Source organism: Anomaloglossus baeobatrachus, chromosome 2 (genome assembly GCF_048569485.1).
Source record: "Anomaloglossus baeobatrachus isolate aAnoBae1 chromosome 2, aAnoBae1.hap1, whole genome shotgun sequence".
Classification (NCBI taxonomy): Eukaryota; Metazoa; Chordata; class Amphibia; order Anura; family Aromobatidae; genus Anomaloglossus; species Anomaloglossus baeobatrachus.
Window position 1 is genome coordinate 135,303,767 of NC_134354.1, and position 72,089 is coordinate 135,375,855.

Below are 72,089 nucleotides of genomic sequence, written 5' to 3' on the forward strand. Positions count from 1 at the left end.
TTCAGTGTATGTTTCATTACTTATTTTTGTTGCAGGTCTTTTACAGTCACTCGAGCACAGCTAGTGTTCCTTTTAACTTTCAACTTGCAAACTCAGCTTCCTATTGTATCTCTAGGAGCATACAATGTATTTGCTATTTTTTTGCATCCTTTTCCTTGTTCGTGCAAGGAAATTAGCTCTTCACTTTTTAGACCTCTCTGTTATGATCCGGAACCATAGAAGACCACCATAATCATTGGTAAGAGGTGACAAGAGCATTGGCAACTAATCTGGCAGCCATCCTGTTACGTCCGGGTGGTGGAAGCACTGGACCGTACACCGATTTCCCCTGAGAAGGCAGCCAAGCTGGTCACCCCGCCAGAGGGTCCTGATACACGGCAGCCGGAGCACTATAGGTAGCGGGACAGTCCGTAGAGAAGCAGGAAAGGTGGATGATGCTGAACCCACGGAGTTCTGGACGGTAGTCCGGGTGACGAGGCTCAGAGTCCGAGGCCGGGATATAGAGTCAGGCGGGATCCGGAACCTGCTGAGCGATGGAACGGATCACCGAACGGAGCCAGAGACTGGAGACTGGCGGAGCTGCAGAGGTGGTGGGACATCCGCCGTAGTCACCGTCAGGGTCCCGGGATGGACTTGGTTCGGAGCGACTGGCGTGGCAGGATAGGCTCTACGAGACAGGACAGGGTTAATACAAGGCAAAGCACAGGGCAAAGCAATACGGGGACCTGAATACTAGCTTGCTAAACACGTAGAACAGGCCCCGCCCACCAGGAAAGAGAAACCTTATATACCCTGTACCTGTCTATGCAATATCCTGTTTCTGGGTGCTGGCCCTTTAAGAAAGGGTCAATGACCGCGCGCGCGCCCTAATGAGCATGCGCGAGGCCCGTGTGCCAGAAGCCAGTCCAGGAAACGGTGAGGAGGAAGCAGGAGCGCCCGGCTGGGAGTCCCTTGTCACAGAGGAGCGCCGGGAGCGGGGAGCTGGACGCATGGAGGCCGCAGGCGGGGAAGAGGAGACCGGGACCGGAGTGGTAAGCAGGGGACGCCGCCGGGGAGCGGGGAGCGGGCCACGGGAACCGGAGGACGGGACCAGGGGACCGGGAAGCGTGACACATCCCCTTACTAACCATCAACACTAGAAGTAGCCGAGGGGTGAACTAACATCCTCTGCACCGCGAACCCAGCCAGAGAACTAGCTATCCTAAAGGATGGAAAGATGAATAACTCTCTGCCTCGAAAAATAGATAAAGAATAGCAAGCCCCCCACATTCAAAGACTGCGGTGATATAGGAAAACACAATACACAGACAGATGATAGGATTAGCAAAAGGTGAGGCCCCCACTGACTAAAATAGGAAAGGACAGGAAAGGGGCTGATGGTGGCCAGAGAAAAACCCTGCAAAATTCCAAATTCCTGATAGTACAAAAAGGCCCTCAGATCGCACGACCTGCACTCCGTCCTATACCAAGCGCTCTTGTCATACCAATGAACAGAAAACAAGAATCATTACAAATTCAAAAAGCCACAAACACATGGACTTAAAGGAGCTATACTCCAAACATAACTGGAGTTTCCCAGCTAAGCAACTGCGAGGGAAAATCCCTGCATGCAAATAAACTGAAAACAACCACAGCAAATGACAAACTCAGATAAGCGTAGAAGAACCAAACAACAAACAAAGAGAAAAGCACTTATCTGGGGTAGATGTGGCGTGGAGCAGAATGAAGCAGGCTGATGAACAAAGAACAACTGATATCCGGCATAGCCTGCTATCAGACCAGGATTTAAATAAGCAGAGAGTTAGCAATGGAAACGCCCATTGCTCAACACACCTGGTCTATGTCCAAACCATTCCTGGCCAAAAGAGGGAGCCTCCCAGCAGCCAAAGCATAACTGACATTCACAACACCTCTCTCATGAGAAAGCAAAAATATTAGTGATCTGGAGACCATTGCCTTTGAGGAAAAGGATAACACTGGTCGGGGGTTATCCAATAAAACATTACCACCCGACTGTGCACCCTTTCATAATTATTAATGTACCCTGAGGGAGGGTCTCCTACAGGTAGACGTTGGAGGCTACAAAAATGAATTGCAGTGGAGGTTATATTAGAGCCTGGAGGGCTCGCCTGTCCTTCTCTCTCTTATCTCCAGCATCATCTTGTGTCCCATCTGTGTCAGCATCATTCAGTCTGTGCTGATAGTGAAACAGAGGTGAGAAGAGGGAAAACGTAGGGGTAGTAATGGGAAACAGGCCATCCTGCTGTAAGTGAGGTAGGGGTGAGAGGAGGGGCAATGCTGCTGTTAGTGGGGATGAGAGGAGGGCCAATGCCGCTGTAAGGGGTGAAAAGGTGAAGGCAGGGGCAATGCTGCTGTCAGTGGGGATGATAGGAGGGGCAATGCCACTGTAAGTGGGGGAAAGGTGAAGGGAAAGGCAATGTTGCTGTCAGTGGGGATGAGAGGAGGGGCAATGCCACTGTAAGTGGGGGAAAGGTGGGAGGAGGGGCAATGCTGCTGTCAGTAGGGTAGGGGTGAGAGAAGGGGCAATGCCGCTGTAAGTGGGGGAAAGGTGGGAGGAGGGGCAATGGCGCTGTAAGTGAGGATGGGGCACAATACCGCTGCCAGACTGGAGATGTAAGAAGGCGGAAGGAAATGGTGCTGCTTTTGGGGAGAGTTTTTAATGTTGCTGTTAGTGTTTGGGGTTGAATCAGTTTAAGTGAATTGGTTTAAAATTAGCAATGGGCAAAAGATATCTGGTCAGGAAATTCTGCAGTCATCACAAGATGCGTCACAGCATTCTGACACTGATGGAGAAAGGAACAACTCCACTGAGAGGAGACGTAGCATAGCCAGTGTAATATAGAAATACAGCTTTAATAGATGTACTGTATATTAGGAGATTTCTTCATTTTTTTTTGTAAAGTGCTACTAATTATACATATCTTTAGACTTCAAAAAGTGCACATTACTCTTAAAGAACTTGCATGTGTAATCCTTATAAGTGCCACTTCTAGGGATGTCTAAGGGAAGCCATAACGATAAATCTGTTTCTTAGTAATAAATGTAGTTTAATTGCGTCTATAGTGAGTGAACTTCCAGCTGTGAAAGGGTTAATACTTGGGCCGTGCATCAGTAATAGGCCCCTGTAGTAACCATGACCACTGTTATGAGGTCATAAATATATGTCATAAAGAAGATTCCATAAAAGAAGGCTGCGCTGCCATGATCAGTGCCATTACTGATGCGCCTGAGGACGTTGAGCTTGATCACCCCAAGTAATGTGCCGACCTTGGTGTAATTTGGAGGTTCTAGCAGGTAAAGGGGTTGTCTGATTTAGACACCCCCAGGGTATATGAAGGTAATAGAGGGGGGTCCCCGGGACAGGATCCCCTTCTGTTACCCTCTACAAAGAGCAGCTCTCCTTTGGGAGTTTATGGATGGACCTATAACTTTAATGGGTGCCGTGGGGGGAGGGGGGATTTATTCGATTAGCAGTTATTTGTAACTAACAATTTTTGTAACCAAGTGTCCATCTTCTTGAGAGATGGACCTGGATCTGTAAGGGAGAAATGCTTCATCCATCTGGGTAATTGGATCAACCAAATTAATTCCAGCAATCACTGTGGTGACAGATATCGCAGCCAGATCTCTCCACATCCAGTTTATCACATTTATAGTCTAGATTTATTATGTCGTTCTCTGTAAATTTAGTAAAATGTACAAATTGTAAAACTGCTGTTACATCTGTTATATATCGGCACTAACTCTCTAAGCCCAAGGGAAGGGCAATCCTCCAGCCATGGTTCTCTAGAGGTTTCCTCCACAGGGGGTTTTTCCTCTCCTGAGTGCTGGGGGGTGACTCTCCGTGAGTCAGGGGTGTGCCATTTTTGGTGTCATGTAAATTTAAATAAAGTTGAGAATGTTTGACACCTAATTGCAATGCTTTGTGTATTTATTTTGCGTGCGTCTGTGTGATTCATTGTGTTTGGGACTCGGGGTCCATCACATATCACAATGTCATTTGGTTAGACACCTACCGGTCACACAGGACCCTCACCTACACAGGACCCTCACCTACTCAGGACCCTCACCTACACAGGACCCTCACCTATTCAGGACCCTCACCTACTCAGGACCCTCACCTACTCAGGACCCTCACCTACACAGGACCCTCACCTACACAGGACCCTCACCTACTCAGTGATTGCTCCAGGAGTTGCCCCTGCTCTGATGATGAAGATGGAGAAGAGGAGACAAGAATTACAGCACAACTGTACACATGCTCAAAATAAGAATTGATATTACAATGGTATTACAAGCAGCTTACTTGGTATTAACATAAAACCTCATTCACACACAGTGAGTATTTCTCTCTTTATTTTACATCTGTATATTTGGAAGGTAAAAGCTGGTATAGAGGAAACACAGAAAAAAATATAACACACACTTTCACCTTGCCTTGCTGGTCCTGGTGCCTATTGTGAATTACTGATACAAAATATTGTGTACATATAATCAAGATCAGCGTTGTTCACACCGGTCTTGATGAGGGGTGTGCTGGAGTCAGACCCTTCTTCATGAATCTGAAGTGTCTGGTAAATGGCATGCGCCTCTGTGTGCTGCGCCAGAAATCTCTATTCAGGGACTGGAGTGAAATTTCTTGTGTACAGAACGCTGCACATGGTCATGAATTAGATGAGCGGTGTTCTCTCGTTGCATCCCCGTCCAGCTCTGGTCATTTTGTCAGAGCTGGGAAAACATTGCATGAAAATGATAAGAGCAACTCTGAGATGTGCTTAGTTTTGCTACTTTCCAGAACTTTCATGCCAGAATTTTGGCGTGAATGTACATTGTCTTGGAAAAGTGGTCTAATCCTTACTAACTACAGTGGAGAGGACTGTGCACGAGCAATCTATGGGCACCAAAGCTTCAAAACAGTTGTCAAATAAGGGTCAGATTACTCCTGTTCTGATAGATTTACAGTCATGGCTGAAAGTGTAAGTACCCTTTGAAATTGCTCCAGAAAATGTAGTATTGCTTCCAGAAAATTAGAGCAATTACACGTTTTGCTATACACATGTTTATTTCTTTTGTGTGTATTAAAACATTAAAAAAAATCTGAAGAAAAAAGGCACATTGGACATAATTTCACACAACCCCAAAAATAGGACAGATAACAGTGGTGACACCTTTCCAAAATTGTAGGTAAACAACTTTGTTCCCATGTGATTCTCATTCACACTCGCCTGTGGCAAGTAACAGGTAAGGGGCAATTTCAAAATCACACCTGAAACCAGATAAAAAGGGGAGAAGTTGACACAATCTGCATTGTGTGGCTGTGTTTGCTACACTAAGCATGGAAAACAGAAAGAGAAAAGAACTGTCTGAAGACTTGAGACCCAAAATTGATGAAAAATATCAACAATCTCAAGGTTGTTTCGCTGGGTCTGACAGAGTTCTTTGTGTGCAAGGCATCATGAAGCGTATATCACTTCAATTAATAAGGTATGGGAAAAAGCTTTATTATTATAAACATATAATTCCCATTAACATGATTATTTATTAGTATTGTTTAAAATCCACGAAAATATCAACTGAAAAGAATAACCGATACAACAGAAATATAATACAGTCGGCACAATATAAAACATGTAGAGAAGATATAAGAAACTGGAAATATTGCACCCCTACATATCCCTAAAAAACTCACCCTGCCTATCAGCGGGGAAACTCTAAATGTATTTGGTACTCCTATTCAACCGTGGCTAACCCTCCCTGACACACACCTTATAGGAAGTTCAGGAATGGGTAAGTAACATATCGTCCAAAATAGTGAATTATGTCCCAAGAATCTATTAGAAGCTGTATGGTTACTTAGCTTCTTAGCTCATTAGATGTTGCTATCCAATAGAAGCCTGAGACCTGATGATGGTCTCTGGATATGAGAAGAGGATCCATCCTAGGATATCATATATTCGGACCAGGGGCAGAGTTGCTTCCTTCAGGTAGAAAAATCCTCAACGTGTTTCTCCAATTCGGTTCATCAGGAGGCTCTATTACATATATGGGTACGTGCCCATGATCAGTGTTTGCAGCGTTTTGGATGCAGCGTGTTTTCACTACGTCTAAAACGCTGCGTTGTACAGTACAAGCACAGTGGATGGGATTTATAGAAATCCCATGGCCACTGTGTGTGTGTATGGCCTGCAGAAAAAACTGACCTGTAGTGTGGCTTTTTAAGCCAGAAGCATGTCCGAACCCTGATCGTGGGCACGGGCAGTTGCGTTCTCTGCCGGAAGCTCAGCTTAATTGGTAGCAGGGCTCCGGTTGTCACAGACAAGGCCGGCGCCTGCACCACCCCTGGCTGTTTAACTCACTAAATGCTGTGATCAATTGTGATTGCAGCATATAGAACGATAGAGTGGCACCTCCACAACGTAACTGCACGCTGCCAACCATAGTAATGGCAACTGGATGTCAAATAATGACCTCCTTGTCTACTAGCTATGTTGGCCTGTTAGACCATTCCAGGGTCATGGTCTAAAAGGTTTTCTCTGCTAGTGTCCACCTGACTGTTCTAATGCAATGCATTGCATGACCTATTGACAGCAAAACATAACGGTGACCACTCTCTGCTTATTCTTCTTGACCTTTCTGCCGCCTTCGACACTGCTGACCACCATCTCCTTCTCTCTATGCTCCATTCTATCGGCCTAAAGGACTCAGTTCTTTCCTGGTTCTCTTCCTATCTTTCTGGCCGCTCATTCAGCGTATCATTTGCTGGCACCACATCTTCTCCTCTTCTTCTCACTGTTGGGGTCCCTCAAGGTTCAGTCCTTGGCCCTCTTCTTTTCTCCCTGTACACTACCCCAATTGGAATGACCATCAGCAGATTTGGCTTCCAGTACCATCTTTATGCTGATGACACACAGCTATACACCTCATCCCCTGAGCTCACCCCCGCTGTACAACAGAACACAAGTGACTGCCTGACTGCAGTTTGCAACATCATGGCTGCTCTCTATCTGAAACTTAACCTTTCCAAAACTGAACTTCTGCTTTTCCCTCCATCTCCCAACCGTCCTAAACCTGACATCTCCCTCTCTGTGTGTGGCACAACGATAAGTCCTAGGCAGCAAGCCCGCTGTCTGGGTGTTATACTTGACACTGATCTCTCCTTCACCTCCCATATACAATCTCTTGCCCGCTCCTGCCGCTTGCACCTCAAGAACATCTCTAGAATCCGCCCCTTTCTGACAATGGAAACGACAAAAACCCTCACCGTGGCCCTGATCCACTCTCGCCTTGACTACTGTAACTCTCTATTAATTGGTCTCCCCCTAACTAGACTCTCTCCTCTACAGTCCATCCTTAATGCAGCAGCCAGGGTCACCTATCTGGCTAACCGTTACTCGGATGCCTCTGCTCTTTGCCAGTTATTGCACTGGCTGCCCATATATCATAGGATCCAATTCAAACTGCTTGTTCTCACCCACAAAGCTCTCCACAGTGCAGCACCCCCCTAGATCTCCACCCTCCTCTCTGTCTATCACCCCACCCGTTCTCTACGCTCTGCAAATGACTTTCGACTAACATCCACACTAATTCGAACCTCCCACTCCCGAATCCAAGACTTCTTCCAAGCTGCACCAAACCTCTGGAACGCTCTACCCCAAGAAGTTAGGACAAATCACAACATACTCAGCTTCAGACGCTCCCTAAAAACGCATCTTTTTAGGGCGGCCTATCACACTCCCTAGCCAAACTAATTTCACCTAATCCCTCTACAACTTCTCAGAACATAACCCCACGTCAAACTCCATGGCACCCAAATGCATCTCAAGGCTCTGGCCAACTGGTCCAGGAAGCCATTATCTATCCCCCATTTCCTTGAGATGGCTGGATTGTCATTGTAAATAAGCACTTGTACCTTGCCCCTCCCCTCATCTCATTGTAGATTGTAAGCTCTCACGAGCAGGGTTGCCTTTTTTTTCCCTTTTAATATTGTATCTTCTATAATTGTTACTTGTTTGTATATGTTTATGTATATAATATGTATATGAGCCTCCTGAATTGTAAAGCGCTGCGGAATATGTTGGCGCTATAGAAATAAAGATTATTATTATTATTAGTACATTTTTATTGCAATTCATTAGAATTGATTAGAGAAATAAAAGTTGAAGTATGAGTGAGGGACTAAGTAAAAAAAAGAAAAAAAAATAGTTCACCTATTAAGTAGAAATATACAGTAAAAACACAATAAATAACAAAATTGTAAAATAAAATTACTACAATAAATACACATATTTATGTAAAAATAAAAGGAAATAAAAAAAATACACATATTTGGTATTGTTGCTTCCAGAATCTACAAGACTGTCACATTATTTAACCCAGAGGCGTATCTAGGGGGTGGCTGGCGGGGCGTGTGCCCCGGGCAGTGGCAGGGGGCGCTGTCGGGCCTGCTGATGCAGAATTCTGAGTCTCCCAGGCGGCCAGGGACGGCGTCATCACCTGTCAGCAAGGGCGGTAATGTATGCTGCTGCCCCCGAACCGAGTTCCGGGGACCGCAGCGCTGATGCCAGCAGCCGCACTTTCCTGATTTGTTGGCTCTTAAATCCACACGTGCTCGCAGCTTTCACTGCTGCGTGCAGGGTCCAAGTTCGTCTGTGGGCAGAGCTAGCACGTAGTGTGCACTGCGCTCCCGTCCCACAGATGACTTAATTTGTAATGAAGCTGGTCACGCCCACTACCTGGAAGGAGCCCATGCATTCTAGGCTCAATCCACAGATAAAGAGAGGAGCCGAAGTATCAACATCCCGCTGAGCTGTATGTTGTCCCCCCACCCCAGTGCTGTATACCCCCAGTACTATCTGTCCCCTGACCTCAGTGCTGTATACCCCCAGAACTGTTTGAGCCCACCACCCCAGTGCTGTATACCCCCAGAACTGTTTGTCCCCACCACCCCAGTGCTGTATACCCCTAGAATGGTTTGTTCCCACCACCCCAGTGCTGTATACCCCCAGAACTGTCTGTCCCCCATCCTAGTGCTGTATACACCCAGAACTGTCTGTCTCTTGACCCCAGTGCTGTAAACCCCCCAGAACTGTCTGTCCCCTGTCCTCAGTGCTGTATACCCCAGAACTGTCTGCCACCCCCCCACTCCAGTGGTGTATACTCCGACAACTCTTTCCCCTGACCTCAGTGCTGTATACCCCCAGAAATGTCTGTCCACTGCCCCCCAGTACTGTATACCCCCCCAGAAGTGTCTGTCTCCCCACTCCGGTGTGCCATACCCCCCAGAGCTGTTTGTCCCCCCACCCCAGTGCAGTATACCACCCCAGAGCTGTATCTCCCCCCATCCCAGTGCTGTATACCCCCCAGGGTTGTATCTCCCCCCACCCCAGTGTTGTATACCCCACAGGGCTGTATCTCCCCCCACCCCAGAGTTGTATACCCCAAGAGCTGTATGTCCCCTCACTCCAGTGCTGTATACAACCTCAGAGCCGTATGCCCCCCTCTGGAGCTGTATGTGTCCTTTGATGTATATATCAGTGTCAGTGTGCACTGTGTGTGGCCATGTCCACAGCCACATGTCCAGGAGGAGATGGATGGGAGATAAGCGGGGGAGGTGAGTGAGGCTGCTGCCGACTTCCCCATATTAATACCTCTAATGTATCCGTATGTGCATGTATGATGTGTATTTATATATGTCAGTGTATATGACTGTGTATAGATTTGTCTATTTAGATGTATTCTTGTGAATTTGTCTTTAAATATGTACAGTATATGTGCGTTTCTATGTGTGTATGGGGCCGACTAAGGGCTCGTGCGCACGTTGCGTAAGTGCATGCGTCCTGCGTCCCCAGCACAATCTATGAAGATTGTGCATAATCCGTGCGCTCAATGGCTTATATATCCTGAGTCATATTGCAAAGGATTGTTAAAAATCCACTTGTGACTTTTAGGATCGCTACTTCCAATAGGTGGCGCTGTGCTAGAGTTTGTCTCCTTTACTGGAGAGACATTTTTGAGCGCAGCGATTTGAGTGTCAAAAATTTGACAAAATCACTGCGTTTAAAAATGCAGCATGTCAATTATTCCGTGTGCTTTGGATGTAGCTCCCACTCTGTCTATGGGAGAGGCAGCATCCAGAACGCATGAAATCGGCATTTTTTTCTGCAGAAACACTGCATCCATTATCCATTATCCATTATATGTTTCTGCAGCGATTTGAATCGCACATGAGCTGTCAAATCACTGCAGAATTTTCTGCAGTGACACGATGCAACGAGCGCACGAGCCCTAACAGTCTTTTGCCCGGGGCCCACAAAAACCTGGAGCCAGCCCTGGATGTACTGGAAGTTGTAGGTTCATGCAATACAAATGTGTATGGGTCTGACCTGACATTGCAATTGATGTACCATGTACTGCTTGTGGTTCTGATTATGTATTTCTGTATCGATGAGGGTTTTGATGCTGTGTTTCTGAACTGATGGGGTTATATGGATGTATTTCTGTACTGCTGTGGTTCTGATGATAAATTTCTGTACTGCTGGTGGTTGTGATGCTGTGTTTCTGTACTGTTGGGTGTTATAATTATGTGGAGGCTACAAAAATGAATTGCAGTGGAGGTTATATTAGAGCCTGGAGGGCTCGCCTGTCCTTCTCTCTCTTATCTCCAGCATCATCTTGTGTCCCATCTGTGTCAGCATCATTCAGTCTGTGCTGATAGTGAAACAGAGGTGGGAAGAGGGAAAACGTAGGGGTAGTAATGGGAAACAGGCCATCCTGCTGTAAGTGAGGGAGGGGTGAGAGGAGGGGCAATGCTGCTGTTAGTGGGGATGAGAGGAGGGGCAATGCCGCTGTAAGTGGGGGAAAGGTGAAGGGAGGGGCAATGCTGCTGTCAGTGGGGATGAGAGGAGGGGCAATGCTGCTGTAAGTGGGGGAAAGGTGAAGGGAGGGGCAATGGCGCTGTAAGTGAGGATGGGGCACAATACCGCTGCCAGCCTGGAGATGTAAGAAGGCGGAAGGAAATGGTGCTGCTTTTGGGGAGAGTTTTTAATGTTGCTGTTAGTGTTTGTGGTTGAATCAGTTTAAGTGAATTGGTTTAAAATTAGCAATGAGCAAAAGATATCTGGTCAGGAAATTCTGCAGTCATCACAAGATGCGTCACAGCATTCTGACACTGGGGATGAGAGGAGGGGCAATGCCACTGTAAGTGGGGGAAAGGTGGGAGGAAGGGCAATGCTGCTGTCAGTGGGGTAGGGGTGAGAGAAGGGGCAATGCCGCTGTAAGTGGGGGAAAGGTGGGAGGAGGGGCAATGGCGCTGTAAGTGAGGATGGGGCACAATACCGCTGCCAGACTGGGGATGTAAGAAGGCGGAAGGAAATGGTGCTGCTTTTGGGGAGAGTTTTTAATGTTGCTGTTAGTGTTTGGGGTTGAATCAGTTTAAGTGAATTGGTTTAAAATTAGCAATGAGCAAAAGATATCTGGTTAGGAAATTCTGCAGTCATCACAAGATGCGTCACAGCATTCTGACACTGATGGAGAAAGGAACAACTCCACTGAGAGGAGACGTAGCATAGCCAGTGTAATATAGAAATACAGCTTTAATAGATGTACTGTATATTAGGAGATTTTTTCATTTTTTTTTTTAAAGTGCTACTAGTTATACATATCTTTAGACTTCAAAAAGTGCACATTACTCTTAAAGAACTTGCATGTGTAATCCTTATAAGCTCCACTTCTTGGGGTGTCTAAGGGAAGCCATAACAATAAATCTGTTTCTTAGTAATAAATGTAGTTTAATTGCGTCTATAGTGAGTGAACTTCCAGCTGTGAAAGGGTTAATACTTGGGGCCTGCATCAGTAATAGGCCCCTGTAGTAACCATGATCACTGTTATGAGGTCATAAATATATGTCATAAAGAAGATTCCATAAAAGAAGGCTGCGCTGCCATGATCAGTGCCATTACTGATGCGCCTGAGGACGTTGAGCTTGACCACCCCACGTAATGTGCCGACCTTGGTGTAATTTGGAGGTTCTAGCAGGTAAAGGGGTTGTCTGATTTAGACACCCCCAGGGTATATGAAGGTAATAGAGGGGGGTCCCCGGGACAGGATCCCCTTCTGTTACCCTCTACAAAGAGCAGCTCTCCTTTGGGAGTTTATGGACGGACCTATGACTTTAATGGGAGCCGTGGGGGGAGGGGGGATTTATTCGATTAGCAGTTATTTGTAATTAACAATTTTTGTAACCAAGTGTCCATCTTCTTGAGAGATGGACCTGGATCTGTAAGGGAGAAATGCTTCATCCATCTGGGTAATTGGATCAACCAAATTAATTCCAGCAATCACTGTGGTGACAGATATCGCAGCCAGATCTCTCCACATCCAGTTTATCACATTTATAGTCTAGATTTATTATGTCGTTCTCTGTAAATTTAGTAAAATGTACAAATTGTAAAACTGCTGTTACATCTGTTATATATCAGCACTAACTCTCTAAGCCCAAGGGAAGGGCAATCCTCCAGCCATGGTTCTTTAGAGGTTTCCTCCACAGGGGGTTTTTCCTCTCCTGAGTGCTGGGGGGTGACTCTCCGTGAGTCGGGGGTGTGCCATTTTTGGTGTCTTTAAATTTAAATAAAGTTGAGAACGTTTGACACCTAATTGCAATGCTTTGTGTATTTATTTTGCATGCGTCTGTGTGATTCATTGTGTTTGGGAGTCGGGGTCCATCACATATCACAATGTCATTTGGTTGGACACTTGACGGTCACACAGGACCCTCACCTACACAGGACCCTCACCTACTCAGGACCCTCACCTACACAGGACCCTCACCTACACAGGACCCTCACCTACTCAGGACCCTCACCTACACAGGACCCTCACCTACACAGGACCCTCCCCTACTCAGGACCCTCACCTACTCATGACCCTCACCTACTCAGGACCCTCACCTACTCAGGACACTCACCTATTCAGGACCCTCACCTACTCAGGACCCTCACCTACTCAGGACCCTCACCTACACAGGACCCTCACCTACTCAGTGATTGCTCCAGGAGTTGTTCCTGCTCTGATGATGAAGATGGAGAAGAGGAGACAAGAATTACAGCACAACTGTACACATGCTCAAAATAAGAATTGATATTACAATGGTATTACAAGCAGCTTACTTGGTATTAACATAAAACCTCATTCACACACAGTGAGTATTTCTCTCTTTATTTTACATCTGTATATTTGGAAGGTAAAAGCTGGTATGGAGGAAACACAGAAAAAAATATAACACACACTTTCACCTTGCCTTGCTGGTCCTGGTGCCTATTGTGAATTACTGATCCAAAATATTGTGTCCATATAATCAAGATCAGCGTTGTTCACTCCGGTCTTGTTGAGGGGTGTGCTGGAGTCAGACCCTTCTTCATGAATCTGAAGTGTCTGGTAAATGGCATGCGCCTCTGTGTGCTGCGCCAGAAATCTCTATTTAGGGACTGGAGTGAAATTTCTTGTGTACAGAACGCTGCACATGGTCATAAATTAGATGAGCTGTGTTCTCCCGTTGCATCCCCGTCCAGCTCTGGTCAGTTTGTGGGAGCTGGGAAAACATGACATGAAAATGATAAGAGCAACTCTGAGATGTGCTTAGTTTTGCTACTTTCCAGAACTTTCATGCCAGAATTTTGGCGTGAATGTATATTGCCTTGGAAAAGTGGTCTAATCCTTACTAACTACAGTGGAGAGGACTGTGCACGAGCAATCTATGGGCACCAAAGCTTCAAAACAGTTGTCAAATAAGGGTCAGATTACTCCTGTTCTGATAGATTTACAGTCATGGCTGAAAGTGTAAGTACCCTTTTAAATTGCTCCAGAAAATGAAGTATTGCTACCAGAAAATTAGAGCAATTACACGTTTTGCTATACACATGTTTATTTCTTTTGTGTGTATTAAAACATTAAAAAAAAATCTGAAGAAAAAAGGCACATTGGACATAATTTCACACAACCCCAAAAATAGGCCAGACAAAAGTGGTGGCACCTTTCCAAAATTGTAGGTAAACAACTTTGTTCCCAGCATGTGATTCTTATTCACACTCGCATGTGGCAAGTAACAGGTAAGGGGCAATTTCAAAATCACACCTGAAACCAGATAAAAAGGGGAGAAGTTGACACAATCTGCATTGTGTGGCTGTCTTTGCTACACTAAACATGGAAAATAGAAAGAGAAAAGAACTGTCTGAAGACTTGAGACCCAGAATTGATGAAAAATATCAACAATTGCAAGGTTGTTTTGCTGGGTCTGACAGAGTTCTTTGTGTGCAAGGCATCATGAAGCGTATATCACTTCAATTAATAAGGTATGGGAAAAAGCTTCACTATTCTAAACATATAATTTCCATTAACTTGATTATTTATTAGTATTGTTTAAAATCCACCAAAACATCAACTGAAAAGAATAACCGATACAACAGAAATATAATACAGTCGGCACAATATAAAACATGTAGAGAAGATATAAGAAACTGGAAATATTGCACCCCTACATATCCCTAAAAAACTCACCCTGCCTATCAGCGGGGAAACTCTAAATGTATTTGGTACCCCTGTTCAACTGTGGCTAACCCTCCCTGACACACACCTTATAGGAAGTTCAGGAATGGGTAAGCAACATATGGTCCAAAATAGTGAATTATGTCCCAAGAATCTATTAGAAGCTGTATGGTTACTTAGCTTCTTAGCTCATTAGATGTTGGTATCCAATAGAAGCCTGACACCTGATGATGGTCTCTGGATATGAGAAGAGGATCCATCCTAGGATATCATATATTCGGACCAGAGGCAGAGTTGCTTCCTTCAGGTAGAAAAAATCCTCAACGTGTTTCTCCAATTCGGTTCATCAGGAGGCTCTATTACATATATGGGTACATGCCCATGATCATTGATTGCAGCGTTTTGGATGCAGCGTGTTTTCACTATGTCTAAAACGCTGCGTTGTACAGTACAAGCACAGTGGATGGGATTTATAGAAATCCCATGGCCACTGTGTGTGTGTATGGCCTGCAGCATAAACTGACCAGTGGTGTGGCTTTCCAAGCCAGAAGCATGTCCGAACCCTGATCGTGGGCACGGGCAGTTGCATTCTCTGCCGGAAGCTCAGCTTAATTGGTAGCAGGGCTCTGGTTGTCACAGACAAGGCCGGTGCCTGCACCACCCCTGGCTGTTTAACTCACTAAATGCTGTGATCAATTGTGATTGCAGCATATAGAACGATAGAGTGGCACCTCCACAACGTAATTGCACGCTGCCAACCATAGTAATGGCAACTGGATGTCAAATAATGACCTCCTTGTCTACTAGCTATGGTGGCCTGTTAGACCATTCCAGGGTTATGGTCTAAAAGGTTTTCTCTGCTAGTGTCCACCTGACAGCTCTAATGCATTGCAGTACATTTTTATTGCAATTCATTAGAAGTGATCAGAGAAATGAAAGTTGAAGTATAAGTGAGGGACTAAGTAAAAAAAAAAAAAAAAAAAGTAAAAAAATAGTTCACCTATTAAGTAAAAATATACAGTAAAAACACAATAAAAAAATTGTAAAATAAAATTACTCCAATAAATACACATATTTATGTAAAAATAAAAGGAAATAAAAAAATACACATATTTGGTATTGTTGCTTCCAGAATCTATAAGACTGTCCCATTATTTAACCCAGAGGCGTATCTAGGGGGTGGCTGGCGGGGCGTGTGCCCCGGTCACAGTGGCAGGGGGGGCGCTGTCGGACCTGCTGATGCAGAATTCTGAGTCTCCCAGGCGGCCAGGGACAGCGTCATCACCTGTCAGCAAGGGCGGTAATGTATGCTGCTGCCCCCGAACCGAATTCCGGGGACCGCAGTGCTGATGCCAGCAGCCGCACTTTCCTGATTTGCTGTCTCTTAAATCCACACCTGCTCGCAGCTTTCACTGCTGCGTGCAGGGTCCAAGTTCGTCTGTGGGCAGAGCTAGCACGTAGTGTGCACTGCGCTCCCGTCCCACAGATGAGTTAATTTGTAATGTAGCTGGTCACGCCCACTACCTGGAAGGAGCCCATGCATTCTAGGCTCAACCCACAGATAAAGAGAGGAGCCGAAGCATCAACATCCCGCCGAGCTGTATGTCGTCCCCCCACCCCAGTGCTGTATACCCCCAGTACTATCTGTCCCCTGACCTCAGTGGTGTATACCCCCAGAACTATTTGAGCCCACCACCCCAGTGCTGTATACCCCCAGAACTGTTTGTCCCCACCACCCCAGTGCTGTATACCCCCAGAACTGTCTGTCCCGCCATCCTAGTGCTGTATACACCCAGAAGTGTCTGTCCCTTGACCCTAGTGCTGTATACCCCCCAGAACTGTCTGTCCCCTGACCTCAGTGCTGTATACCCCAGAACTGTCTGTACCACCCACCCCAGTGGTGTATATTCCCACAACTCTGTCCCCTGACCCCAGTGCTGTATACCCCCAGAAATGTCTATCCACTGACCCCCAGTACTGTATACCCCCCAGAAGTGTCTGTCTCTCCGCTCCAGTGTGCTATACCCCCCAGAGCTGTTTGTCACCCAATCCCAGTGCAGTATACCACCCCAGAGCTGTATCTCCCTCCCACCCCAGTGTTGTATACCCCCCAAGGCTGTATCTCCCCCCACCCCAGAGTTGTATATCCCAAGAGCTGTATGTCCCCCCACTCCAGTGCTGTATACAACCTCAGAGCTGTATGCCCCCCTCTGGAGCTGTATGTGCCCCCATTGCTGTATGTCTCCAGCCTCTCCTTTGATGTATATAGCAGTGTCAGTGTGCACTGTGTGCGACCATGTCTGTTAGCCATGGCCACAAATAAGCGTGGCACAGCCCCATGTCCAGGAGGAGATGGATGGGAGACAAGCAGGGGAGGTGAGTGAGGCTGCTGCCGACTTCCCCATATTAATACCTCTAATGTATCCGTATGTGCATGTATGATGTGTATCTATATATGTCAGTGTATATGACTGTGTATAGATTTGTCTATTTAGATGTATTCTTGTGAATTTGTCTTTAAATATGTACAGTATATGTGCGTTTCTATGTGTGTATGGGGCCGACTTAGGGCTCGTGCACATGTTGCGTAATTTCATGCGTTTACGCAGCGTTTAGCACTGCAGCGTAAGTGCATGCATCCTGCATCCCCAGCACAATCTATGAAGATTGTGCATAATCCGTGCGCACAATGCTTTTTTGAGCGCAGCGATTTGAGTGTCAAAAATTTGACAAAATCACTGCGTTTGCAGCATGTCAATTATTCTGTGTGCTTTGGATGCAGCTCCCACTCTGTTTATGGGAGAGGCAGCATCCCGAGCGCATGAAATCGGCATTTTTTCTGCAGAAACGCTGCATCCATTATGCAGTGTTTCTGCATCGATTTGAATCGCACATGAGCTGTCAAATCACTGCAGAATTTTCTGCAATGACATGACGCAACGTGCGCACGAGCCCTAACAGTCTTTTGCCCGGGGCCCACAAAAACCTGGAGCCAGCCCTGGATGTACTGGAAGTTGTAGGTTCATGCAATACAAATGTGTATGGGTCTGACCTGACATTGCACTTGATTTACCATGTACTGCTTGTGGTTCTGATTATGGATTTCTGTATCGATGAGGGTTTTGATGCTGTGTTTCTGAACTGATGTTATATGGATGTATTTCTGTACTGCTGTGGTTCTGATGATGAATTTCTGTACTGCTGGTGGTTGTGATGCTGTGTTTCTGTACTGTTTGGTGTTATAATTATGTATTTCTGTACCTCTGCTGGTTCTGGTGCTGTTATTAGTTCTGATTCTGTACACAAGTAACAATTCATAAATTGTAAGATTGGACAACCCCTTAACTTAGAATTGGGATACACTGCTTAATTTTATAAGTAAAGGGCTTGTCCACGTTCGAGATGAAATTCTGCAGTGACTCTAAGTGACTGCAGGCTTCTGAATTCTCACGATGCATGCTCTGCACACTTTTAGGATCTCCGCTGCCAGTGACAATAGTGGAAGGCCATGTGAGCGCAAGTATGAGATTTTTATATTTCTGGTCTCATTCTGATTTGACGTCTCCAGCCTCACTCAATTCATTTTGAGCGAGGCCACGCATGTCTCGTCGGCACGTGACCACATATATGTAAAGGCCGCTTTACACGCTGCGATATCGGTATCAATATCGCTAGCGTGGGTACCCGCCCCATCTGTTGTGGGACACGGGCAAATCGCTGCCCGTGCCGCACAACATCGCCCAGACCCGTCATACTACTTACCTGCCCAGCGACGTCGCTGTGACCGGCGAACCGCCTCCTTTCTAAGGGGGCGGTTCGTTCAGCGTCACAGCGACATCACAGCTGCGTCACTGAACCGCCGCCCAATAGAAGCAGAGGGGCGGAGATGAGCGGGACGTAACATCCCGCCCACCTCCTTCTTTCTGCATGGCGGCCGGGAGGCAGGTAAGGTGAGGTTCCTCATTCCTGCGGTGTCACACGGAGCGATGTGTGCTGCCGCAGGAACAAGGAACAACCTCGTTACTGCTGCAGTAACGATTTTTGAGAATGGACCCCCATGTCACCGGATTAAGATCTGGGGAGTTTCCAGGCCATGGACCCAAAATCTCTATGTTTTGTTCCATGAGCCATTTAGTGATCACCTTTGCTTTATGGCAAGGTGCTCCATCATGCTGGAAAAGGCATTGTTGGGCGCCAAACTGCTCTTGGACAGTTGGGAGAAGTTGCTCTTGGAGGACATTCTGGTACCATTCTTTATTCATGGCTGTGTTTTTAGGCAAGACTGTGAGTGGTGCGATTCCCTTGGCTGAGAAACAACCCCACACATGAATCATTTCAGGATGCTTAACAGTTGGCATGAGACAAGACTGGTGGTAGCGCTCACCTCTTCTTCTCCTAATAAGCTGTTTTCCAGATGTCCCAAACAATCGAAAAGGGGTTTCATCTGAGAAAATGACTTTAGCCCAGTCCTCAGCAGTCCACTCCCTGTACCTTTTGCAGAATATCAGTTGGTCCCTGATGTTTTTTCTGGAGAGAAGTGGCTTCTTTGCTGCCCTCCTTGAAACCAGGCCTTGCTCAAAGAGTCTCCGCCTCACAGTGCGTGCAGAAGCACTCACACCAGCCTACTGCCATTGCTGAGCTAGCTCGGCACTGCTGGTAGTCCGATCCTGCAGCTGAAACAGTTTTAAGATACGGTCCTGGCGTTTGCTGGTCCTTCTTGGGCGCCCTGGAGCCTTTTTGGCAACAATGGAAGCTCTCTCCTTGAAGTTCTTGATGATGCGATAGATTGTTGACTGAGGTGCAATGTTTGTAGCTGCGATACTCTTCCCTGTTAGGCCATTATTGTGCAGAGCAATGATGGCTGCACGTGTTTCTTTAGAGATAACCATGGTTAACTGAAGAGAAACAATGATACCAAGCACCAGCCTCCTTTTAAAGTGTCCAGTGGTGTCATTCTTACTTAATCATGACTGATTGATCGCCAGCCCTGTCCTCATCAACACCCACACCTGTGTTAATGGAACAATCACTAAAACAATGTTAGCTGCTCCTTTTAAGGCAGGAATGCAATGATGTTGAAATGTGTTTTGGGGGTTAAAGTTCATTTTCTTAGCCAATATTGACTTTGCAAGTAATTGCTGTTAAGCTGATCACTCTTTATGACATTCTGGAGTATATGCAAATTGCCATTAGAAAAACTTAAGCAGTAGACTTTGTAAAAGTTAATATTTGTAGCATTCTCAAAACTTTTGGCCATGACTGTAGAATGTGTATATAGGTTAGCAGATTGAATAATAAGGTAATGAATGGACTGGATGGGTTAGGTTTAATTTAGTATTCTTATAATTGTTTATTGGTTTTAAAATGACAAACAACAGACGGAACAGTTTTAATAGATGAGTCTAATGTTTAATGATGTCCATGGTTTATCGTAGTGCAGCCACCATCCTGACATGTGCCCCCATCCTGCGGGGTAATGGTGCTTTCACACTTGCGTTCAGCGCAATCCACCGCTATGGAGAATAGCGCAGTCCATTAACGCACTGCACTGTTCTCCATAGATTTGTATTGATGACGTACTGTAACGCAAGTGTCTGCGTTGCATCCGCTGGCCGACGCCGAGTCGTTATTTTAACGCAGCGTCAGGCAGAGGGAACGCTGCATGTAGCGTTTTTTGGGTCGTTAAAATAACGCACATTGACAGATTCCGTTGGAATCCGCCAAGGTGTCTAATGATAGTCTATGGTGGCACTGACAAATTCCGTCACGTTCTATTGAGCATGCTCAGCATGTCCAGCAGAACGATCTAAATCGCTTAAAATCACTCCTGGTCTCTCTCCCCCCTCTCTCATACTTACCGATCACGGGCGCGGCGCTGCACAGTTGTCACAAAGTTCCGGTGGCTTTTCCTCTTTTGAAAATGCCGGCCGCTCATTATTCAATCTCGTATTCCCTGCTTCCCCCACCCACCGACGCCTATCATTGGTTGCAGTCAGACATGCCCCCACACTGAGTGACAACTGTCTCACTGCAACCAATCACAGCCACCGGTGGGCGGGTCTATATCGTGCAGTAAAATAAATAAATAATTAAAAAAAAATGACGTGCGGTTTCCCCCAATTTTGATACCAGCCAAGATCAAGCCACACGGCTGAAGGCTGGTATTCTCAGGATGGGGAGCTCCACGTTATGGGGAGCCCCCCAGCCTAACAATATCAGCCAGCAGCCGCCCGGAATTGCTTCATCGATTAGATGCGACAGTCCCGGGACTCTACCCGGCTCATCCCGAATTGCCCTGGTGCGGTGGCAATCGAGGTAATGAGGAGTTAATGGCAGCAGCCCATATCTGCCACTAAGTCCTAGTTTAATCATGGTAGGTGTCTCTCCGAGATACCTTCCATGATTAACCTGTGAGAAAATAAACATATACACCCGAAAAAATCCTTTATTTGGAATAAAAGACAAAAAACCCCCCCAAAAAAAACACTTTTTCACAACCTTATTAAACCCCCAACTACCCCTCCAGGTCCGACGTAATCCACACGAGGTCCCACGATGTTTTCAGCTCTGCTACATGAAGCTGACATGAGCGGCAGTAGAACACGACTGATCTGTCAGCTTCACGCAGCAACTGAAGTGAGCCGCGCGATCAGCTGTGCCCTTTTTCAAGTGACCCGCGGACACAGCTCTAGGGTGGAGGACTGCAGCTGTGGTCGTGGGTCACCTGAGTGACAGCAGAGCTGATCGCGTGGCTCACTGCAGTCACTCAGGGGATTTGCGGTTACCTCTCTCTCTCCTCCCGGCCTGCAAATCTCCTTTTCCCGGCAAAACATTAAAAAAAAAAATAACAAAAAAAAAAAAGCAAAACGTTTGTTTACAGGAATCCGTTACATTATTAGCACACTAACACACAAAAGGTCTTTACATTATCGGACACTCCCATGATACGTTTATAACAAATCCATGAAAAAACATTTATCATATAACATTTTTTCAAAAAACGGAGCACTAGAATCCAAATATTAAATAGTAATCTTTATTACAAAATTAGACATACAATTAAAAAGATGTGCACAAGTAAACAAACAAGCTGTAGCGGAATAATAACGCACATAATGAGGTCAATCCAGAAACAAGGGGTGACATAAATCAAAGCAGTCCAAGGATGTAAAGGTATAAACTACTACAATGAATAGGATTATATTCTAGTTGGCAGGGATACTATGTCCAGGATGAGGGGCTTGCATATCTAAATAAAGTTCCACCATGGAATATCCACTCTTAAGTCCCACTCCAGCATATAAACAGACATAGAAATCACCTGATCGCCAATATGTGAAAAGACTGTGTTTAAACAGCAAACACAACATCCAGGACTATATCCATTTCATACTACGTGGATAATAATAGTGGGTGACGAATCAGTCTTGTGTTCTAATCCTACCAGCTGCTATTGGCTCGGAGTAATCACACAACGGTGATATCTCCGCTACGCCATAAATAATTATACTGGTCAATATTCATACTTATATATCTGATCAGTCAGCCACAACAACAATGTCCTATAATCATGATACGTCACCACAAATATCTAGATCAAATACAACCTGTGCATAATAACCCAGTGACTAGTGGATGATGGATCCGCCTGTAAGTTAATAGACCTTAATCCCGAAATGGGACATTGTCCCTGTAATACCTGCGAGCCGGTTGCTTACAGCACAGACTACCTCCACCCTGGGGGGATATCCGCACTACCATGTAAGTGCAAAGCCGGTCAACATCCAGACAGAAGGGACAGATCCATCAAGCACGTATCCACAATTCACCTGGGTATTAAACGCCCAGGTGAAGCTGGGCGCGAAACGTACGTCGGGGTAAGTAGCTGGCGGCACGGAGATCTTTAATACCCAGGTGAATTGTGGATACGTGCTTGATGGATCTGTCCCTTCTGTCTGGATGTTGACCGGCTTTGCACTTACACGGTAGTGCGGATATCCCCCCAGGGTGGAGGTAGTCTGTGCTGTAAGCAACCGGCTCGCAGGTATTACAGGGACAATGTCCCATTTCGGGATTAAGGTCTATTAACTTACGGGCGGATCCATCATCCACTAGTCACTGGGTTATTATGCACAGGTTGTATTTGATCTAGATATTTGTGGTGACGTATCATGATTATAGGACATTGTTGTTGTGGCTGACTGATCAGATATATAAGTATGAATATTGACCAGTATAATTATTTATGGCGTAGCGGAGATATCACCGTTGTGTGATTACTCCGAGCCAATAGCAGCTGGTAGGATTAGAACACAAGACTGATCCGTCACCCACTATTATTATCCACGTAGTATGAAATGGATATAGTCCTGGATGTTGTGTTTGCTGTTTAAACACAGTCTTTTCACATATTGGCGATCAGGTGATTTCTATGTCTGTTTATACGCTGGAGTGGGACTTAAGAGTGGATATTCCATGGTGGAACTTTATTTAGATATGCAAGCCCCTCATCCTGGACATAGTATCCCTGCCAACTAGAATATAATCCTATTCATTGTAGTAGTTTATACCTTTACATCCTTGGACTGCTTTGATTTATGTCACCCCTTGTTTCTGGATTGACCTCATTATGTGCGTTATTATGCCGCTACAGCTTGTTTGTTTACTTGTGCACATCTTTTTAATTGTATGTCTAATTTTGTAATAAAGATTACTATTTAATATTTGGATTCTAGTGCTCCGTTTTTTGAAAAAATGTTATATGATAAATGTTTTTTCATGGATTTATTATTAGCACACTATTTGCAACGCATCCGTCACATGCGTCACACAAGGCACTGTGACAGATGCCTCACAACGCAAGTGTAAAAGCAGCCTAATGTGTGCGGGGGCGGAGTTCGGGGTGGGTGGAGCCGAGGGGGCCCATGGCGCTGACTACGTCAGCGCCGGGGACTGCATGCCTGGGGACAGGTGACTATCCAGGTGTGTATGTGTGTGTGCACAGTGTACACATGCGGAGGGCGAAGTGCAGGGGAGCTGAGACGATCGGGGAAAATTGTCGGGTGTCGTCCTGTCGGCCCGTATTTCGGGCTGTTCAGTTAGGCTCCTTGCACACGTAGCCAGGGTAAATATCGGGTAAGTAAGCAAAGCGCTTTGCTTGGTTACCCGATATTTACCTTGGTTACCAGCGTACACCGCTTAGCGCTGGCTCCTTGCACATGTAGCCAGGGTAAATATCGGGTAACTAAGCAAAGCGCTTTGCTTGCTTACTTGATATTTACCTTGGTTACGAGCGTACATCGCTTAGCGCTGGCTCCTTGCACATGTAGCCAGGGTAAATATCGGGTAACTAAGCAAAGCGCTTTGCTTAGTAACCCGATGTGTACCCTGGTTACATGCGCAGGGAGCCTTAGCTGAGCCGTTGGTCGCAGGCTCTTTAGCGCATGCGCTGTGGTGACGGTTGTCACTGTAATGATGTCATTTTGGAGCAAGACAGACAGACAGAATAAAGCAATTATATATATAGATGTTAGAATGCTGTACATAAGAGCTTACTGCTGGTGGCCGCAGCTTATAGGCCCCAAATTTGGTGGCAGGTTCCCTTTAAATTGTTTTCTTTTTGGAACTTCCTGGGACGGACATTCTTCGGTGCAGATTACATACATTTTTTTATGACTCGATGCACGCTTTGCAGGAACAGTGTCGAATCAGAGTGGTCTATTGGCGTGCCTGAGTCCCTCCCTCAGCTTGTGGTAAGCCTTTGGCAGTTTGTCCCTTGCGTTTTCTGAACAGTTATACTTAACATGTCACTTGGCACTTTACTTCCAATAATGTCCCTTCCCTTATTACTTGGTGCTATGTATTTACCTTGAGTACATTTGTACCAGTTGTGATTACTATACATGTAACTCTCAGGCACGAGCATCTGTCACTTTATCTTTGCACACGCACCTTTTCAATGTCATTATTTTAGAAGCAAAAAAGAATAAATAAAAAAAAAAACAAAACTGAATTGCACAAAAGAAAAAAATAATACCTCTGGTTTCCTCTTTCTTATAGCAGCATTGGTGGATTGTGCTTACCCTGTGGTCTATATGGCTGTAATCCTACTTCCAACTTACACACAATGACCCGCAAAGGGTACTAATATTGATCAATGAATGTTATCTATTTGAACATGTGGATAGGGAATAAAACCCTAAGCTGTCTGTTTTACCTTGGCTAGTTGTCAAAAATAGAAGGGATCCCACACCATTTTTAAAACAAATATTTCTTTAAATAATAATTTAAATAATTGAAAATAAACCAGCGTAGGGTCTCCCCTATTTTTGATAACTAGACAAAGTGAAAACAGACAGCTGGAGGCTGGTATTATCAGGGTGGGAAGGTCCATGTTTTTATTTTTATTTCACCCCTCCTAGCTTAAAAGTAGCAGCCCGCAGCCGCCACAGGGGTGGCACATTCATTAGATGCGCCAATTCTGGCACTTTGACCCGGTCTTCCCGATTATCCTGGTGAGGTGGCAATAGGGGTAATACTTTTGGGGTTGATGTCAGCTGTGAATTCACAGCTGGCATCAAGCCCAGGGGTTAGTAATGGAGAGGAATCTATCAGACACCCCCATTACTAACCCGGTAAGTGTAGAATTTATAAAAAAAAAAAAAAAGTTTATTTGAATTAAGACTCCCCCACACCCCCCGAGTCACCAATTTATTAATTAAAAAGAAATCTTCAAAGTTCTGAGGACGTCTCAGAACGAAGGTACGTCGGAATTGAGGGGCGTCGTGGGTCATTACACCATTGGAGATTATGTCGGAACTTTGATAATTTATTTTGAATTAATAAATTGGTGAACGAGGGAGTGTTTATTCCAATAACCTTTATTTTTTCTGTGTATGTGCAAGTTGTTGTTAACTCTACACTTGCTGGGTTAGTAATAGGGGTGTCATTAAATTTTATTAACATACAAACAGTACCCGAACTCTCATTTCTATTAGTACCGTAAGTAACATAACTTGTACTATACTTTTTTGTTTTTTAGTTTATTTGCAGTTATTAAGATATCAACAAACTATGATTTGCACATTCTTACAAAATATTTCTTTTTAAAATTTTCAAATAAATCCCAGAGACCTCCTGAAACAGGTCGGTTCATTTAATAAAAATATCTTTGTAATCAAACACATCCAACATCCATTGTCCTCGATACTAAAAAAAGAACATTGACTAGAAACATAGAATATAGAAGTTCTCTATAGGTTTTCTATAAGGAATGGAGCTGTGTAATCTTAGAATCTGGATTAGAAATGTAATAATTTAAGTGCTTGTTGCTGGAAATACCATGGCAGCTGATTGTGCACCCGGCAAGTGCTCCATGATAAGCCCCTGATCAAGTCCTGTAAAGGCCTTCAGTACATGGCAGGGAGTGGTGTTCTATATCTATATATCTTTCTATATGTGTGCTTCATCACATATCAAATCTAGGAGTTAGACTCTTCACAAAAACAGTAATGATTGTGTAGGCGATGCAGACTTCATGTAAAAATCAAAGCCGTGACATAGTACATGTAGTAATGGCTAGCTGACAAAAAGCAGGAACATGGCACAATAAGCGGTGGCGCCGTATGGAAATGATCCAAGCGTTAGTACCATATGGTACCTGTGACGAATGTGATTAATGGAGTAGAACATTACTCGCTCACTTTGCATTCTGGACTGGGCCTCTGTGAGGCAGGTTATCATTCCCTCCCTTTGAAAAAGTAATTGCACGACTTCCAGCCTCCAGTGCAAGCATTGTCATCTAAGGCAAAATCATTAGGTGTATTCATTTGGCACTAGCTTTTCAATGCAGTGTGGGGATGGGAAGGCACATCGGGGCACACTCTCTTCAGTGGCGGTGCTCCAGACTCATCCAGCTCTTCTGCCTGGGATATGAAGAATAGAGTCTACAATCAGAATTTGTTCTGCGATATCAAACCGTTTCTGAAAAACCGCTATCATGTGTACAAGTGTTTCCATACATTTACTTCTGCACTTCTACATCCATAAAACTCCTGTTCTATCCAACACTTCTATTAATAATTACAATTATCCCAATGTAAACACACTGTGATACACTCTAGAAGATTGTGGCAAAGTTATTACCACTGTATCAATCGTTTATACATACAGACCGCTCATCCAGTATGAGCTTAACCCTCTGCATCAACATCCCGAGCATCAATCTACGATGTTTCCCCGAACATAAGCCCTAGTGCGAATTTTCAGACCTTCTGCAGTATGCTTAAAATATAAGCCCTACTCCAAATATAGCCAGAGTCACACTTGCAAATGCTTCGCGTGTAACTCACGCGAGTCTCACATCGCATCACCCGGCATGGCTGCACTCTCCAGTAGCGGGTCAGTTGTATGTATCTCTAAGCAGCTGAGACGCTCCTGTCCGGAGAGTGTGCGGCAGTGCCGGGTGATGCAATGTGAGACTAGCGTGAGTTACACGTGAGGCACAAGCTGGTGTGACTCTGGCCTAAGCTTTAGTTACAGATCAATAATGAATTGTCTGCGCAGCTAAAAAAGTTAAATAACAGCGGAACACTTCATTAAAGAAAGCAGAAACCCCTCTGCCCCCCCCCAAAAATAAAAATAAATTGTACTCACCAGACCCCGAACAATTACAGCTGGCAAGTGCCAACGGTTGATGGGGTCTTTCGCAGTGATCTGTGTCGCTGTCAGGTCCCTTGCCATTCCACGTACACACAGATTGGGTTCCAGTATCCCTCCATGCACACACACAGATCAGGTCCATCATCTGTCTGCTCTCATACATACACACACACACACACACACACACACAATCATTTTGCTCACACACACACACACACACACACACACACACACACACACACACGCAGTATCACTCTACTCTCTCACACACACACACTCATATCCGGATCCACTATTCCTCTGCGCGCGCACACACACACACACACACACACACACACACACACACACGTGATACTGCTTCCAACCCGCAGGGCGAGAGACTGCTGTGGAATGCAGGGGGAGCCGACAGCAACGCAGATGTCAGGAGTCTGACAACTGCGATTCTCCTAGGGGTGTCTGCCTTCTTTTGGGGGTAAACTTAGGCCATGCTTCCCCAAAAATAGGACCTACCCCGAAAATAAGCCCTAGCACATTTTTTCAGGTAAAAATAAAAACAAATAAATAAATAAAAAACAGTCTTGTTTTCAGGGAAACACGGTATGGTTAGTATGTTACATAGGAGGAGTGTGGGAGATTCTTATTTTGTTTTATAGGAAAAGGTGCAGTAGAAGTTGTATATAGTTATGTGCTTCTCAAAATAGGCTTAGGAGTCCAGTGGGCGGTCCTACTTTGTGATAGACAGAAATAAAAACCAGCTGTAAAGAGGTTGTCTCATGAACGAAGTTGATTTTAATCAATAGATCTTGGAATAATAATAAGTTCCACAATTGGAGAAGTTTTGAAAAAAAAAATGTTCCTGTGTTGAGATAATCTTATATATGTGTCCCTGCTGTGTGCTGTGTAATGGCCGTGTCTGACCGTACAGGGACATGGTCTGATCATACCACACCTCCTGGGCAGGGGAGGACATAAAACAGAGTATACAGACAACATCTACTGATTAAAATCAACTTAAAAATGAACTTTGTTCATGGGACAACCCCTTTAATCAGGCTTTTAAGTCATTTTGTTCTTTTTTTGCCAGTACCGGTGTAGCAGATGTGACTTAAAAGACTGAAAAAATAAAGTGGGTCTGATTTTTTTTTTTTCAAAATAAAACTATTAATATGACCCTGGATGGCGGAAAGGTACAGACTAAACTGATGATGAACCAAAATGATCCCCCGAAGCGCTCATCTCTTTAATATGGGAAATGAACCAGTACCTGAGCAGCAGCTAAAGCGGGCTCCTCCTTAGTCAGGGTAGGGGGTTCATCCGCTACTTCAGAAGCAGGCACAGAGGGCTCTGAAAAACACACACACAGGTCGTCTACCAAACCGCAGCCACAAACTTACCAAGTACAACTAGTAATCACAAGCGGGATAATAAAGATGTGTGACAGCGGACGGCCGTTTTCATCAGGTTTCACTCTTCATTTAACTTAAATACAAGCCATTTAATAGCATTTGTCACCCTGGAGATTGTCTCATTGTGAGAAAACCTGCACTTTTTTTTTTTTTTTATTTACTGAACACCATTCAATAGATCTCTTTTTTTTTCTTTGTGTGGTATACTGACTTGGGCCAGCAAAACTGAAGACAAAAAAAAAAAAAATACACCCGTCTGGCCTTCAGTGAGCCGATAGAATCCTGCGGTTGTGTTTGGGGTATGTGCACACTGTATTTTTTCAGGTGGATTCCCCCTGAAAAAGCGTTAAGAAAATAGAAAAACGCATAAACAAATGCAGGGGAGCATCAAAATGACTTGCTGTGCATTTATTTTTTGTCACTTTTTTTTTTTAACTGCATCATGCGTCAAAAGCTGTGACAAGTAGTGTTGAGCGAGTAGTTAGTGAGTATTGTCTGCTACTCACATCTTTGTAACGAGTAGCGGGCGCAATATAAGTCAATGGGAAATACTCGCTAAGTAGTGAGTAACCCGAAAGCCGTACTTTTCGTGTGAGTAGCGAATAGTGCGGCTTTCGGGTTACTCGCTACTTAGCGAGTATTTCCCATTGATTTACATTGCGCCCGCTACTCGGAACGAATATGCGAGTAGCGGACAGTACTGACTAACAGCATAGCGAGTACGAATAGTCAACTACTCGCTCAACACTAGTGACAAGTCTAGAAGTGACCTCACCATTGTTCTATGATCACTATATTATGAATAGTGTTAAAAGAAAACAAAACCCACTGGTGGCAACGCCAGAAAAGACAGTTCATGTAAAGTACCTTCATCTTCTTCCAACAGCACAAACTATGCGGATGTGCAGATATCTAAAAGACACCCGTGTGTGTGTGTGTCAGGTTGTCAGTGTAGATCGTAAGTCAGAGAGCTGCCAGATGAGGCAAAATGTTCATCTGGTATTATTTAGGCGTTAAAGGGTTATGCTACCACTATTCACTTCCGTAGCATGACATGTGTACAAGATACCTGCCAGGACCTACGTATAATGGGCAGGTGCCGAACCCGTGCTCTGTCAGGTTTCTCTAGATGTGATGTCATTAGCACAGCTCATGTTCCGATCCAGAAATGAATGGCGCTAGAATAACCCTTTAAAGGGAATCTGTCACCAGGTTTTTGCTCCCTCATCTGAGAGCAGCATAATGTATAGATAGAGACCCTGATTCCAGTGGTGTGTCACTTACTGAGCTGTTTGCTGTCAATTTGCTAATGTTAAAAAAAAAAAATGTTTTCTCTGCTGCAGATCTAGCAGTTATACAGAGCTCATGAATATGCTGGACTACCTGGCAGCCGACCAAGTAGTCCTCTAATGATAATCTACTGCTGATTAAACAGTGATTTTATCAAAACTACACGAAACAGCCCAATAATTGAAAGATCTCTGATCCTACATTAGGCTGCTCTCAGATTAGGTGGCAAAAACCTGGTGACAGATTCCTTTTAAGACCTCTCATACATAATATTGAGATACTAAATCACTGACATACAACAATCACATGTATTCTGTTATTAATGTGCTTTTGTTTTTTAAATGCAAAATGTTCTCAGAGCTATTTTTTATAGACAAATACATTAATCCTTGTAAAAAGTGTAAATGAAAAACAGGTAGAAAATGTCTGAATGGAGGTTTATGTGAATGACTGATGTGTCCGTCCCTGGCCTACAAGTTCCGTGTCTTGTCAAAACTAAAATTGTATGAAAATTAGTGATTGGGCGGTGGAAACGGACTGTAAAAGTCCGGATCCACGCAGTTTCAAAGATACCCAGGCGCTTCATACTTACTTACCAAGGCTCAGTCGCGGCTGTACACTGCTCCTGCCACCTCCCTGGGCTGCTCATCATTGCTGATCCATGTGTACTGCTTTACCCGCCCACCGGTCGGCCTGGTGTCTGTGATTGGTTGCAGTCAGATGCGCCCCCATCCTGTGTGATAACGTCTGCCTGCATCCAATCACAGGCACTGTCTGTGGGTCAGTATTGTGGTATAAAAGTAAATAAAACAATTGACATAGGGTCCCCCCCATATTATGATACCCAGCACAGATAAAGCCCACAGCTACAGGCTTTAGCCCCCAGCCGTGCGCTTATCTTGACTTGAAAATAAGAAGAACCACCTGCTGCTTTTTTTTTAAATATTTAAGTAAATAATTTAAAAAACTGTGGTTCAGTCCCCCCAATTTTGATACCCAACCATGATAAAGCCCGACAGCTGGGGGCTGGTATGTTCAGACTGGGGAGGCCTATGGCTATTAGGCCCCCCCTAGCCTAATAATAGCAACCTGCAGCCGCCCGAGATTGTCGCATCAATTAGATGTGACAAGCTCGGCACTTTACCTGGCTTTTCCAGATTGCGCTGTGCGGTGGCAATCAGGGTAACAAGGGGTTAATAACAGCGCACAACTGTCATCAAACCCAAAATTAATGATGGGTAGGCGTCTATGAGACCCCAATCACTAATCCTATTACTTATAAATACAATGACTGAGCCGCAATGAGCGATGAGGTCACTCAGGTGATTTGCTGTCACAGCTGGAAATTCCACTTGTGATCGCAACTAACCAGAGTGATGTCATCACGGCTCAGTCATTGTCTGTCTGCAGTCACAGCGGGCAGTCATGCTCTATGGCCACTCTCTGTGACTGAGATGTTGCAGAGCTGAATCACTGTGGGACCTCGTGTGGATTATGTTGGACCTGCAGGTTAATAAAGTGGTGAAAGAGGGTGTTTTTTAGTATTTCATTCCAAATAAAGGATTTTTCTTGGTGTTTGTGATTCTTATAGACCCCTACCCATCACTAATTTTGGGCCTGATGACAGTTGTGCGCTGTTATTAAGCCCTCATTACTCCGGTTGCCAACACAACCATCTAATCATCTAATGGATACGACAATCTCGGGTCCTTGCAGGTTGTTTTAGGCCTCCCCAGTCTAAGAATACCAGCTCCCAGCTGTTGGGCTTTATCATGGCTGGGTATCAAAATTGGGGGCGACCGCACGCTGCTTTTTTTATTTATATAATGGAAAAAAAAAAAAAAAAAGCGCCGCATGCGGCTCTTCTTATTTTGATACACAGCCAAGTTAAGCACAGGTCTGGTGGCTGCAGCCTGTAATCGTAGGCTTTATCTGTGGTAAGTATCATAATATGGGGGGACCCTACGCCAATGTTTTTGTTTATTTAGTTTTACTGTACGGGTAGAGTCACACTGATGTATGACTCGCACGAGTGCAATGCGAGAAAATCTCGCATTTCACTCGGCCCCATGTAAGAGAATGCTGCAGCTCACATTTCTGAGTTTTTCCTCACCCCTAAAAAAAATTGCAGCATGCTACGATTGTCTGTGAGTCTCCTATCACTTGCACCCATACAATGGGTGCGAGAGAAACATTGGACTGCACTGAGATGACATCCAAGTCACAGGCTGACATTGAAGGCGATGGGGGGGAATTATCCCTCCCTCTCCTCCGCAGCTGTCATCCAATCACAGGATCGGATCACAGTCACATGATACTCTGCTTATGCTCGCAGCAGAGCGTGAGCCTCGTGAGGGTCATTAGCATATCCCATCCGATGCTCTTGCATCGGATGACATATACCAGTGTGACCCCGGCCTACGATATAAATGAGCATAGAGCCTCTAATTGATTGCAGTCATCTGACACTCAGTGTGGGGGAGCGTTTGACTGCAATCAATCACAGGCGCCGGTGGGTGGGGAAAGCAGTGCATATTCAATGAAAGTTAATTAGCTGCTCTGGAATTGAATGTGCAACCTGGAAACAGCGTACCACCATGATAGAGCCTCGGTAAGTGCAGCGCACATGCTCCTATCACCTATCACACCAACATTTTTAATTTCCCGTTTGTGATCCCTATAGACCTATATGGGGGCCGGATTCCGGATCGGAACCAAATTAAAAAAAAAACAAAAAACGATAACACGGACCCGCTAATGATCTCTAATGAAAACACATAACGCTGCAAAAAGTATGTTCAGGTTTATTACCAGTTATAAATAAACTAAACTCTGTTACATTAGACGAACTATCTGGTAATCAGAGATTTCTATGCCTTCTTCTTGTGCTAAAAAAGGGTCAACAAAAATTGAAATGATAACGATACAGAAAAGTCACACAAATAGAGGAGGCACGCCCGTGTTCTGCCAATACACATGTATAGTCATAGGAAATTCTCAGTCCAACAGGTGCTACATTTGTGAAGAAGTTTGGAATATACAGTTACATTGTCTCAACAAAGTTTTGTACATACAACAGCTCATAAAAAAATATACAATTTCTTAGACAGCTCAGATTTCTCCGGTGACAGCCAAGGGTGTAAGTCAGGTGTCCTTACCATCCAGACTCTCCTGTCCCAGTGTTGGGGGCTGGGAGTCCGCTGTGTGCACTGGGCTCGGGGACTCGCTGTGTGTCGGGCTGGGGCTGGACGTGCTGCTCTCCACTTTTGGTTGATATACATCTGACAAGGAGCTTTGGTTACTGGTTTCATCTGTAAGGAAATAAACAGTTTCATGAACTGAATGTTAAAAGCTCAGTCAATTAAATACCTAGAAAACGGGAAAAGCCCAAGTAACGGTGACATCGGAGAAGCCACTGTATAGTACATGTTCACATGTGGTGGGTTTGTTTGCTGAATATTATACGCAGTGTATCAGCATAATGAATGAGATTCCTGAAATCTCATATATGCTTTTTTTCCCCCAACACAAAATTTTGAGCCCTTCTGTTTTTTAGCCAAGAAGTAGCAAAGTCAATTATTTCTGTGTTTTTGCACTTCTTTTCACTTGCTCAAATGAATGAGTGAAAAACTTAAGTAAAAACATTGCAAAAACGCACAGAAAAATGTATACGAAGCATTTTTCATGCCACGACTCTAGGTTTTGGAGCAGAAAAAAAAAAAACGCTGAAAAACACCACATATGAACAAAGCCTTAAGGGTGCTTTACACTCTGCAACATCGCTAACGATATATCGTCGGTGTTACGGTGTTTGTGACACACATCCGGCGTCGTTAGCGACATCGCAGTGTGTGACAGCTAGGAGCGATGATCAACGATCGTAAAAATGTCAAAAATCGTTGATCGTTGACACGTCGCTCCTTTTCATAATATCATTGGTGGTGCATGCCGCTGGTTGTTCGTCGTTCCTGCGTCACACATCGCTATGTGTGATACCGCAGGAACGACAAACATCTCCTTACCTGCGGCCGCCGGCAATGAGTTAGGAAGGAGGTGGGTGGCGTGTTCCGGCCGCTCATGTCCGCCCCTCCTCTACTATTGGGCGGTTGCTTAGTGACGCCGCTGTGACGCCGAACGCACCTCCCCCTTGAAGGAGAGATTGTTCGGTGTCTCCAGCGACGTCGCTAAACAGGTATGTGCGTGTGACGCTGCCGTAGTAATTATGTTCGCTAAGGCAGCGATTACCACATATTGCACCAACGACGGGGCGGGTACTATCGCTTGCGACATCGCTAGCGATGTCGCAGCGTGTAAAGCACCCTTTAGGGTACGTGCCCACAATCAATTTTTGCAGCGTTTGGATGCATCGTGTTTTCACTGTTGCACAGTACAAGCATAGTGGATAGTATTTATAGAAATCCTGTGCCCACTTTGCATGGACGGCCTGCAGTAAACACTGACCTGCGGTGCGGTTTTCTGAGCCACAGCATGTCAATTGTTTGCTGTGGAGTCGCAAGCGTTCTCCGTAGGGAGAACACAAGTGAGAGACCGCAGCGCCCCGAACCCTGATCGTGGGCACGGTCAGCTGTCGTCTCCTGCGGAGGAGACTTACAGCCAGGTAGGTCAGGACCCACTACGTCTAAGACTCAGCGGGTGCTGATCATGGGCATGTACCCTAAGCGGCTTTGTAGGTATAATTTGCATGTAGTAAAAGCTGGTCATTCAGACGAAAAAGCAGTCTGTCAAACTAAGGTTTGGCCGACATATTTCTCGCCTGACTTTTCTCATGCACAGGAGAGCTCAACGCAGCTTTCTTGTGCTTTCACATGAACATCAGAAATTTTGCTCATCCCAAATTGGCAGGTTTTACCATATTTCATTGGCGCCACTCTGCTACCGCCACTACCAGGCGGTGAAGATAAGAAGAGGGTAAGCGTTGCGCTCACAATATACTCGCAGTGATTCCGGAGCTCGTGCCGATTGGAATGAGCACCCAGATTCAATGCCTGGGGAGCTAGTTGCAGTGATGGAGAGGACCGTGACTGAAATGTTCAAAAGCGTCACCCATATGACTGAAAGCCAGTGTCTGGTATACACTTGACTAATGATAAAAAACGTTTTTTGACATGAATTCTGGGAAGCTTGGCTAGTGGACGACATGTTGGTGATGTGCACTGCATGACATGTAAGACATTGAGGGCAGTTTAGTATTGTCAGATGATATCCATACACACAGTAACTGCACGCCAAGAGAGGGAAAGTAAAATAACCTCTGAAGGCACTGTGGTGTGTAGCATTATATTTCAAACACTCCTACACAATATATATTATCTAATACGTCTAGTGCAGAAAAAGGCAAAGATGCCAAAACCTAAGTCTATTAGCCTCATAACAATCAAACGCCGTTGTAAATTTAAGGTGCAGGATTAAAGTTCTTGCAATCTAGCTGAAGAATGTTTTGGTCCCCTGTTGTAATGATACTTAGGGTAAAATAGAAACATTTTATCACCGCTTCTGTTTTCTTTAATAAGTACATAGCAGTACATAAGTGCTATGTACTGAACAGAAGCATCGGTACTGGTCAACAATGTCAGAGCTGCTCGGTCAGTGTCTTATCTCACAATAGTGGGCTGTTTTCCAATATAACTGGGGCTTCTAGGAATGCCTCAGTTTAAGGCTAGGGCCACACGGGGATTACTGCGATCCCCTCGCATGTCACTCGGCTCACGCTGGCAGTACAGCAGAGCCAAGTGTCATGCTAGTGTCCCTGCAACTGAGGTCCGACTGTGCGAGCGGACCTCAGCTGTGGGGTGGGGGGCGACTCTGAGTAGGGGCGGGCCAGTGCTGAGGAGTGGCGGGCCAGCGCTGCGGAGGGGAGGGAGGGATTTATCTCCCTCTCTCCTCCGTGGCTGGCTATTGCCATTCTTGCTCTGTACTCGCAGTACACCAGTGTACCACGAGTGCAGTGCGATTTTTCTCTCGCCCCATAGACTTGAATGGGTGCAAGAGAAAGAGTCTCGCATTACACCTGCAGCATGCTGCGACTGTTTTCTCAATCCGATTAGGGTTGAGAAAATAATCGCTCATGTGCGCTGACACACAGGCTAATATTGGTCCGAGTGGAATGCGATGTTTTATCGCACTCCACTTGCACCGTTTTTCTCGCCGTGTGGCTTAGGCCTAAGTGACATACACAATAAATTACTTACAGACAGATGGAATTGCAGCTGTATATTGCTCAGGCCAAAAGACTACTGCTACTCCAGCAGGATACAGCTAAACCCCCACTAGGTGGAGGCATCGCAGGTGCAGGAGGAGCCAATCACACTCACTTCCAAATATGGAGGAGTTGATGGCTGGATGGTAAAACTGTACACTATATTATATATAGTGTAGGGACCTACAAGCATGAGGTTCCAGTGACGAGGGTTGTAGGCTTACGTCTTATGGCCATAACGCTAACAAAAAACCTCATATATTTTTTTGTACAGGATACAGCCAGGCCCCTTTTTGTTAGGCCTTGCTATTAGAGTTTCTGTCCCTATGTAGCGCGCAGTGGGGGTACGGCTTGGCAGCCCGCCTGATCTAACAGTATGGGCGTCACCTAATAGGCTGCAGGTTTGTGACTGTGCGTCTGCTAGTGTGAACAGTGCTCTATGCAAGCCATTAGTGTGCAGTTTTACCATCCAGTCATCACCTCCTCCATATTTGGAAGTGAGTGTGATTGGCTCCTCCTGTACCTGTGATGCCTCCACCTAGTGGGGGTTTAGCTGTATCCTGCTGGAGTAGCAGTAGTCTTTTGGCCTGAGCAATATACAGCTGCAATTCCATCTTGCTGTAAGTAATGATATTCTTTTTTGCTTTTTTATAAAATACAAAATAAAGAAAAAAAATGACATCTCACCAGAGAACTCAAACGTATAATATATGTAACAGTAAATAAATTGCTTGCCCATAACAGACGGCAAATACTAAGTGGATGTTTGAATTGGCCACTTCTATCTAATAATGTTTTTCTTTATCTAAACAGATGCCGTTATATTTGCCAGGTGTCTTTACTTTGTATGACATGTATCGTACCCTGAAATTCAAGCAGAAGCGAGGAGTTGGCAGTGGATGAAGAATTCTCCAGAGTGGCATTTCCTTTCACTTTTACTTTTTCTTTCTGGTGAGAAATACAGAAGAGCCTGGTTACATTTCCTGCGTAGAAGACCACGGATGTCCACTACACACACATGGGCAAACGCATTAAGGAATTTCATACCTGGTTTTTCTGATACACCCGATGTTGTTGTCCTCAGTAAGGCCACGTTCACACGTTAAGTATTTGGTGAGTTTTTTATCTCAGTATTTGCAAGTCAAAATCAGGAGTGGGTAAATAATACATAAGTGGCGCCGTGTTTCTATACTTTCCTCCTGATTGTCCCACACCTCGTTTTGACTTAAAAATACTGAGTTAAAAAACTCATCAAATACTCAATATAAGGATGTAAGCCAAGGTCAGGCGCAGACGTTGAGTAAATGGTGACTTTTTTACCTCGGTATTTGTAGCCAAAACCAGGGGTGGGTAATAGAAACACAGGCACCAATTCTGTATTTATTATACTTTTCATCTGATTGCTCCACCCCTGGTTTTGGCTACACATACGGAGATAAATACTCATCAAATACTCAATATGACCTAAGAGAAACAAAGTAAGGCCTCGGTTCCACTTGCGTTTTGCACGGGCGAGTGCAATCCAATAAAACATCAGACTGCACTCGCACCAATGCAAAATTATGGGGTAGTGTCCATCTGCGATTAATTTCTCATGCTAGATCGACACAAGAAATTAATCACAGCATTGAAACATCGCACTGCACTCGCATGTCACCTGACTGCAGTGCGATGTACGCAGAGACAGGCAGCGAAGGAGATAGGGAGAAAGTGTTCCCTCCCTTTTCTCTGCAGATGTGATCCGACCGCAAGATTGGATCACAGTCACATGACCCTCACCAGAGGGTCATTAGCATATCGCTTGTCATGCTCTCACATTGGAATCTATGCGCAAGTGGAACAATGAATTCTTATTCTTGTCATCCATTGTACAACGCATCAGTCACAAGCATCAAGCAACGCATGTGACTGATGAAAAACAATGGAAATGTGAGCCTAGCCTTAGACTAAGTTTCCTATTCATTTTCCATAAAACAGCAATTAAAAAAAGAAAAAGTTTCTAAATACGCACATCTCTTCCGTCAATAACAGGAACCCACTTAAATATCCGCAGGGACGTGTCACCCACCGTCACCCATTTCTTCTCCCTGAAACATAAATAATGTGAAAAACACGTCATATAATCACAGAGGATGGTAGTTGTGTGGTCGTCCATGCATACACTGAATGTACCGTTACCTCCACTATGGCCATTTCAGTCATCTGAATTGATTTAAAATGATAAAACCTAAATATATATCCCATGGAACAGGTCAGTGCCTCCAGGTATAGTCACAGCGGTAGGTGAATATCAAAGTGATCAGCAATGATCAATATAAGCAAAGTTCCCCTGCTGTGTATTAGGTGTGTTTGTGATGCTGCAGATTTTCAGCAGCATTTCTGCACTGATGAGCTCATTTGGGTTACAGCTCTCATCTAAGCACTCAGCCCGGCGTATAGATACAATAGGAGGCATCAGCTACAGCTGACAGCACCTCTTCTGCAGGCAATTCAAGTGCTGGATACACATAAGAAAAAAAATAAAGAAGAAAGTTTATTCCTTAACCCTTAATACAGCGTAAAGTACATATGTCATTCTGACCAAGCCGGGCCTGTGTGATGGACGCTGGAGTCCATGACTGACAGTCACGCTTCTCCTCCAACAGATGTGATAGGTGGGACATACTAAAAAGAATGGTGAAAAGGAATAAATAAAAAGAATGAGGATAATAACTTATTAGGTGTATATTATGTAGATGTATAAAAGGTTTCTTTGGCAAGTTAGACATGGAATGAACATTATATATGAGCATTATAGGTGTGGAATGATCAGGAAATATATGTAGATAATAGGAAAATGAATGTATATGCCATATAACCAGGTGTATATTATGATACCTGAGCAATATAGGTGTGGAATGATCATGAAATATATGTAGATAATAGGAGAATGAACACATGTGCCATATAACCAGGTGTATATTATATTACCTGAGCATTATAGGTGTGGAATGATCATGAAATATCTGTAGATAAAAGGAGAATGAACACATATCGCATATAACCAGGTGTATATTATGTTACCTGAGCATTATAGGTGTGGAATGATCATGAAATATCAGTAGATTACAGGAAAATGAACGCATATGCCATATAACCAGGTGTATATTACGTTACCTGAGCATTATAGGTGGGGAATGAACATGGAATAGGTGTAGATAATAGGGGAATGAACACATATCCCACACAAACAAGTGTAAGACGCTCAGGGAATAAAATATACACGTTTTTTGGGTGGTATATGTGTACATTTTCCTATTATCTACACATATTCCATGTTCATTCCCCACCTAAGACGCTCAGGGAATAAAATATACACTTGTTTGTGTGGTATATGTGTTCATTCCCCTATTATCTACATATATTTCATGATCATTCCACACCTATAATGCTCAGGTAACATAATATACACCTGGTTATATGGCATATGCGTTCATTTTCCTGTAATCTACTGATATTTCATGTTCATTCCACACCTATAATGCTCAGGTAACATAATATACACTTGGTTATATGGGATATGTGTTTATTCTATTATTATCTACATATATTTCATGTTCATTCCACACCTATAATGCTCAGGTAACATAATATACACCTGGTTATATGGGATATGTGTTCATTCTATTATTATCTACATATATTTCATGTTCATTCCACACCTATAATGCTCAGGTAACATAATATACACCTGGTTATATGGGATATGTGTTCATTCTATTATTATCTACATATATTTCATGTTCATTCCACACCTATAATGCTCAGGTAACATAATATACACCTGGTTATATGGGATATGTGTTCATTCTATTATTATCTACATATATTTCATGTTCATTCCACACCTATAATGCTCAGGTAACATAATATACACCTGGTTATATGGGATATGCGTTCATTCTATTATTATCTACAGATATTTCATGTTCATTCCACACCTATAATGCTCAGGTAACATAATATACACCTGGTTATATGCCATATGCATTCATTTTCCTGTAATCTACTGATATTTCATGATCATTCCACACCTATAATGCTCAGGTAACATAATATACACCTGGTTATATGGGATATGCGTTCATTCTATTATCTACATATATTTCATGTTCATTCCACACCTATAATGCTCAGGTAACATAATATACACCTGGTTATATGGGATATGCGTTCATTCTATTATTATCTACAGATATTTCATGTTCATTCCACACCTATAATGCTCAGGTAACATAATATACACCTGGTTATATGGGATATGCGTTCATTCTATTATTATCTACAGATATTTCATGTTCATTCCATGTCTAACTTGCCCAAGAAACCTTTTATACATCTACATAATATACACCTAATAAATTATTATCTTCATTCTTGTTATTTATTCCTTTTCAGCATTCTTTTTAGTATGTCCCGTGATAGGTAATTACTCTGATCCCAGCAATTAACCATTTAAAAAATCATCTCTGTGCTCGGCTTTCTCGGCAGTGCCATAGACAATGCATTGAGCAGAGGGTGGTATTCAGGACTGTGGGGGTCCCGGCGGTCAGTGACTCATATCCTGCAGATATTGGATAACTCACCATATTGGGAATAACCCTTTAAACACTTGGTAGCAGCACATTGTTATTTCTATATAGCTATGGCTGGAGAGGAGGGCGCCCTCTGCCCCCAGCAGGAGCCCCTGAGTGTGGTCTATGCCCTGTGACATGGACAGGGTCTAACATCTCTTTTCTGGCCAGAATTAGGGATGGCAGTCTGTGCCTGACTGAGGGCGCCATGAGCAGAGTAGACCGCTTCATGGAGAGCCCAGGAATGTGACACTGCATTTATTACGGGCATTTCCCGGAGAAGGATCCAGTGACTGACGTGTGTCACTCTGCCGGTCACAGCCATGACTGCTGTAATGATCTGCGCATGTGCCCACACATTAGCCCATTCACACGTGGTCACCATGACGTCATCTACATGCAAATGACATCGCGGCCATACTGCCCCTCGCCTGCTCCTCTGGCCCATTCCCATGGTAACCACACGCACCGGATTCCGCTGACAGGATAAGACCCTTCTCTCAGTGATCTGTTTATCCAATCACGGGATCTCCTAACCTGCACACGTCCTCCAACCAGATTCCTGCCACGCAGACACGCCCCGCCGCTACTAACAGGAGGGATGATGACAGCTCAGCTGCAGAGAGGAGGTATCTAATTGGCTTCCAGTCACGTCACTCAGCCGCTCGACCAATCAGCAGAGCCCCCTTGGCAAGTTATTTGCCGGCTCCGGGGTCCCTTGTAAAGGAGCGAGTACCTCACCCACCTCGTCCAGGAGTGGCGCTCACTTTACTGACAGAACTAGCGCTCACCATCTGCGGACCTTCTCGATGGCCGCCATCACTTTTTTGATGTCATCTTTGGCCCGGCTTCGGGTCTCGGCTCTCACTGAACGGCCTGACATTTTCCTATCGACACCGCGGCGTGACGCCTGGAGGGGCGTGGTCTTGTTGCATTCCGCTAGTGACGTCACGCGGGTTGTGTGTGGAAAGTGCAGATAAATAGGCGGGAACTTTCTCTCAGTCATAAACTTCTGTTCTGTGAGGCTGAGCGGGAGGCAGGAGCGGCAGAGAGCGGAGCCTGTGCAGGAGCCTGTGCACACTGCCGGCCCCGGCGTTATTGGAGATGTGCCTGACCGTAGACTACCTACACACTTGCCTGTAGTACACACACGGCGAGAAAAACGGTGCAAGTGGAATGCGATAAAACGATCGCATTCCACTAGGACCAATATTACTCTATGGGCCCGCTCCCAAGAGCAATTATTTTCTCAGCCCTAATCGGACCAAGAAAATAGTTGCAGCATGGTGCGAGTGGAACACGATCTTGGTGCACTCGCACCCATTCAAGTCTATGGCCAGAATCACACTTGCTAGTGTCTCGCGCGAGTCTCTCATGGTAGAACCCGGCCTGGCCGCACACTCCCCTAACAGGAGCGGGTCGGTTGCATGTATCTATGCAGCTCAGACGCTCCTGTATGCATAGTGTGCGGCCATGCCGGGTTCTACCATGAGAGACTCGCGCGAGTTATATGCGAGGCACTAGCAAGTGTGATTTTGGCCTATGGAGGCGAGAGAAACATCGCACTACTCTCGCATTATACCGGTGTAACGCGAGAGCAGTACAATTTTCGCATCAGCCAGCAACGGAGGAGATAGGGAGATAAATCCCTCTCCTCCGCAGCAATGGCCCTCCCCTCCGCAGCGCCGGCCTTCCCTCTACAGCTGTGATCTGATCGGACCACAGTCGCATGACCCTCGGCTCCAGCTGTGCTGCGAGCGTGAGCTGAGTGCCATGCAACCACTCACAGTAATCCCCGTGTGGCCTCAGCCTTAAGGGGGCTTTACACGGTAGCGATATCGCTAGCAATTTGTAGCGATAGCGAGCATGTAAGTACCCGCCCCCGTCACGCATGCGATTGTGATCGATGCCGTAGCGAACATTATCGCTACGGCAGCGTCACACATACCTGGTCGGCGGCGGCGCTGTGACTGCCGAACAATCCCTCCTTCAAGGGGGAGGGACGTTCGGCATCACAGCGACGTCACCGCAATGTCACTAAGCGTCCGGCCAGCGGAGGGGCGGAGATGAGCAGGACGTAACATCCGGCCCACCTCCTTCCTTCCGCATTGTGACCGGCGGCAGGTAAGGAGACGGTCCTCGCTCCTGCGGTGTCACACATAGCGATGAACCACCTGGATAAACAACCCTTACCGATTTTTCAGTTTGGGACGACCTCTCCTTGGTGAACGATTTTCAACATTTTTGAGGTTGCTTAAGGTTGCTGGTCAGTGTCACACGCTGCGATATCGTTAATGACGCCGGATGTGCGTCACTAACAACGTGACCCCGACGACCAAACATTAACGATATCGTAGCGTGTAAAGCCCCCCTTTAGGCTATGTGCACATGCTGCATCTTAGTGGTGACCACAAAGATGCACGTTTTTGGTCCCACAAAACGCACCCTCAGCATGCATTTTTTGCTGCGTTCTACTGCGTTTTTTCCAGAATTTTTGCCCAGTGTGTTTTTTTAAGTCAAATCTATTGACTGGAAGGGCTCAAAAATGCTGGTTAAAACGCAGCGAGAATTGACATGCCGCATCTTTATGGTCATCACAAAGACACAGCCAAAAAAAAAAAAGCTGCAATGTGCGGACAGAAAAACTGAAATCTCAGGCTTTGCTGGGGAAGGAAATGTATGCAGTTTTGGGAGCAAAACTGCACCGACAAAACGCGGCTAAAAAATGCAGCGTGCGCACAAGGCCTAAATGTTAAGATTAACAAGTATACACACTATAAAAGAGACGAACAATATATACAAAAAAAATCTCAAGCCTGTTTGACCTGAGATCAAAACCAGGACGGACAGTGGTCCAAACCCCTTTCTTTGTGTATATACACATAGCACCAACCGCAGTGCCCACGTTAATTCCCATTTTTGTGCCAGATTTATAATTTCTTTAGCTGTTTTTAAGTGTGTTCACATCAGGGCGCCTCACTGCATTGTATCTTGTTGTGATTTTTCATTTTTGTTGTTAAACAGAAAATAATTGAAAATAAATAAAACAGAAAATAAATAATTGAAAATAAATAAAACAGAAAATAAAAAATTGCCAAATACCTGCCATGAGATGCAACCAAATGCAACTTTCTGCAACCAAATACTCAATGTGTGCACATACCCTAAAAAAGAACTAGTGACTGTTTTTGCTATTTTTTAAGACACCATTTTTTTGGGTTTTTTAAGGAGAGGGGGGATGCAATGACCACAAAATGACAATTTTTTTTTGTTTTGTTTTGTTTTCCTCTAGTATGTTTACTGTTCGGGTTAAATAATTCTAATAGATCGGACATTTGTGGAGGTGACAATATCTAATATTGTTAGACATCCGTGTGACATCTCTGAAACGTGTGCCGTCTGTTTTCACACGTACCTGAGACACGGACTCACATAGACCCATTAAAACCAATGGGTTTAGTCACACATCTGTGTTTTCACTCGGACCGTGTGAACCACACACGTGTCCGTTTGCGCCACACGGCAACATGTACGTTTTCTTCCGGTACGCGGACAGCACACTGATGTGATCCGTGTGAAAGGAACCTGAGAAAACAGGTCACATAAAAATAAAGAATTTTTATACTTACCTGTCTCTGGAGCTGCTGTTTGCTTCCGGGCCTACTCATTATGCTCATGCGTATTCACTGCACTGACCACGGACCCGGAAGCAACAGCAGCGCCGGAGCCAGGTAAGTATGTCAGCTCATGCTGTCTGTGTGCTATATGGATGTCACACGGATATCACAGGGACAGCACACGGAACACACACACATAGGCATCTTCACCAGGGACCATGCAAAACATTTGTGTTTTGCACAGATGTGTGAAGGAGGCCTTAGGTTTACATTTTAATTAATAAGAAATGAATACGGCAGCGAAAGAGTAAAATGCCCTCACTCCTTTGCATGATGTCAGCCAGGAATGTTTGACTCTGAAACACTGCAACATCTTGGAGAAAAACATAGTTTAAAAGCCACGGAGATAGAACCGCATGGCAGGAGACTATGCGGACAGGAGGGTCTCCCTCAGAAACTATCTCCAGAGCTAATTTTACTTCAAAGGGGTATTACCAGTCTGACACATGTAGATCAGGAGAGCAGACGGTCAGTCATTACATGTCTCACACTGGTAACGTCTGCTTTCATTTAAAATAAGCTCTTACTATTTTAGAATAAAACATCAGATATCAAGGTATCATTTTATTTACCTTTCTATGACCTACATGCCCATATAAATGGCTTAGGAGGGTTGAGCCTACTGTTAGATGTCCTTTAAGAAATTATTGGGGTTCTGTCTTTCTTCCATTCTGTGTTTTTGGCATACAAATACTGAACAGATTACTCACTGTGTGAATGAGGATTATGGAAATAGCTGAGCAATCTGTTTATAACACTGCAGTAATATAATCCTTTTTTCCAATGATGAGTGAACACTTGTGAGCGTTGTGCTGTAATTCTTGTCTCCTCTTCTCCATCTTCATCACCAGAGCAGGGGCAACTCCTGGGGAAACTCGCACTCACTGAGTAGGTGAGGGTCCTGTGTGACCGGCAGATGTCCAGACCTATGACTAAATAATATGTGATGGACCCCGACTCCCAAACACAATGAATCAGACAGACGCACGCAAAATAAATACACCAAGCATTGTAATTAGGTGTCAAACGTTCTCAAGTTTATTTAAATTTACAAGACACCAAAAATGGCACCCCCCGACTCACGGAGAGTCACCCCCAGCACTCAGGAGAGGAAAAACCCCCTGTGGAGGAAACCTCTAGAGAACCATGGCTGGAGGATTGCCCTTCCCTTGGGCTTAGAGAGTTAGTGCCGATATATAACAGATGTAACAGCAGTTTTACAATTTGTACATTTTACTAAATTTACAGAGAACGACATAATAAATCTAGACTATAAATGTGATAAACTGGATGTGGAGAGATCTGGCTGCGATATCTGTCACCACAGCGATTGCTGGAATTAATTTGATTGATCCAATTCCCCAGATGGATGAAGCATTTCTCCCTTACAGATCCAGGTCCATCTCTCAAGAAGTTGGACACTTGAATACAGGGGTTATTCATTATGGATAACCCTAATCGAATAAATCCCCCCTCCCCCCACGAGGCACCCATTAAAGTCATAGGTCCGTCCATGAATTCCCAAAGGAGAGCTGCTCTTTGTAGAGGGTAACAGAAGGGGATCCTGTCCCGGGGACCCCCCTATATTACCTTCATATACCCTGGGGGTGTCTAAATCAGACAACCCCTTTACCTGCTAGAACCTCCAAATTACACCACGGTCGGCACATTACGTGGGGTGGTCAAGCTCAACGTCCTCAGGCGCATCAGTAATGGCACTGATCATGGCAGCGCAGCCTTCTTTTATGGAATCTTCTTTATGACATATATTTATGACCTCATAATTGTTGTCATGGTTACTACAGGGGCCTATTACTGATAGTCTCCTTCATTATGAATTCACCTGCTCTGAAGTAGTATCCCTTTCACCAGGGACGTACATAGAAATCATGGGGCCCCATAGCAGAATTTCACATTGGGCCCCCCCACCCGAAAAAAAATAATAATAACAATATTCGGCTGGGTCACAGAAGAGCATATTTAACAACTTTAACAACTTTGCAGCCCTTACGAAGTAATTTTCCTTCTATTGAAGCCCCTAGATTCCCCTTTCATTGCAGCCATAAAATATGATGGCAACAAAGGTGCCCCAACACTGTATGATACCCCACAGTAAATTCCTCCACAGTAGCCTCCACACACACAGTATGATGACCCTACTGTACCCCCCTTCAGCTACCCTGGCAATGAATGGTGACGCTGACACAGTAAGATCCCTAACTGTTACCCCCCCCCCATGCAGTATAATGGCCAATACCTCCAAATATTATAATAGCCCCCACACAGTATGATGGACCGCGCACACACACACACACACACACACACACACACACACACACACACACACACACACACACACACACACACACACACACACTGTATAACTGCTTGCACACAGTATAATGGCCCTCATATAACTCTAGATAAAGGATAAAGGCTCCCTCATAACCCTCCAAATATTATGATGGCCCCACAAAGCCTTCCATATAGTATAATGGGTCTCACATGGTCCTCCATATAGTCATGGGCCTCACATAGTCCTCAGTATAGTAATGGGCTTCACGTAGTCCTCCATATAGTAATGAGCCTCACATAGTCCTCCTATAATATAATGCTCCCACATAGTCCTCCATACAGAATGGGGCCCACATAGTCCTCTATACAGAATGGGACACACATAGTCCTCCATATTGTCTAATGCACCCCATAGTCCTCCATGTATTATAATACACTCCCCACATTCCTCCACATAGTGTTATGCACCCCCAAATTGCGTTATGCAGCCACCCGCATAGCACTATGCACCCCCACATAACGTTATGCTTCCCTACATAGCGTTATGCACCCACACATAACGTTGTGCACCCCCACATATCGTTATGCACCCCCACATAGCATTAGAAACCCCCACATAGTATTATACAACCCATATAGCATTATACACCCCCACATAGCATTATGCGCCCCCACCGTGTACTGAATAAATACATACTCACATTGTCAGACTGGGGTGTTTGGGGCCCACGAGCCGAATTGACTCTAGGGGCCTACCTTACAGCTACAAAGACAGAAAAACTGGCACACCACAACCATAAAACATATTACCACCACATACAAGGGAGAGATACCGTAACTCCATCACCAGACCACAGTGACCAATTAATACTGCCTACAAGAAATACCACCATACTGTGACCAGACCACATATCACGATGACATAGTGATCGAATACAACCACATACAAAGGTCAAATACCAACACCCCATGACCAGACCACATAGTGACTGAATAATACTACAATAACGATTATGAATAAAAAACACAATACTACTAACACTAATATTACAATCAGTGCCATTATACACAGGAGCTCTGTATATAAAGTATAGTGTGCGTGTGTACATGTACTACACTGACTTACCAGTGACAACATACACAGGAGCTCTGTATATAGTGTATGTGTATAGTGTACAAGTAATACAGTGATCACCAATAACATTATACACAGGCGCTCAGTATATAGTGTCAGTGTACTAGTAATACAGTGATCACCGGTGACATTATAGACAGGAATTCTGTATATAGTGTACTGGTAATACAGTGATCACCAGTAACTTAATAAAAAGGAGATCTGTATATAGGTAATACAGTGATCACCACTGACATACACAGGAGCTGTGTATATAGTGCGTGTGTGTGTGTGTGTATACATGTAATACACTGACTTACCAGTGACGTCTCTAGCTGAGGTTATTCATCTTCGCTTTTCCTCTTCATTTGGCACTGACCGTCATTTCTTCCTGCCATGATTCGACTATGCAGAAAATAACACACTGTCACCTAATAGCCGATCACTCCCAGAGCACATTCCACACTTTTTCACCAATTTCTACACTATGTCAGACTTGTGTCCCCCCATGGAAGATACTATCCTCAAAATTAAATTATATTACGGCAGTAATAATGTCCCCTAATTTGCACCTACAGTAATTATCTCCACTATTTGCCACCATGAACCCATAATGTCTGGCCCCCTGTATTTAATAATGTCTCCCATCTTAGGCCCCTATGTTCCCCTATCCTGGGCCCCTATGTTTCTCCATCCCAGGCCCTTAATCTGCCCCATCCTGGGCTCCTATGTTACTCCATCTCAGGCCCTTAAACTGTTCCATACTTGACCCCTATGTTCGTCCATCCCAGGCCCCTAAACTGCCCCACACTGGGCAACTATGTTCCTCCATCCCAGGCCCCTAAACTGCCCCATTCTGGGCTCCTATATCCACTCCTCTGTCCATTCGCAGAGGGAGGAACAAAAAGATTCTTCTCACCTCCCTGCACTCCCCTGGCATCCTCTTGCGGCTTCATATCCAGCGCGGTCAAATTGCCACCCCACCCATCCAAGGACACGCGATGACATCAGAGCATGGTGCATAGCAGTGATGTTAAAAGATTTGATGTAGGCCCTATACACGCATACACATGCAGACAGGCACACCGACACATGCACGCAGACGAAGATATATGCAGATGCACTGACATGCAAATGTATGTAGATACACATACAGTACAGACCAAAAGTTTGGACACACCTTCTCATTCAAAGAGTTTTCTTTATTTTCAGGACTCTGAAAATTGTAGATTCACATTGAAGGCATCAAAACTATGAATTAAAACATGTGGAATGAAATACTTAAAAAAGTGTGAAACAACTGAAAATATGTCTTATATTCTAGGTTCTTCAAAGTAGCCACCTTTTGCTTTGATTACTGCTTTGCACACTTTTTTTCATTCTCTTGATGAGCTTCAAGAGGTAGTCACTGGAAATGGTTTTCCAACAGTCTTGAAGGAGTTCCCAGAGATGCTTAGCACTTGTTGGCCCTTTTGCCTTCACTCTGCGGCCCTGCTCACCCCAAACCATTTCGATTGGGTTCAGGTCTGGTGACTGTGGAGGCCAGGTCATCTGGCGTAGCACCCCATCACTCTCCTTCTTAGTCAAATAGCCCTTACACAGCCTGGAGGTGTGTTTGGGGTCATCGTCCTGTTGAAAAATAAGTGGTGGTCCAACTAAACGCAAACCAGATGGAATAGCACGCCGCTGCAAGATGCTGTGGTAGGCATGCTGGTTCTGTATGCCTTCAATTTTGAATAAATCCCCAACAGTGTCACTAGCAAAGCACCCCCACACCATCACACCTCCTCCTCCATGCTTCATGGTGGGAACCAGCCATGTAGAGTCCATCTGTTCACATTTTCTACAAAGACACGGTGGTTGTATCCAAAGATCTCAAATTTGGACTCATCAGACCAAAGCACAGATTTCCACTGGTCTAATGTCCATTCCTTGTGTTCTTTAGCCCAAACAAGTCTCTTCTGCTTGTTGCTTGTCCTAGCAGTGCTTTCCTAGCGGCTATTTTACCATGAAGGCCTGCTGCACAAAGTCTCCTCTTAACAGTTGTTCTAGAGATAAGAAGGTGTGTCCTAACTTTTGGTCTGTACTGTACATGCACAGATGCTTACATACGTAGACACACAGATATGCAAAAACAGTCAGACAAATGTATGAGACAGGCACACAGACATATGCACACAGACAGGCACATGCATACAAATGCACACAGATAAATGCACACAGACATAAACACTCATACAGACAAGCACACACTCATACATATGTAATCACACAGGCATGAACACACATGAAAACATGCACACAGACATGAGAACAGGCACACATATGTAGACGCAGAAATGCGCACATACATACATGTACGCTTACATACGTAGACACACAGACAAATGTACAGACATGCTCACACACAGGCAAGCACGTGTACACATAGGCAGACACATAGACATGCACACATGCAGAAAATTGTACACACATGCAGACAGGTGCACGTAGACAGACACATGCACTTATTCACACAGACACGCACGTGAATGCAGACACTCACACATACATAACCAAGCAGACAGATGCACAAACACATACACGCTCAAGAATGCAGCCAGGCACATGCATGCACACAGACACACGTACACATATGTAGACATGCAGACAGGCAAAATCATGCACACACACACTGTATGTGGTGTGTGTATGCGGAGTATATGTGGGGTGTATATGGACACACACCTTGGCACAAACATACACAGAATGCAAATATAGGCACATGCACAGACAAGCACAAATACATAGACACACAGGCATATACATGCATACACACATGTACACAGATATATAGTCACTCATACCAAAAAAGTCATATAAACAGACATATTAGAGGAGTTCTTACCTTCCCCCAGCTTGTCTCTGGTCCGGCCTGCAGGCTCCATTGATGATCCTCTTTGGTGGGAAGCAAGGCGCACTGCCTCACGTCACATTTAGCAGACAAGGCAGCGTCTGTTAACTGTGACACGACCGGGGTAGCACATGAACAACTGAAGGTGCAGTGCAGCCCCAGAACAGCCGCTGGTGGAGCCGCCTGGGGCCCCCTATTCTAGCCTAGCCCACGGATAGCAGCCAACACTGCATATTCACCTCTCTTCTTGTCCTCGCAGCTGCTCCTTATTCGCCTGCTGTATGTGCTCTGCACATGTCGACATGGTGGCGACTGGCGCACAGTAGTAACAACACTGCTGTGCCGAGCTGTCAGAGAACAGACAACAGCGGGACAATGATGAGAAGAGAGCGCTGTGCTCGGTCTCATCATTGCTCTCAAATGTATCGGCATCTGTCAATGTATCCAGATAATGATATTAAACACATGTATCCATATAATCTTGTAAAACGGCATACATAATATTAATTAATCAAAAGTCCAGCTATTTGAATGCATGTGTGGATCTACATGTAGCAAAAGAATATAAGCCTTAGTATAAATATCCTTGCTATTGAACCTGTTTGTATTGAACTATATAGCCAGAATGCAACAATTAACAATAGGCATGCATAGTAATGGCAATGTATAAAAAGTAGCACCTAGGGCAGCGGGCGCCACTAATCTCACAGCCTCCGCTGTCCAGAACATATGGGCAGGACCTGGAAACACTCTGGAGCGGGCACGACCGATCGGCAAACACCGGCACGGATGGGTCGCTTCATAAATCAAAGCTCCCCCCTCACCACAGCCTCCCAGGTCAGTGAGATCCAAGATGGCACCGACTGCTCACGCTGGAGAACTGTTGCTGCAGGAGCCGAGCGGATCCAGCAGAGTCCGATCAGAGGTGACCCGGGGTGATAATACAGAGAGGGGGGAGGAGATGACCCTCTCAGAAATAAGCAGGCACTTAAAATCACTTCCCACAAGGAGGATTTGGAGAGCTGCATTGGCAGGCTGGAGACTGCACATAGGAAGGAGCTGCAGTCTCTGACCACTGCTTTGACTGCTAAAATGGAAGAGGTAGAAAAGTCACAAGATGCAGTATTGAGCAAACTCCAGGCCCACAAAAAGATCATCCTTAGCAAATTCTAGCAAGCTGGAGGAGTTGGTGGGGGGGCTGGAGGACCTCGAAAACCGCAATCGGCGGAATAATATACGCATTAGAGTTTTACCTGAGGCAGTCAGCAATGCAGATCTAGACCAGGCCGCACAAAACCTCTTCAAGCAGTTATTGGGGGAAAAGGGGCCTTACCCAGTGGAGCTGGACCGACCTCAGACACCAGACCCTGTGATGTCATTTGCCGCATTCACTTTTTTAAAATAAAGGAGTCAATTATGCAACCAGCACGTGGGAAAGGTCTGATCAACTTTATGGACGCTCAGATAATCCTTCTCCTGGATCTGGCTAGATGTACCTGTACCGCCCCTAGTAGCGGTCAAACCGCTTGGATCCGGGTGTCGCTACTTGTGGCTCGAGGGTCTCTGGACCCGGGGGCTTGGGGTCACTCTTAAATGTAAAAGGGGGTTATGTACAGGGGATGTATAGTTTGTGACGCCACCCGTGGTGTGCGGTAATAGGGAGTACCACCGCTCCCGATGGGAGTACCGGGGTTGATGGAACGGGGCAGCTAGATGGCATTTTCCCTCCACGGGTAGGGAAGGCCCCGGGACTCTGGGTGGCTGGGATGGATTGCAGGGGGAGTGCAGGCTTACTGGTAGCAGGGGCTGGTCAGGTACTCACTCAGGAAGAAAGCAGACGCTGACAACGTTGTAAACCAAGTCTCTGGGTGCCGCTGCCCTCTTGGGGGAGCTCGTCTGGGTCCCGTTCCCCTGCAGCACTGTCTGATAGTCCGAATCCTGCCTCTGTGCACAGTAATTTAGTAGTGTCCAAATAGCCCGTAAGCTTGCAGCTATCCGGGCCCCGCTCCCTGCTATGGGTAGCAGAGGAGCTTGCACTCAGGGGCTCACGCTTGGGATTTCAGTGGGCTGCTTTGCTTGGAAAGCCCTATCCCCCTCGTTGCGCTAGTGCCCCCGATCTCTGAGCTTCGTGGGGACAGTTCATAAAGGCCCTATCCTCCTCAGGTTAATTGCCGGGTTGCTTGAAGCTTCTCCCCAACCTAGGGTACAGTAGGTACAGTACCCCGACGTGCATTCGGCCCCAGCCCAGCTATTGTACTGCACCTGCCGACCATAATCCTAGACTCAGCCAGGCACCCAGTCCCAGTATCCCGCGACAGGGTCTCCAACTCCTCCGGGTCCAGACCACCGTCTGCAACCTAGTCCACTTCTCCCCTGGGAGCTCCAACTCCCAGCTTCCTCAAGCTCCTCACTGCTCGAGGGCTTCCACAGACTCACTTGTCACCTCCCACCTTTCTGCCTGACCCCAAGGTGGGCGGTCTTATTCCAGCTTAGCAGCCCACTGGTGTGTCTGACAGGGTGTGGTGTGAGGTGTAACTAGGATTTGTGTATGCTGATGGAGGCAGTACTGCAAGGTTGGACACAGAACCATGGCGGGTTGAGTCCTGCACTGGGAGATAAAGAGCATGCAGTACCCTGTGACGACTTGACTAGTCCAGGGGCGTCACATACCCTACTACAGAGAAGAGCCCTAAGACCTCTCTTGCTTCAACTCAAGGAAAGAGAGATTCCATACAGGTGGGGGTTTCCATTCCAACTGACAGCCAGCAAGGGAGGGAAATCCACCAGCTTCCGTTCCTTAGGAGACCATGCCAACTTCCTTGGAACATTCGAAATCCCTATGATGGACCTGCCAGAGTGGCCCTCTACTCCTGGACTGCTTGTTTCCCCTCCGCGTTGGATCACGGCTCATTGGGCCAAGGAAAACAAGAATAGTGTCTCAAACGGCACCTCGGAGGACACTTGAGATCCAGTGGACATGTGAGATTTAAGTCACAAGGCATTTCTGTCTAAAACAGGATACTTCCTCTTTCATCCTTGGGGAGCCCCACGGAGGACCTATTGTTCCCTGAATTGGGGGCTGCTGAGGTGCTTGGGGCTGATACCTTGAAGATGTTTTTTTGTTTATAAGACTTTGCATACTGCTTTGGTCTGGTTCTCACGACGGTTGAGGGTGGTAGGCAGTTATCTCATGCCTGATATTTTGCATTTTGCATATTTTGGCTATTTTGATTTTTTAAGACTTTTATCTACGAGTTGTGTTTTCCTACTCTCCATAACATGGCAGAGACTTGCTTTCTAAAATTTAACATAGTATTACTACTCAGGCGGCGAGGGGGGGGGGGGTTTATTGAGGGCAGCTGTAGAGGCTTCCTAAGCTCTTGGCTTCCTCTTCCTCCCCTCTAGGGGCAACAAGTGGCTATTTGCCATACTAATTTAGCACTTATGTCTCTCAGGGTTCGCCTCTTCTCTTTGATCCCTGATTTAACCTTTTCTCTAACATACCCTCTCTTCTTCTTTGCTCTCTTTGTTCTATCCTCTTCCTGTATGGGGGTGCCGGCTCCTGCCTGCCTAGATCTCGCCTGGTTTCCTCTGGACTATGGATTGGCTAAAAATCTGCTCATACAATGTGAAGGATCTGAATGTGTCCAAGAAGAGACATCAAATAACTTTTATAGTCATAAGCAAAAACTAGCAATCTTGTTGCTACAAGAAATGCATTTTTGGGCAGATTAGTTTCCAAAATTATCGACCAGAAATTATCAGACATGGTTTAATAGCACAAATCCGGAGTCTAAATGTAGGGGGGGTCTCAGTAGCGTTCCACAGATCCTTTGCTCCTGAAGTTCTGAAATCTCTTATTGATTCTGCAGGCCGCTATATCTTCCTGCAGGTGTCATGGAAGAATTCCAGATTCGTGGTCGCAAATATCTACAGCCCAAATCAAAACCAGAAAAAAATTCCATCTAGACTGACTGCACCTTCTTGAGGATTTTGCTGGCTCTTCTCCAGTAATTATGGGAGGAGATTTCAATGTGTCCCTAAATCGCTATCTGGTAGTCTCCTCGGGTAGGTCCTCGTATCCTCTTTCCATTTGTAAGAACTTAAAGACTTTGACCCACAACTTGAGACTGGTGGAGGTATGGAGGATACTACACCCTGAAGTTAAGGATTACACCGTCTTCTCCTCGGTCCATCAGACTTCTAGTTGGATAGATTATTTTTTCATCTCCCATTCCTTATTGGACTCTCGAGTTGAGGTGAAGATAGGGTCTATCCTGTGGTCTGACCATTCGCCGGTCTACCTGAGCTTAAATCTGGGCGCCCAGCATGGACAGGGTCTAACCTGGCGTTTAAATGAGAACCTACTGTGGGACCCATTGTGTTGGACAGAGGTCTCTCAAGCCATACAGAATTTTGCAACAGATCATAGAGACGACCCTTCTTTGATCAAATGGAAGGCTTTAAAATGTGTAATTAGAGGCATATTTATTTCCCATGGAACCCGGGTTAAGAAAGAGAGAGCTGAGGATATAAAAAAAACTTATCTTCCAAAGCCAATTTAGAAAAACAACACAAGCAACACCTGTTACCCTTGATATATAGCCAGTTATCCACGGAGCGCCAGAAATTGAGTATCCTGGACCAGAGATCTAGATCCGTGCGGGACAGAGTAAAGAGCAGGTTTTACCATATGGGAGATAGAAATGGCAAATTATTGTCCAGAGATCTTCACCCAAGGATAGCGGCTACTTATATATCCCATGTGTAAACAATGCAAGAGGTTCCAAAGTACATAACATGCAAAAGATTATATCCAGCTTTACTTCATATTATGAATCCTTATATAACTTAAAGGGACACTACGCTGATCTCTCGGCCCACCAGAGGAGGCAAAAAATTGAAGCTTATCTCCGGCAGCATAGACTTCTTCCTTTGTCTGAAGGGGTGTTGTCTGAATTGGAGGAGGTCTTTACCTTGGAGGAGGTAGTGGCTGTCATAACAGATGCGAAAAAAAGGGAAAAGCCCGGACCCAGACGGTTTTACCGCTGGCTACTACAAGGGATTTGCAGATCTTTTGGGTCCAATATTTCTTAATATGTGTAACTACATATCCTCAGGGGGCAGGTTCCCGCAGCAGGTACTTAGGGCTCATATCACAGTAATTCATAAATCTGGAAAAGACCCTTCCTTTGCAGTAGTTGCCGGCCAATCTCCCTTATTAATACTCACATTAAATTTTATGCTAAATTAATAGCAAATAGACTGCGATCCCTTCTTCCAACACTCATCAACACCCATCAGGTGGGGTTCGTGCCAGGCAAGGAAGCCAGAGATAATATAATTATGACAGTTTCCTTGGTAGATTGGGCTAAAAAGAAAGACATCCTTATGTGTGCCCTGACGATAGATGCTGAAAAAGCTTTGACAGGGTGCACTGGGATTTTATGTTCCTGGCACTTAAAAATACAGTATTAGGAGATAGTATGCGCAACAGAATTTCAGCTCTATATGCTTTACGAGCTGCGCAGGTAAAAATAAATGGTTCCCTTCTCAACCGTTTGGCATTGGCAATGGAACCAGGCAGGCGTGCCCACTCTCCCCATTGCTGTATGATTTGACCATGGAGTTCCTTGCTGAGGCGATCAGAACTAACCTCTCTAACCCCCTAACTAACCCCCCTTGGTGAATGTTGGAGGAGGAGGAACACATGTTGGCCCTCTTTGCTGATGATTTGCTTCTCTATATTACTTCCCCGGTTACCAGTTTTCCGAATCTGGATTCGGAGTTCTCTAGGTTTGGTTGCCTCAGCAACTTTAGGGTCAATTCACATAAGTCAGAAATTCTAATGTCTCTTTGCCTCCTCATGTGCTGACGCAGTTATGTACCTCTCTGCCTTATAAGTGGACCAGAGATTCTCTTACCTATCTGGGTATCAAATTATCCGAAGATCTATCCAATCTCCCTCTTTTGAATCTTCACAAGGCCTTACAGTCTATTGAACAAGATATAACTAAATGGAACAAGCTCAACCTTTCCTGGTTTGGTAGGATAAATACGGTCAAAATGGACCTTTTGCCTCGCCTCTTATATTTCTTTCAAGCTATTCCCATGTGTCTCCTGGCTTCCTTCTTTTCCAGGCTTAAGGCATTGATTTATAAAAAAAAAATAAAATAAAAAAAAAATATAGCAGTAATTTGTAAGCTGTCTATTAACAGTATGCTTGCATTGCTTACACTGTGGTTAGATCCAGAGGAGCAAGCGGGATAGCTTTGAAACATGCAGATTAAACTGCCTTTATTAAACCATCTATTGAGGTTTCCTGGACTCTTCCAGTCTGAAGTCTTCAATAGCAGCGCAGAAGAACCATGTTTTTTTTCCCTTCCAAAACATTCATTCAATTACACATGATTTGTTATACAAAATGTTTATTTCCTTGGCATGTATTGAAACAACACAAAGAAAAAAGAAAAAAAGGCAAATTGGACATAAATTCACACAAACTCCAAAAATGGTCTGGACAAAATTGTTAGCATCCTCAACTTAATGTGATTGCACACCCTTTGAATAAACAACTGCAATCAATCGCTTCCTATAACCATCAACAAGCTTCTTCCACTTCTCAACTGAAATTTTGGACCACACCATTTGCAAACTGCTTCAGGTCTCATATTTGAAGTCGCCTTCTCCCAATAGCAATTTTAAGATCTCTCCACAGATGTTGAATGGTATTTAGATCCAGACTCATTGCTGGCCAATTCAAAACGCTCCATCATTTTGTTTCCATCCATTTCTGGGTGCTTTTTGAAGTATGGTTAGGATCAGTGTCTTGCTGGAAGACACATGACCTAGGACACAAACCAAGCTTTCTGACACTGGGCACTACATTGTGACCTAAAATCCTTTGGTAATCTTCAGATTTCAGGATGCCTTGTACAGTCAAGGCACCTAGTGCCAGAGGCAGCAAAACAACCCCAAAATATCTTTGAACCTCCACCATATATGACTGAAGGTAGTGTGTTCTTTCCTTTGTAGACCTCATTACATTTTCTATAAACTGTAGAATGATGTGCCTTTGAAAAAGCTCTGTCTTGGTCTCATCTGTCCACAAGGCTTTCTCAGGAGTTCGACTTACATACATTTTGGCAAACTGCAGACTCGCCTTATATATATATCATCATTCATCAATTTTCTCTGCCGTCCACCTCCAGAGGTATTACCTACAGTGCCATGGGTTGTAAATTTCTTGATTATTTTGCACATTGTGGACAAAGGAACATCAAGATCTCTGTAGATGGACTTGTAACCTTGAGATTGTTGATTTTTTTTTTTTTTTTTAACTATTTTGGTTCTCAAAGCCTCAGATAGATCTATTTTCCTTATCCTGTTCTCCATGCTTACCGTGGCACGCACACAGGCTTAACACAAAGTTGTTTAACCACAATTTTGGGAAGAAGCCAACAAATTGTGTCCAGCCTCTTTTTGGGTTGTGTGAACTGATGTCACATTGGGCTTTCTTTTCCTTTTTTTGTGTTGTTCCAATACATACAAAAGGAAATAATCGTGTATGTACTTGCATTAATTTTCTGTGAAGAATTTCATTTTCTGGAACAATTTCAAGTATGCTAATACTTTTGACCATTACTGTATATAAGATCACAGCATAGTAACTTTTTTTTTTAAAAAACCACATCCAATTGTGGAACTTATAATTCCAAGATCTGTTGCTAAAAATTATCTGAGGAAAAACCCAATTAAAAGGCAGGAAGAAGATTAAAATGAGGCCTCTTAGGATCACTAACAAAGATCCTAAGTGTTTGAAGAAAATTGACCTAGGCAGATAGAGGAGCTATAGAAGCACTCTAGATACAATTATATTTTTAGAGACTTGTTAGAAGAAAGAAGGGAAAAACAGTGAGATGAGACTGTTTCCCTCAAAAGGCAAGAGTGGAAGCTGAACCCTAGTCCAGAGACTCGTCCATAGAAGTGATTGTTACTTCAATGAAAAAAGCTGAATAGGCACAAAAGAACAAGTACGAAGGTGTGAGGAAATAGGGATATATTCTGATCTATTAAGCCATATTCCTATAGCCGCCATCTTGTCAAGGTACGACCATATCTCGTTGTGTGTGACTGGGCCTTAGTGCCTAAGGAGGCTTAAATCAGTATGCTAATTAACTTGAGGAAATTGTCTGTTAGCCAGTGGTTGTGACACAAGGCAAACTCCTATGAAATGGAAATTAGATGCGCTGGTTAGGCCTGAGAACAGTAAAGGGTGCTTTACACGCTGCAACATCGCTAGTGATCACGTTAGCGATGTAACACGCCAGATCGCACATACGATTTGCCGAGATCGCACATGTGATCGGCGCTACAAAAATGACATATGTACCATCTCGGCAAATCTTATCTGCGATCTGGCGTGTCACATCGCTAATGAGATCGCTAGCGATGTCATAGCATGTAAAGCACCCTTTTGGGAAAGGAAGACCCAGCAAATGTAAAACTCAAGGTGTCAAAATCCAATTAGGATAGCTCTTGAACCAGCACACCCCCTGCGGAGTGAATTGCCCTACAGAGGAGGTGGGAGGGGAGCTCCAGGTTTATAACCTAACTTCAAACGTCTCCTCCAGACGATTCAGAACCGTCAGAAGAGTTTCGATATTGGGGGTTACATCACCCCCACAATCAAGACAGGCATATTTTCATATTCCTGAGGGCCAGACACACGTAACACATATTTCGGCAACATTGTACGATGTGAGTAGCCCTCCGTAATTAATAACTGGCCACAGGAAGCCCGCAGGACTCTCATATTTCCTATCAAAACGGAGATCAATTCACAATGACAAAAATGAGGGTCATATCGTCCGTGTGAGTAGCTCAGGGGCAGAGCTAGGCTGGGAAATATAACGTTAGATTATTCTCAGCCTGCCGCAGGGGGAGGGAATTCCCAGCCAGGATGATGTCACGAGGGGGGGGGGGGCGTATAAGCCCAAGACAGAACAGCTAAAAGTAGGGGCAGGGATCTGCGCATTGTCTTTACTCGGGGGTCATGCGTACTATACACATGTGAGAAAGTCCATGGAACCCTGGACGAACGGCACCCCCATGTGGCCAGACTCATAAGGTAACTGCTTGATCTGACTGCTTGTAACCCCGTCTTATCTGTAAATGTATTCTGACATTATATATATATATATATATATATATATATATATATATATATATATATATATATATATATATATATATATATATATATATATCTATCTATCTATCTATATCTCTATCTATATATATCTATCTATATATTTCTGTAAATTTCATATTGTATATATTGTAGTATCTAGTGTGCCCGTACGGCGATTACAAATATATAATTTAATCTTGGGCTGTTCTGTTATCTCGATCCTGAATCCCATGTCTGTGAGCTCGGCGTAATAGTTATCGTAATCGATTGGTGGCAGCGAGTTTATGCCAAGGATCATTGTGGGGCAACCAGTGAGATCTGGGGAGGTTTGGATATATTCTGCTGCCGCAGGAGTCGGGGAAATATATACTTTACTCTCACCGGAAACCCTTCAATCATCGGCATAGTAGAATAGCGGCCTCCTGGCTTATTGTCGGGAAATTCCATAATTGGCCTGACTATAAGAAGGGCGCTAGAGAGCGAGTCACGTGCTCGGTCGGTCTTGTGGAAAGGGGGGGGGGTATTCCTTCCTCTTCCTTCCCCCTTTTTCGTGACAGAAGGCATTCCTGCTTTTATCATCATTATCAATGACCTGATCAGAGAAGCTAGAAGCTCTTAAGGCCCCGTTACACGCTACGATTTATCTGACGAGCTCAGTAGCGATGTGATACGCCCAGATCGTAGTTACGATTTGCAGCGATCGCACATAGATCGTTTAGTAGCGGTCACACGTACACATCTCACAAATGACGCAACATCGTTCAGCGATATATTGTTTGACCAAGGCAGTCGTGTGGATGTTGTTCGTCGTTGGCAGGGTGTCAAACGTAGCAATATGTCTGCTGCGTTCCAAACGATGAACAATATTTTGAAACTGAACGACGTGTCAACGATCAACGATTTTCAACCTATTTGCGATCGTTGGGAGTTGTACGTAGGTGTCACACGCAACGACGTAGCTAATGATGACGGAAGTGCGTCACGGAAATAGTGACCCCGGCGACATATCGTCAGATAAATCGTAGCGTGTAACGGGGCCTTAAGCAGTGTTGCCCAGGATCCATACCATTAACCTGAGAGAAAATAAGTTCTAGTGGAAGGTGTTCTGAACATCGTCTGTGTGGGTGCTGTTCTGAAGCTCCTTCTGGTGGCCAGGAATGGTAGTGGAGCTAAATCTGAGCCATTGACTTAGACAGGTGTCGGTATTAATTGGGGAAGTCCTACTGCAGACAAGTCTGGTCTATATAGGAGAGCACTTTCTGCCCAGCTGATGCCGGTTATAATTGTATATAACCAGTCTCTGGTCCTGGTCTGGCGATTTGTCCTTCCCTATATCCCTGAGCAAGACTTCTGCAGATATGTTTCAGTTTTGCCTTGCTTTCTTGTTTACGCCTTAGGGTGTTGTTTTTCCTTGTTTTGCTGTGTATCTGTGTTCTTGCAGGTGAAGCTTTGTTTCAATTGTGCTGTGAACATGGGGGTTTCCGGTACTGGCATTTCTGCAGGAAAAGGGATTTTTATTCCTGACTGATTTGACTATTTGCTCTTCTGTATTTTTGTGGGGGTTTTTTGGTATTTTGTCTCTCCCATTATTTATAGGAGTACCTGGTATAGTGGTGGTGAGGTCGTATGACCTCCAGGGCCATTTTTACTATCAGGAGTTTGGTATTTTTCTATAGGGATTTTGCACTGACCACAAATCATTTCCTTTCCTATGCTTTGCATCAAGTTAGTTGGGCCTTGCCTTTGCTAATTCTATTTTTCCTGAGTAGTGTGTGTTTTTCACCGTATCACCGTAATATTTATATGTGGGGGGCAACCTATTCCTTTGGTGACTACTCTGAGGCAAGATAGATTTTCTCATTTCATTCTGTGAGGCATAGCCAGTTTCTCAGGCTGCCACACGGTGTCTAGGTTTTTGAGAACGCTCCATGGCTACTTCTAGTATTCTCTGATAGTCAGGGGATTGCAGTCAGCCCAGGTTCCAACTACTCCTGTTTTTTTGTGTTTTTTTTTTCACCAATGGGTGTTTTTTTGTAATAGTCTATAGTTACCGGATCATAACAGGAAGGGGTGGTAAGCTGGAAAAACTGATATGGAAGTTTCCTCAGGCCTCTGTTAGAAGGTAGAATACATCCTTGTACCCAAAGCCTTAAGGTCATTCTTGAGACAGAGGATGATGGAATAGAGAAGAGGACAGGTAGCCTAGAAGACAGCCAGGGCATTAAAGTCAGCCACTAGAGGGTCACATCACGAAGATGCGAACTGAGGAACCTTTTGAACACTCTGGATGCCATTAGATCAAGATCAGGCATGCTGCACAGTAGACAAATCTGAATGAAAACCATCTGATGAGGCAACCTCTCTCTCCTGTCAAATGTCTTTTGCAGGTCCAGTAGTCCATTCCAGGAATGTCAACTGCTGAAAACCACAGCACACATTGCTCAGTCCATGACCGGATACCGCCATTAGGACCAAATGACAAACTGTTTCACCTTGGTGATGAATGCCTCACCGTTGTCTGTTTAATTGCAGATGGCACCTCGACAGAAGATTCTGCCAAGGGAGGAGGAGTAAATGAATAAATTTGAGTTCCTGATGAAGGAAGAAGAGAAGGCTTTCTGAACCTTTAGAGCAATACTAACGTGTTAGATGCTGGAATAAAATTCCCCAACTGAGCGAGTGGCACCTGTCATCACAAACTCCCAATTATTTAGAAGGATATCCTGCAAAGGATGAGTGTAAAACACCAAAAGAACTAAAATGATAGATAGTGGAAGGGTTTGTTATAACAAGTGAATCGTGTGGATGAAGTGGTACATTGAAGGAACGTCAGGAAGATCAAGAAGAGTAGAGATCTTTTCTACAAGGAAAGGACTCTTGCACATATGGATCAAAACAACATGCCCCAGATAACTAGACGCTAGGTAGGTATAGCAGACGACTCTGGACCTGCTGAAGATCGTTCCCGGACAAAGTAGTGTGCTCCGAGTGATTTGGAGACTCTTGTGTGTTGAAGAGAAAGACTGCCTCTGGTGCATAGTATGGCTACACTCCTGTCATGATCAATGTAAGAACACTGGGGTAGTGGCTAAGTCAAAAGGGTAAAGCCATGAGGTGATAGGGAAATTCTTCTACCCTTGGCAGAAGAGGCCCGCAGGTTTCATGAAGGTTGTCACTGGAAGCAGAGACTCCATCCTAAAGGGTGAAGGGACACAGCTGTACATAAGCTTGAGATCCAGAATGGTATGAGCAGTACTGTCCTACCATTGGATCAAGGAGAGGTCTAAATGAAAAACCAGAAGGGCACTTCTGTGGCTGATAACACCTAAATGGCGGAAAGAGGAGATGGAAATAATTGACTAGGGCGACAGGATGGAACAGACTTGAGAAATGTCTCATAGAAACAGGTTTCTTCTGGCATATGAGAGAGAACTGTCAAGAAGACGATACGGATGAGGACTTTGCTCACTAGGAGAAAGAAAGACTATCCCATCCTGTGGAATTAAGTACTGTTAACTTGTAGCTTCTGGGGTGACCCCTGTCCATCTCAGTACCAGACAGGCAACAGCCCTGAAAGTGAAAAAAAAGCAATGGATCTTCCGATAGCGTAAATGCTTATCCTGTCATGAGCCACAATGCGACAGATTATCACAATGTTGATGAGAACTGTCATCAGCTGTAAGGAAAGAACTGAGTTACTTACCCATATCGGTAACTTATTACTGAAGGAGCCCCCGAAGAATAGCTGGTGCAGGAAACTGGACAGACCTCACCAACACAACCAGCAGTGCCAACTGGGAATGTGGTCTGACCCTGTGACCTGCTAGTCATGGGCAGTCTGGGTGAGAGCATGTCAAATGAAATTCATGATCTGGTCACTGGGAGGAAAAGACCAGGATACAGCCAGAACTACTGAAAAAGGATAAACATCCTTCCAGGAGGAGAGAGACTCGCTTCCATGATGTTCAGGGACTGGTTTCTGTGGTTGTCAGAAAAAGGTGAATGCTATATAGCTATGGTAGTTCTGAGTCTCTTTGGATAATGGACAGAGTACCAAACGACTTCCGGCATAGATAAACGCATTATAGCTGTGGTCGAGGTCTGGACTCCATGGTTGGATCAGACACAGATCTGAGCTGGAGTAGCGGCTCATCAGGAAAGGAATGTACTCTAGTGACTATCCGCAAGAGATCCTGAGCAAAGGCAGATGGAGCCAGGCAGTGCAGGAGCATATAGGAGGGCCAAAAGGATATCCTATACGTAAACTAAAAAGGTACAGCTGAAGTCTGCCCTGGACTAATTGGAAAGCAAGCATCTTCTCAGGGAGGAAAATAAAAGGAAAGAGGAAGCAGAGAACCCTCGGTGAATGTTTCAAAAAGACTGATGCTAGGTAAAACTGCATAAGACATAACCACTCTAATTCCTATATACCGTAATCCCAAAGTGGATGAAGGGCACAATTAGGTTCCAGAAGGGAGAGCATTCCAAGAAAAATAAACAAGCTACCCAGCCTTTCAAAAGGCATCAATCCTGATGCATTGTTCCCTGTAGGAGTGCTGCCTAGATGGGAAACCAGTGACCGCACTGCTGTAGTTGGAATACAGAACAGCTCTATGTGGAGCTGTGGGGAAAAACCCTTGTTTATAGTAACAGTGTGCAACCAATGTACACATTCTTGTAGAAGTGACAAAGGATACACTGGCTCTAGAGAAGAAATCTGACAGGGGGAAAAAAAGGGCACTGCTGAGGAGAGTCAGCGTGACTCTAAATGAAAGATTCTACCCGATTTTGGGCCCAAAAAGAAGGGAACCTAATGGGGAAAATATAAATCCCGTTAGCTGTAATGTCTGACTGCTGAGAACAAAATGCTGGAACAAAGGTTGTATGCCTCTCCTGAATCATCCTTCACAATAGAAGTCAGAAGATGGTCATCAGGAGTCCTAGGAAAGGGAGTCACTGGGGGGAGGAGGGGGGGGTTAAAAAAAAAAAAATCACCAGGTCCATCTTCCCTTTCTGCACTCTCACTACGGAGGACGAGTGAGCTGGAGATAAGTAGCAAGGCCGCCCTGAGACACTCAATGTGTTGGTGGAAAGGGTGGGTTAGGGCTCTGCCATGTAGACCACTGAGGGCATGTTGTGGATCAAACCACACTGTCCTGTCAGTCTCTAGCTGGGATGACAGTGTTAGCACCTACACTATGTTGCCCAAGTTACAAACCGTATCTGAATGAAAAATTGAAAAGATTAATAAAAATGAAAGAAAGTCTACAGGCAGAAACAGGTCTGAAAGCAGACCCGTGTCTACATCATATGGACACAAAGCTAAAAACTGGACTTTCTTGGCGTCAGTAGGTGAGTGTATCCTACTGAGGAAGCGCTAACTTTCTTTGCCTAGTGTCAGCAGCATACACCCATGGTTTCATGTGTCCACCGATGAAGTGATCGAGAAAAGCAATTTTTTAGTAAAATGAGCAACTTGATTGGCTAGAAGACCCAGCTAAACAGTCACAAACGACACATTTGCAATTTTAACAAGAGGAACAGCTTGTATAACAACACCAACATTGATGAGGCACATGTAAGATTTTCACAGAAATATTTTAATTTTAGAAAGTATCGTTTTTGTATCAAAACAATTTAAAAACAAACAGTCTCAATTCTCTTTGTACAAAGCATCTAGTGCTCGCTGGGCATCCTTTATTTGTTGCTCTAGTCGGTCCTTGGTGCCTTTGCTAGTGGCTTTCTTAAGCATGTCCTTCATGTCAGCAATAGCAGCTCTGTATCCAGCTGAATTATGAAACACACGAATAACACGATCTCCAGTAGAGACTAAAAACTTGTTATTAATATCAAATGCAAGATCGGAGATGACGTCTCCATGTACAGACTTGAATTCTTCTTCTACTTCTCCCGTTTGAGCACTGTACACTGTGATATCACATACGCTGGCTATTGCAACGACCCGTCCGTCAGGTGAAAACGCTATACGACAAGGCTCTTTGCCAGACCATTTTCTTGTAAACATCAAATAAGGGTCTTGTTGCTTTTTATATTCAACATCAGTTTTCCAGAGCTTCCATGTCCCGTCTTTAGAAACAGATGCCATCCTATTGGGGGGGGGGAGAAAAAAAAAAAAAAATCTACATAAGACTTTTTGCTAAAAACCTATATCAAAGCATGCAAAAATGTATTTTCCCCTCCAGCATTTGTTTAACTCAAATAAGTTTAACTGTTTCAGAATTATGTAAATTTTTGTTTTTATCCTCTTCACCCCCGAGCCGGTTTTCACCTTCCTGACTAGACCAAATTGTACAATTTTGAATGTCACTTTAATAGGTAAAACCAGTTTAAGGTAAGAAATTCTTAAATATTTCCCAGTGATTCTGAGACAGTTTTTTTAGATTATACTTAATGTTCGTGGTGATTTTTTGGTTGATATGATTTGCATTTATTTAAAATATTGAAAACTTTACAAAAAGATTGAAAATGTAGCAATTTTCAAACTTAACGGTATTAGGAGACAATGGACCATGTGTTACACAATTTCTCCCGAGTTTGCCAATACCCCATATGTGGTTGAAAACTACTTTTAAAAAGGCACAGTGCAAAGCTTTCAAAAGAAGCGACCTCATTTTACAAAGTACGCCCCTCAATGAATTCATCTAGGGGTGCAGTAAGCATAATGATACTGCAGGTGTCTCACATAATATTATACCAATGTGTGGTGAAGAATTAATAATTACATTTTTAACCACTAAAATGTCATTTTAACCCCAGAGACTCACCTTTCACAAGGGGAATATGTTATAAAAAAAAAAAAAAGTCCCCATAATGTGTTACACAATTCCTCCTGAATATGGCAATACCCAATATGTGACGGTACGGTACTGTTTGGTCACGCCGCAAGGCTCGGGAAAGAAGGAGCGCCATTTAACTTTTGGAGCACAGAGCTTCCAAAAATAATTATTTGCAGGCTCCATTTGCTGAGCCCCTAAGTGCCATAACCGCAAAAACCTTGTGGGAATTTATCTATGGTTGCACTGACTATTTTGTCTTTGGAAAACACCCATGAAGTCAAAACACAGTGAATCTTGCAAAATTATAAACTGCAAATAAACGCCTGTAGGGCCCAGTGTATTGCAGTACCCGTACATTGTCTCCCGAAGCATGAGCTTGGCACACATACACCGTAAATTACCGTAAGTAGGCTTCCTCACTACCACAAACATTTGGACGTTAACTGTGGTTAATGGAAACATGTGGTGCTCAGAGGGGAAAGGGGCATTGGGATTTGGCAGTGCATATTTTGCTGGATTTCTTTTTGGGGGAAGAGTCAGTGCTTTTCCAGAGCCTTTGTGCTACCAGTAAATTGGAAGTCCTCTATATTTCTGTTAAAAGATGACGGACCTGAGTAAGGACTTGTTTATTCTGGGCGGAGATGACTGCTATTTGGTGGCAATTTGGGGGTACAGGACATTTTGGATTGGTTCACATTTATCCTGTGCTCTATGCTGAGCACTTACATTATGGTTTCCATCGGCATCTCCGAAATATGTCATTCAGGTAAAACCCCTGACGGATTAATTTACTATAAAATGAGGCAGTAGAGTTACTCTGGACTGTTTGGCGCTGTCCCTTATAAATGGTGTTTAAGAACACGTGTAAAAAGATGGACACCGCTGGACCACAGGCTAAACAGGAGTTCAAAGTTACTCCCTTGTCCTCATTACAATGAATTTTCCGTTTGAAATCTTGTCTGAATCACATTTTTCAGAAATTTACGTGTAATATCCCAAGTAAGCTCTCAGCATAGAGCGCAGAATAAATGTGAGCTGAGCCTTACTGCAATCTTTGGGAGGCAGAACAAAACAAAAAAGAGAATTTTGTTACTTACCGTAAATTCTTTTTCTTATAGTTCCGTATTGGGAGACCCATACCATGGGTGTTTAGCTTCTGCCTCCGGAGGACACACAAAGTACTACACTAAAAGTGTAGCTCCTCCCTCTGAGCTTATACACCCCCTGGTAGCCAGTCCTAGCCAGTTTAGTGCAAAAGCTGAAGGAGAATAGCCACCCACAAGTAGAACCGAGTAAGAACCGGAACAACCGGAGACTCTGTCCACGACAACAGCCGGTGATAACACACGGAACAAGAAAATTGCCAACAGGCAGGGAGCTGGGTCTCCCAATACGGAACTATAAGAAAAAGAATTTACGGTAAGTAACAAAATTCTCTTTTTCTTTATCGTTCCTTTGGGAGACCCATACCATGGGACATTCCTTAGCTGTCCCTGGGTGGGAATAAACAGAAAAACTAAGAAGTAGGCGGAGCCTAACTTCACAAGTGGGCGACAGCCGCCTGAAGGATGCGTCTGCCCAAGCTCGCATCTGCCGAAGCATTAGCATGCACTTGGTAGTGCTTCGAAAAGGTATGCAGGCTAGTCCAAGTGGCAGCCTGACAGACTTGTTGAGCCGTAGCCTGGTGCCTAAAAGCCCAAGAGGCACCGACAACTCTGGTCGAGTGTGCTTTGATCCCCGGCGGGGGAGGCACCTGAGTACTCTGGTAGGCGTCCGAAATGGTCGATCTAATCCAACGGGCCAAGGTCGGCTTAGAAGCAGAGAGACCCTTGCGCCGCCCTGTGGTTAGCACAAAAAGAGGTGCACCGCCTAAGTGCAGCGGTGCGAGACACATAAATCCGGAGAGCACGCACCAGATCTAGAGTATGCAGCGCTTTCTCAAAGCGATGAACAGGGGCCGGACAGAAGGAAGGCAAGGAAATATCCTGGTTAAGGTGGAAGGGAGAGACCACCTTAGGAAGAAAGTCCGGGGTCGGACAGAGAACTACCTTGTCTTGGTGAAAAACCAAAAAAAGATGACTCCGAGGAGAGCGCAGCCAAATCAGAGACTCTCCTGAGAGAAGTTATGGCAACTAGAAAGGCCACCTTTTGAGAAAGACGATACAAAAACCTCCCTAAGGGGCTCGAAAGGGGGTTTCTGCAATACCGTGAGGACCAAGTTAAGGTCCCAGGGATCCAAGGGCCGCCGATAAGGCGGAATGATGTGAGACGCACCTTGCATGAAGGTGCGGACCTGAGCCAGCCGGGCGAGACGCCGCTGGAACAGCACTGATAGAGCTGAGACTTGTCCCTTGAGAGAGTTGAGGGACAGTCCTAGCTGCAGACCGGACTGTAAAAAAGACAGAAGGGTCGGCAACGAGAATGGCCAAGGAGAATGGCCGGAAGAGCGACACCAGGACAGGAAAATTTTCCAAGTCCTGTGATAGATCTTGACGGAAGAAGACTTACGGGCCTGAGTCATAGTGGAGATGACTTCAGGAGGAATACCAGAAGCCGTCAAGATCCAGGACTCAAGAGCCACGCCGTCAATTTGAGTGCCGCAGAATTCGGGCGGAAAAACGGACCTTGCGAGAGCAGGTCTGGACGGTCCGGAAGATGCCACGGCATCCCCACGGACAGTTGGAGCAGGTCCGGATACCAAGCTCGCCTGGGCCAGTCCGGTGCAATGAGGATGACTCGACGGCCCTCCATTCTGATCTTGCGCAGGACTCTGGGCAAGAGAGCTAGAGGGGGAAACACGTAGGACAGACTAAACTGGGACCAGTCTTGAACCAGAGCGTCCGCGGCGAAGGCCTGAGGATCGTAGGAGCGAGCCACGTAAACCGGAACCTTGTTGTTGTGACGGGATGCCATTAGGTCCACGTCCGGAGTGCCCCACTTGCGGCAGATTGACTGAAACACTGCCGGGTGCAGGGACCACTCGCCACCGTCCACGGATTGACGGCTGAGATAATCTGCCTCCCAGTTTTCTACGCCAGGGATGTGGACTGCGGATATGGTGGACTAAGAGTCCTCCGCCCATTGAAGAATGCGTTGGACCTCCAACAATGCCAGCCGGCTGCGTGTCCCACCTTGGTGATTGATGTAGGCAACCGCTGTCGCGTTGTCTGACTGGACTCGAAGGTGCCTGCCCGCCAACAGGTGGTGAAAGGCTAGGAGAGCTAGAAGCACAGCTCTGGTTTCCAGCACATTGATTGAAAGGGCTGACTCGGACAGAGTCCAAGTGCCCTGAGCTCTGTGGTGGAGATGTACCGCTCCCCAGCCGGAAAGGCTGGCATCCGTGGTGAGAATCACCCAGGACGGAGTCAGGAAGGAGCGCCCTTGGGACAGGGAGAGGGGTCGAAGCCACCACTGAAGAGAGGTCCTGGTCCGTGGCGACAGAGCCACTAACCTCTGTAAGGAGGAAGGCCGCTTGTCCCAACAGCGGAGAATGTCCAGCTGCAGAGGACGCAGATGGAACTGGGCAAAGGGAACCGCCTCCATGGACGCCACCATTTGACCCAGCACCTGCATCAGGCGCCTGAGGGAATAACGGCGGGGCCTCAGGAGAGAGCGCACCGCTAGCCGGAGAGACTGCTGTTTGATTAAGGGCAACTTCACAAGTGCCGGCAAAGTCTCGAACTGCATCCCTAGGTACGTGAGAGACTCTGGGTCGGAGTCAGAGTGGATTTGGGAAGATTGACAATCCACCCGAATTGGGCTAGGGTGGCGAGAGTGAGCGAAACACTCCGCTGACAGTCTGCGCTGGATGGACCCTTGACCAGAAGGTCGTCCAGATAAGGAAGCACTGCTAACCCCTGGAGGTGCAGGACCGCAATCACTGCCGCCATGACCTTGGTGAATACCCGAGGGGCCGTGGCTAACCCGAAGGGGAGATCCACGAATTGGAAATGATCCTCTCCTATCGCAAAACGTAACCAACGCTGATGTGACACTGCGATTGACACATGTAGATAGGCATCTCTGATGTCGATGGACACCAGGAACTCCCCTTGGGTCATAGAGGCAATGACTGATCGCAGAGACTCCATGTGAAAATGCCGCACCCGGACATGCTTGTTGAGAAGCTTGAGATCCAGGATGGGCCGGAAGGTACCGTCCTTTTTTGGAACTAGGAAGAGATTTCAGTAAAAACCTCTGAACCGTTCCTGAGCGGGAACTGGAACAATCACTCCGTTTGCCTGCAAGGACGCCACGGCCTGCGAGAAGGCGGCGGCCTTGGAGCAGGGGGGAGTTGAGAGAAAAAAAATCTGTTTGGAGGGCTGGAAGAGAATTCTATCCTGTAGCCGTGAGATATGATGTCTCTCACCCACCGATCGGAGACTTGCTTTAACCAAGCGTCGCCAAAGTGGGAGAGCCTGCCACCGACTAAGGACGTGGCTGGAGCGGACCGAGAGTCATGAGGAAGCTGCCTTAGTGGCAGAACCTCCTGCGGTCTTCTGCGGACGCGCTTTTGGGCGCCAGTTGGATTTCTGATCCTTGGCTGAGTTAGCGGACGAGGCGGAAGGCTTAGAGGATGACCATTTGGAGGAACGAAACCTCGATTGATTCCTACCCTGGGCGGGTTTCCTGGTCTTGGTTTGTGGCATGGAAGCACTCTTCCCGCCAGTAGCTTATTTAATGATTTCATCCAGCTGTTCACCAAACAGCCGTGAACCAGCAAAAGGGAGCCCAGCAAGAAACTTCTTGGAAGAAGCATCTGCCTTCCACTCTCGAAGCCACAAAATCCTGCGGATAACAAGAGAATTAGCTGAAGCCACCGCAGTGCGGTGAGCAGCCTCTAGCATGGCAGACATGGCATAAGATGAAAAGGCTGAAGCCTGAGCAGTTAAGGTAACCATCTCAGGCATAGATTCCTTGGTGAGGGAATGCATCTCCTCTAGAGAAGCAGAGATGGCTTTGAGAGCCCACACTGCTGCAAAAGACGGGGAAAACGCGGCCCCCGCAGCTTCATACACAGATTTGGCCAGAAGGTCAATCTGACGGTCAGTGGAATCCTTAAGTGAGGTGCCGTCAGCCACCGACACAACGGTCCGGGCTGAGAGCCTAGACACCGGAGGGTCTACCTTTGGGGAGTGAGACCACTCCTTGACCACCTCAGGTGGAAATGGAAACCGGTCATCAGAACCACGCTTTGGAAAGCGTTTGTCAGGGCAGGCCCTGGGTTTGGTCACAGCGGTCTGAAAACTAGAGTGGTTAAAGAACACACTCTTCACTCTCTTAGGCGAGGTAAACTGATGTTTTTCTGCCAAAGAGAGTTGCTCCTCTGATACTGGCGGATTGAGATCCAGCACAGAATTAATAGAAGCAATCAA

General features: G+C 45.1%; 2 protein-coding genes across 2 annotated transcripts in view; both read right to left on the minus strand.

The window, feature by feature from the left end:
• Window positions 1–25,590: 25,590 nt before the first annotated feature.
• Window positions 25,591–41,689, minus strand: BCL7B (BAF chromatin remodeling complex subunit BCL7B). The gene is made up of 6 exons (XM_075333280.1): window positions 41,537–41,689; window positions 38,144–38,219; window positions 36,996–37,080; window positions 33,074–33,226; window positions 28,484–28,563; window positions 25,591–26,483 (listed from the first exon to the last, which is right to left on the minus strand). The coding sequence occupies exons 1-6, from the start codon at window positions 41,626–41,628 to the stop codon at window positions 26,394–26,396; spliced, it is 576 nt and encodes a 191-aa protein (XP_075189395.1). The 5' UTR covers window positions 41,629–41,689; the 3' UTR covers window positions 25,591–26,393.
• A 23,807-nt stretch (window positions 41,690–65,496) lies between these two features.
• The window catches only part of TBL2 (transducin beta like 2), a 52,454-nt gene continuing 45,861 nt past the window's right edge, over window positions 65,497–72,089 (minus strand). The window contains exon 7 of the mRNA XM_075333286.1: window positions 65,497–66,024. Coding sequence (XP_075189401.1) covers window positions 65,571–66,024 — 454 coding nt within the window. The 3' untranslated portion in view covers window positions 65,497–65,570. The remainder of the gene's footprint in view (window positions 66,025–72,089) is intronic.

What these genes read in the sequence shown, in the direction of transcription:
- BCL7B (XM_075333280.1), bottom strand. Translation starts at nt 41,628, where the DNA reads ATGTCAGGCCGTTCAGTGAGAGCCGAGACCCGAAGCCGGGCCAAAGAT. An exon ending in GGGACAGGAGAGTCTGGATG is followed by an intron (nt 28,564 to 33,073) that starts GTAAGGACACCT and finishes TGTGTTTTTCAG; the next exon opens with AGCCCTCTGTGCCTGCTTCT. An exon ending in CCGCTTTAGCTGCTGCTCAG is followed by an intron (nt 26,484 to 28,483) that starts GTACTGGTTCAT and finishes TTCATATCCCAG; the next exon opens with GCAGAAGAGCTGGATGAGTC.